The 71,696-nt window shown below is 47.8% G+C and overlaps 1 protein-coding gene across 1 annotated transcript; it reads left to right on the forward strand.

The window, feature by feature from the left end:
• The first annotated feature begins 7,572 nt into the window (after nucleotides 1-7,572).
• ATOH8 (atonal bHLH transcription factor 8) lies at nucleotides 7,573-32,458 on the forward strand. The gene is made up of 3 exons (XM_054203727.1): nucleotides 7,573-8,301; nucleotides 22,311-22,502; nucleotides 31,594-32,458. Exons 1-3 carry the CDS (start codon nucleotides 7,855-7,857, stop codon nucleotides 31,597-31,599), a joined length of 645 nt encoding a protein of 214 aa, XP_054059702.1. The 5' UTR covers nucleotides 7,573-7,854; the 3' UTR covers nucleotides 31,600-32,458.
• The last annotated feature ends 39,238 nt before the right edge of the window (nucleotides 32,459-71,696 follow it).

Raw genomic sequence — 71,696 nt, forward strand, 5'->3', positions numbered from 1 at the left:
GCTGGGATGCTGTACCATGGGTAGGACCACTCTGCACTCAACCTGCTTCTTACTTTTTTTTTTAGTTTCTTACAGTCTTTCTACATTATAACTCCGAGACAGTATGACTCTGGATTCACATGTCTTTATTCACTAACATGCCTTTAAAGTAATGTATCCCAATGTGAAGTTCAAACTTAACCAGAAACAAGCTGTTACATGAAGTTTTGTGGAAAAATGCTAAGTTACGCTTTTGATATACTCTAATAATAAATTCATCCCTTCTGATAAATGGTTAATAGAAGAAATTAATTAACTTTAGCAGGTGATAAGACCTCCTTGATGAAGATGAGCCTTTCTGGGAATTGTCTACCTTCTCAAAACCTCAATTTCTGCACCATCGTGGTGGCTGCCCACTGGAGGTGTGGGTACTTGGCTCAGATAAAGGCAGCTCTCAGTGGTATTACTCTTCCCTTTTCTCCATTAAAAGCTCTTTTACGCCTAGAGCATCTGACTAGAGTGCTTACAATAAATGTGCCTCTAATTCCACTCTCTTTACTCTAACCACTAAGAGTCATTGAGAATTTTTGGGACCTTGCAAACCACATTCAACAGCCACCATTAAAAAAATCTGGCAGACAAGTGCTTTCTTTGCCCTCACCCACAAAAGTAAACTTCCTTCCAAAATACATGGGTTTGAATGAAAAAACAGACTGTCCTGTACCTATGTTCTATTTAAGTTCCACTGTTCTTTTTCTAGAGCCAAAGAATATTAAGTGAATATTAAGCATCCTCACACCTCATCCTTTCTTTTCTCTTTTCTGCCACAATTTCTCCACTAATATTTTTAATATTCTCATTTTGCCATGGCATTTGTCACTAAGCATACAGTCACTGAAGACAGCTTTACCCAAGGTCATCTCAGCTTCTTGTCCATATGCATTTCAGAGTCGGCCAAGACCTGCAGAGTGAACCAAGCAATGCAGGAACGGGGCGGGGTTTGAGGCTGACCAGGAATATCGGCTGATGGGGGGAGACAGGTATAAGGGGATGAGCTCGCTCTCACTGAACAGAGAGAAGAAGCAATGCTGGAGGGAGACAGGCTGAGAGAGGGCACCAGAAACTCCAAAAGGAAAATCAGCAAAGCCCAAAGGATGTTCAGCATTCATGGGGAAACTAAAACAGAGGGAAGCCTGGGGCTGTTTGCATGAGCCTGTCTTTCTTGTCTAGATGTAAAGATTAATTGTTTGAAAAGCCTAGAAAATGACATCCCCTTCAGTTATCACCACCTTGAGAAGCTAAAGGAGAAAGAGTTTGAGCTAATGCTGATACTGGGCATCTTGTTGCTGCTGTAGGACACAGAGACCACAGTGAGGAGATTGGGCTGGAGCAAGGAAGGACACAGTACTGCTGCTTGCCAGGACCCACAGGAGACTAGGAGCACTACAGGGAACAACCCGCAAGAGAAGTGTTGGCAGAGCTGGGAGTACACCTCGTGTCCACCTCCACACACACAACCCCTCTCCTGACCGCATGAACAACCTCCCAGCTTCAGGCAGGCCTTAAACAAACAAATGGGAGGATTTTTACTGGATTCAATGATGGATGAGGTCAGATCGGGCTGAAGCCAGACCAGCTGCCAGTGCAATCGTGCATAAATCAGTGGATTGTCTCACAGATGGAGAAAGAGTCGAGGTTTTTGCAGGTCCCTACCCGGCTATTCAACCTTCCATACATCCTACATCCCTGCAATTCAGGAGCCTATATCTGCTCTTGCTGAAGTCAATACAAGAGTTGTCCTTGATGGCTCCAGGGTCACTTTATAAGCTGTTATGGGTGGCTAAGCCTCCTGGCAGATTAGTGGAGACACATCTTTCATCTTGCCTTAGCAGGGGAGGCATTGGTGTGAGTAAGGTAGTACTTCCACTGGGCGTAGGCTGAGAACTTCAGGCTTTTTTAAATTTTAAACAAAAATGTTTTTTTATAAAATTGAGCCTCTCAATCTGTAGCGGAGTGCATCCAAATCGATCTGCAAGACTGCCAAGCACCCAGTGGCTTCCACCAAGAGGTACACTGATGTTTCAGAAAGTCAGATACCTGATTGGAATTCAAAGATATTAGGGCCAGAGGGATCCTGTACAAGTATTTAGTTCAGCTTTCCACATAAAATAAATCCACACAAAATTCCCTTATCAAGTCCACAGCTTAAACCATAACGTGTATTTTTAAAATATGTCCGGCTTTTATTTATACAATTCAAGCAGTGTAGACTTCATTATTCCTTTAGGTAATATACTGCAAAGATCATTATGTGCAGCGTAACTACACAGCTCTTATCACAAGCCTCATTTGCTCTACCTCCGGAAATCATTGCACTTCTTTCTGATAGACTAGAAAGTCACTGGGCAGCAGCAATGTCCTCCTCAAGGAGATGTGAATGGGCCACAAGCATCTAACCCTTTGATCTTTGCTGAGATACACTGAAAAAACATACTTTTCAGACCTTGGATTACTGCTACAGCCCCTCTTTAAGACGAGGAGAGGAGAGGAGAGGAGAGGAGAGGAGAGGAGAGGAGAGGAGAGGAGAGGAGAGGAGAGGAGAGGAGAGGAGAGGAGAGGAGAGGAGAGGAGAGGAGAGGAGAGGAGAGGAGAGGAGAGGAGAGGAGGATTACATGTCATCATTCAGTCTAAGAGAATAAAATTAAGCTGCAGACTGTCAGAAGCACTTTTCCCTCTGAGTGCATATTGACTGTGTCAAGTGAAAAACAAGCATTTAAAAAGAAATACAATTTTAAGTCAATGACAGATATGCCTCCAATATACATTGAGTGTGAATAATTCTCATTTCTTACCTCATTTCACTATCCTTCCTCAGTTTCGTATTATCCAAGAGGACTATCCTATAATCCTGCCCATGCACATTTGCCAAGTCTCCAAATAGCTTTAAAAAACCCTACTGACGAGAGACCACCAACTTTACAGGTTCTTGCAACTCCCAATGTACATTTTATGGGTATTTAGCAATGCTACAGGGTTTTCCTAATGCTGGAGAAATTTCTCTTCTCTTTACTAATAATAGACACATGTTTCAGCAGCCTTTGCTCACTTTTTTCCTCCTCTTCTGCCTATATTCTCAAAGTGCTGATTTTTAAGATGTATTTTTCATAGAACTATAAAAACAGGGCATTTTTTTTCTTTTTTCTTTTTCTTTTTTTTCCAGATTAGGGACTGGACAAACTTTTAGCCTGCCAAACTTTTTTTTTATTATTATTTCTTTTTTTGTTGTTGTTTAAATACTTCACAACAAAAGAATGTGCTCCTGATGGAATTTTTATTGCAAAAAAGAAAAGTTCTCCCTTTCTCCTTTCTTATATCTTACACACTGCAAAACACATACTGAAATTCTGTAACGTCCCAAGGAAGACAGCTGTGTAAATGCTGTCAAATTATTAATGATAATGTCACAAATCACACAAACGACACAAATTTAAACATGAAAAGAAGAAGGATTAAGGCTGCACCTCAATCTCGCTTTGATGACTCAACTTTACATTGATATACTCAGCATACCACTTGCGATCAGACTTCTGTTTTTGCTCTTCAACAGCACTTTAAAATAATTCCTCTTGCCTAAGGAGGATGTTGGAAAATGTTCATGGGAGCAAACGTTCCATTTTAACAAGTGCAGAGCTCTGGTTTTTCACAGGATTTGGAAGCGTGTTCTGGTTTTCAGAAAGTACAAAGCTGTCACCAGCTGAATCGCCTTTCAGAAATGCTCAGGATGCTTTCCTGGGGAAGACGTCCTGTCCTTCAGGCTCTGCTTTGGAGACATCTCCCTGGCACCCACCTGCAGCATGTCTTTCCCCCATTGCCCATCCTGGGCACGGAAGACAAGCCTTTCAAACACCCCAAACAGCACCTACTGCTAAATCTCACCACTTAGTATATTGTTTCCAGTTCCTTTTCCTTTATTCTTATTTATCCTTTTAAAAAATATATTACCTGAAGACACATTCTGGGGTTTCACAATCATTTTTTTCAACCATATCAATTTTTAGCAGGGCGGACAGTCGCCCAATGAGGTGTTTCATTCACCAGCAGAAGGCAGACACCAATTTAGGGCATGGTGCTGGAGTGTCAGGGAGAGCTTGACCCTGTGCTGGATGGAGTTAATCCATGACTTTGAGTAATGCAGTGCCAGAGGATGCTGGGATGAGAGGTTAACACTTCTCCAGTGATACTCTCTGCTCAGATTTTTACCCAGGACTCTTACGTCCTTCACAGGGGACTGGCAAAGCGTTTATTTCCTTATTTGTTTACCCTTGAAGATGGAAGTGGCAGAGTTGCATGACAGGCTTCTTGGTTGGTGCTTACACTGAAGTTATTTTCTTGGTGGGTCTCAAAGCAGAGGAGCGACCCCTTTCCCACCTCACTAGTGTGCAGCCATGGCCACGCCACCACGTCACAAAATGCCAGGCATATTAAACAGGACCAGGCTGGGTTAGCTTTGCTCACCCAGAGCTGGCAAAGGGAGGCAATGGAGTACGGCGAGAAGGAGGCAGGGCAATGGGATGGGACAAGGGCACCAGACCACCAGCTTGGCTCTGCCACAGAGGAAACCTCCCCCTGTGCGTGCCTATGCCCTGCAAGTACCTGCCTTACCTGTATCTGTGAATACCTGCCCCAGAGGACACCACAGGACTGCTGAAGAGATGCAACTCTTGAGTGCAGATGAGGCCGACATTAAGTGGTCTGCAGAAAGGAGAGGTCAGAAGTTTCGCTACAGCTCATAACCACGGTCCTGTTACTCTGCGCTTCTCCCCCACAGGCAGGCGATCCCCTCCATCTGTTTTTCACCCCGTGCCATCATTTTTGGCACATAGGTACCACGCAGCAGAATGAGCTGCTGCATCCATATGGCACAGAGCAGCCAGCAGCGCATGGAGATTTTCTTGCATTTGGTCCCGAAAGCCGTGTTGCTCCGGTGGCATGGCACGAGGCCGTGCTGCTCCTAGCCCAAATACCAATGACAGCACGGCCCTGCTGCTTTGATTTCCAGAGGCAACGTGGTCTCTGTGAGCTCAGGCATCGCTGCCTGTCTCCATTGCACATGGAAAGCAAGCCAATGGCTCTGAGGCTACCACAGCTTGCACTGAAGGGTGGGGTTTACTCTGCAGGGAACTCATCCCTGCTTAATCTAAAGCGTAACTTTCAGCTAAATAACTTAAGCTGGTCGAAGAAGTTGCATGGACCCTTTCATTGCAGTTTAAACCCCTCTCCCTTCAGTTTAGTCTCAAGCAAGCTTTAGTTTCAACTACCTTTACAGCGAACGCGAGCAACCCAATCGGATAATGACAAGAGAGTCCGTACACAGTGTGTGCTCCTTTAACTAATGAAGCAAAAGCAGGTTAATGCACTCGGTGCAGGTTTGTATGTACACGGTGTCTGTGCTGAACGGTTGGCAGCTGTCGCTGCTGCATCCTCTGCGAGCAGGGCACAGAGGGGATGGGCTATATGCACCACGCGGTTTGTCACCCTGAGGGACAAGGACCGTCATGACCCAGCCCTAATTGGGGCCTCCCCAGCTCTCTTGTGATACCCATAACCCCAAGGGTACTAAAATGAGAGAAGGGGAAGGTCTGACAGGCAGTTATGTGACTAGGGACACTCAGGTTTAGGTTTCTTCTTGGAAGCACTCCGTAACGCAGCTACCGCCAAGGGACTAGCTCTACAACCAGCACCCAGAAAATCCACGCGCCTTAAGGGCAAGGTGTGAAAACAAATGGTGTAAATGGTTGCAAATTCCTTTATTTTTAATGGGCTTCATCTATTTACCCGCCAAATGGATTTAGTCCACGAAGCCAAGCTGAAACAGTGGGGGAATTTTAGGTAGGCAGAATTTAATGGCTGAGACTGAAATTTGGCCAAGATCTTGAGTTTAATCCTCCTTCTCTTCTGAGAAGAGCCACCAAATGTTTAACATAGGCTTCCACTGAAAGATAGACCTTGCTGGAGGGGCTGGTGCTACTGCCACTCACTGGGACATTTGGGAGAAACCAGGTGAACCAAAAATCCCTTTGTTGGCTCTCATCTTTGAGAGTTAGAGGAATTCTGACATGAAAGATGGAGAAAATAGTCATTAGTGCATGCCCTGGCATTAGTAGCAATAATTCACAGGGTCTAGCTGAGGAAATTGGAGCAGTTTGCCAGCACCACCACAAGGCAGGGGGGGGTGATGTTACCCACACTGGAAAGTCAGGCACTTCTGAGTTCAACTGACTTACCCGAAGTCCTTCTGTAAAAGAAAATCAAGCTGCAGGGACACCTGGGGCAGAGGATTTAATAGAGAAGGCAGCACGGCTATTACAGACATAGTGCTGAAGCAGGACTCAGCATATCTTCTCCAGTACTATCTCCAGTACCTCTAGTTTCTCCGCCTGAAGAAACCCTTGCTATGTCTGCTCCAGGGCAGCCTGGCCACAGTAGCACGAAGCAGAGGATATTAGCCACCATGCAGAGCTTGTCTTGTTCATGGACCTCAACTAGGTTAACAGGAGCTCCCTCTGCTCGCCCTATCTGATGCCGATGGCTGCAAGGTTGACTTGCCATAGAGGAGGAGGAAGGTTAGGAATCAACATCCTTTCCTCTGCAGTGAATTCAAGCATCTCACAGCTTACATCCCATTGATTCTCAATACAACTTAATGCCTAAGGGGTTTAGTTGACTTGAAAACAGAAGCCAGCTGCCTAAACAGTAGAGATACTTTTAAAATGACAGAGGACCTCCCTAGGTCCCTTCTGTCCTGAACTGTCCCACAATCCTGTGAAATGTAGTTTATTCCCAGCTGTGCCACAGCTCTGACTGTGACCTTACGTGAGTCCCTGCACCTCTCCATCCCTCCCTCCCACCCTGCCTGCCTGCTCTGTAGAAAGCCCTGGCCCTGCTGAGCTGGGGCTGCTGTCCCCGGCACGGCAAGGGGAGTTAAGGGGTTTCGGGGTGCCAGCAGAAGGCAGCCCACAGCCGGTAGCAATTACCCACGCGTCCGGGCTCCCTTGTTATCCCTGTGAAAAACAGGGCAGCCCTTTCCTGCGGAAGAATTCTTCCAAGCGGATCCGAAGTCGGTAGCAGAACAGCAACCGAAGGCTTTGGGGAGCCGTGGAAGGCAAAGTGGCCGCGGGAGGTGTATCTGCGAGGTGTTGGAGCTTCCCCGGCTCCCCCGGCTGCCCGTCCCGCCGGGGTGCTTCCAGAGCTCCCGGGCGCGCTTAGGAAGGCAACGTGAAGTCAAGCACCCCCCCGCCTCGCAGCTTGATGAGGGAAACGAGTGATAGGAGGGGAGAAGCGGGATGAAGTGGGGCTGGAAACCAAAGCACATCATGGATTTCCCTGGGGAGGTGAAGGGGGCTGGTGGGGGAAGAAAAAAGCGCACGCGGTGGGTCGCGGCGAGTCTCCGGGGGGCAGGATTTCTCTTCCATCGCATGGAAGAACGAGATTAAAGAAGAAAGTGGGAGTGGGGTGGGAGGGGAGGGAAGGGAAGGGGGGGGGGGGGGGGGATGAACAAAGGAGATTGGCAGCACAGCTGTTTTGGGAAGAAAAAAAAAAAAAAAAAGCCAGCCTTCCTGTTTCTTTAAAGCCGCTCATCTGCGCGGCGGGCCGGCTGCCGGCGGTGGGAGGCAGGCTGCGGGGAGCCGCGGACGGACGGACAGACAGACGCAGGGACGGACGGAGCGAGCCGGCCCGCCGGGGCTCCGCTGCCCGCCGCGGCCGAGCGGGCGCAGATGGGCGGCGGCGGCAGCGGGGCGGCGGCGGCAGCAGCAGCAGCGGGAGCGGAGCGGCGGAGCGTCCGCTGCTGAGCGCACCCGCGCAGCGCCCCGCGCCATGCGGAGCACGCCGCTGGCTGGGGGGGAGCCCTGGCCGCGCCTCTGCGCCGCCGAGCTCGGGGGGCTGCGGCGGCTGCGGCGCAAGCAGGGCTGCAAAAGTTTCCGCGTCGAGCTGAAAGTGCTGAGCGGCCGGCGGACGGGGCTCCGCGCTCCCCCGCCGCCGCCCCCCGCCGCCGCCGCCTGGGAGCCGCGCAGCGCCGCGCTCGGCCCCCCCGCCCCCGCCGCCGCCAGCGCCTTCCCCGCCGCCCCGCCGCCGCCGCCGCCCCCCGCCGCCCGCCCGCCGCCGCCGCCGCCCGCCGCCTCCCCGCGCCCGCGGCCGGGCGAGGCGTCCGGCGTCTCGCCGGAGATCAAAGCCCTGCAGCAGACGCGGCGGCTGTTGGCCAACGCCCGGGAGAGGACCCGCGTCCACACCATCAGCGCCGCCTTCGAGGCGCTGCGGAAGCAGGTACCTGCCGCCGGCCGCATCCCTCCCTCCCCCGCCCCGGCCTCATCCCTGGCTGCTGCGGCCCCGCGGGGAGCCGGGGCTCCGCGGGCGGGATGAGGGATGCGGGATGCGAGATGCGTCGCGTGGCACACTGCAGGCACCCCGCACACAGGCGCACCCTCTGCTGTCCCTTTCGGGGACCGCCCGAGGGGCGCTGATGGGTGCGCGGGGAGGGCGCCCGCTCCGCCTTGTGCCTGAGGGCAGGGCAGGTTAAAGGCAGGAGCCTAGAGCAGACGCCTGACAGCAGGGGAAGTCGGTTCAAAATGCCTGGAAGTACCAACCCTAGAACTATGCTAACAATCAAGATAAATAAATAAGGGCTTATAATTTGTTTGCAGTTAGAAACTTTTAGACTCCCCCCACTCCCACCCCACCCCGGAGAGAGAATCGCGTGGAGGGAAATATATGAAACAAACGGAGAAAGCCCTCCGAGTGAAAACAGAGGGTGGAGAGAGGCCAAGCTGCGAGCTGGGTGATGCTCCTGTACCAAGAGCACGTGTACTCGCTAGCTCTCCTGCTGGGGTGGGCTGCCCCAAAGGGATCTCTGGGAATTTGGGCAGCAAAGTGCTCCTGTTGAATTCTGTGCAGGGTGTCTGAACCCTCGGCCCCCTTGGGGTTCCCGCAGCCACCTCTGAAACTTTCATTGTGCCCCATGTCTGCCAGGAATAGGCAAGTTAAGTGGTGGTCCCCTGCCGGTTAGTTTCCCATGATTTTTACTGTAGTGTGTGCTTCAAGTGTGTACGGTGCCGGGCTTTCTTGTTGAGAGGTCTTGAAAATCCTCATGGCTATCTGTGAAGGATAATAGACATGTTCTCACTGCAGAGTGAAGCTTCTGAAAAGTAAATGAAGTTTTGGACACAATCCCTCCATCACCTCCCTGACATGTGGAAGGTGAGGAGAGATAGGGAGAAGCCATACCCCAGCCTTGATGTTTTTATATCTTGCCCACAAGGATAAATCAGTGTCCTGGCCCCTATACTCTGCCCTGTACTCTGCCCTCTCTTGTGTGTAGGCACCCTGTAACAGCTCACTGATAGACAAAGATGTGCTGTCACACTGTGCAAGCCCAGCTGTCCCGGCTTTTCTGCCTTTCCAGTAAATGCTGATGGGACTATTTCAGGTGTGTAAGAAGGAGGAGGTGCACAGGGCTTGAAGGGCTCTGAGCTGCAGATGAGTCTGTTTGTGAGAGATGCTGAGCATCGCCTCTCTCAGGATGGTCCCTCCAGCCCAGTGGGAGTGCTTGCAGGGGGGTTGACACAGCCACGCTTTTGGCTACCATCTTTCAGACGTTACTTATCCAAGCCATTCCCCAAGTGTGCTCACTTTAGGGCTCAATCCTCTTTCCTGCTTAGAGGAGCTCTGCTTGTTCCCTTCTCCTGTGTGATGCACTTCTCCAGTGCTTCTCAATGACTGCTTTGTGTTGGGTAACTGCATCCCAAGAGTTAATCCTTCCCCGTCATCTGCTTCTGCAAACAGACTTCCAGCACCGACCTCGGTAGGAAGCGCAGGCTGAGACTGGGACTATCTGTCAGGAGGGAATTGCTGATGAGCATCTAAACTAGAGCATTTTTAATCACCACGCGGTGGTGGGATCTGACAGCTTCTGTTATAATCACAGTAATTCAATATTTGCCGGATGCTATCCCTCCGGTGCTGAGAGGCTGCCCCTTGTAGATGCAAACTCCAGACTTGATATATTTTGTTTCTATAAGCTCCTTCCATATCTTGGTTGTTTGGCAACTGTCTGTAGCGCGCCTGGAAGTGTCAGTCTAATTCTCCGTGGACAGACATCTACACCACCAAAACCGCAAGGGGAAGTAGCACTGATTTCCCAAATCACTGGCAATCTTGTTCTAGGCTGAGCCTCAAGCAGAAGTCAGGCAAGCAACAAATTAAAGCCGCACTCTTTTGGGAAATGGGCAACTCTTGAAAAGCCTCAGATTCCTGGCCTTGGCCCTGTCTCCATAAATCATTTCAGCCCTGGACTCAGCTGGGAGCCCAAAGAGCCTGGAGAACAAGTTGCTGTCCTCTCTTCACATGAAAGCTGGTCTCTAGGGTCAGCACGGAAACATACTGGCAGAGCTGTATTCGCTCTGTAGAGAGAAAGAAATCATCCTCCGGGAAATGTTTGCTGCGAGGTTTTCCTAGCAATTTGCTGAGGGGTGGGCTGGCTGTCCCGACCATCATTGGATGACATTTGGATTCATTTCTTGTTGGGCTGCCAACGGCGTGCTTGGTGCCATACGTGACATCAGGTGACAGTCAGCTTCATTGCACATATGCGCGGCGCTGGCTTGTCACTCAAATCATTCACACCGGTGCCGGTGGGTGGAGAGGTTTTTGAGGAGCAAGTTTGGATCAGAAGAGGGGACGTTGCTTTCCGTGGTGTCTTGGTCAGCAGGGCTGGGACGCGGGAGTATGGCGAGATGCGTTTGTAGAGGTAAACGCAGCTGGGAGGCTTTCCCTTGCCCCGGGTAAGCGCCGTCTTTTCACATCCCTGAACATACAAAGGGCCCTGTGCAGGAGGCAATCCTTGTGCGCCGTCAGCCGCAGACCTCGCTTTACTTCTTGTTCCTTGGTTAGCCCTCCGTCCCCTCCTTGTCATCACGTATCAGGCTCTTCGGCAGCTGGGAGGCTTTTCCTGAGGCCCTGAAACCGATACCTCCCTGCAGACGGGCGGGCGAGGAGCACGGGAGAGTGCTGTGTGCTCGCACGCAGCCAGCCCCTGCCCTGTGCTCCTTTGGGAAGGGGTCGGGTGCTGGATGTGGAGCCCCCGCTCAGCCACCGGTACCCAGCACCCACACAGGTGTCATCCCCTTACCCACCCTGTTCAGATGTGAAGGGCTGGAGATACCCATCCTTGCTGTCATGCATGAGATAAAACTCCAATGTTTGCAGGATCAGGCCCACCACGGCCACGCCGTAGGGAGCGCGTCAATGCGTGGTGAGGAGGAGGAGGAGGAGAAAGGGGAAGCCATGCCTCTCTGCAGGACACGCTCCCCGTCTCGGCAGCCCACCCGAGGGCGAGCGACTGGCACGCAGTGTGCCGGGCAGATGGGCTGACAGCGGCGTCCCTGCGCTCCGCAGCTGTGTACATATGGCACACATGTTTCGGCTTGTGTCGGCTAGCTTTCCAGATGGCAGGAAGGGGTGGGTTTTGGGTTTTTTTCACCAGTTCTTGGTGGAGGAAGAACCGACCACAGTCGTTTCACATAAGGAGAGGCTTATCCAGGCATGTCCCTGGCTCGCCTCTGAGGCCAGGGCCCCCTCAAAGGTGGGAGGTAGGTGGGTAGCTGCTGGCTCTGGGAAGCTGCCTGCTGTTGGGAGAGATGTGTCATTGCCGTTGTGCTCGCCCCTTGGTGTCATGGCCACCAGGAATGAGGATCTCGCTCCCTCTCTCTGTATCAAGCTGCTGCCTTCACCATAGGACCATAACACTGAAGTGGGACTGAGGAGTAGGTGCTCCTCAGATACAGCTCCTTCTCCGTAGTCTTCACACTTGTGATCTTCAGCTACTCAGTCCGGAAGAGATTTTCCCTGCTCAGTCCTCCAAGCATCATTTGTCCAAGTGATCCTTCCACTGATGATGGACTCCTGTAGCTAACAGCATAGCTCTCCATGGAAAACACTCACCTGCTCTAAAACACTTTCAGATGGTGGAGATACTTCTGCTATACTTTGCTTTCCCTCTGCTGCTGCCTTTCTGGGTGTCCCTCCTGGGTGCTGCTCCTATCCCCATGGAGGGGCAGCTGCTCCAGGACCCCCCATAAGTGACATGATGGGTTGTCACTTCCCATCCTTTTTCTCTCTCTCTCCCTGCCATTGTGGGTGGTCAACAAACCCAAAGATCCCCGATGCAGACAGAGACGCAGCACTGAGTTCACAAGAACCTAAGGTCATCTCCTCCTCCATCTAAAGTGCCCTTGTGCTGGTGGATGTTCCAGTTCATGAAGTAGTGCAGCTGTTCAGAGGAGACAAGATGCAACAGCACCACTGCACAGCTTCAGAGCAACTGCTGTCTAGGCCACACCACAGTTGCTAGCAATGCTGGCTCCTTTTTTTGTCTGTAAATTTCTTTTAGCGGCAAGACTCTTTTACTCCAGCACATCCCAAGTGTGAAACTGAACCATCTTAGTGTTTATTACAGCATGGGCTTAGCCACCAGATTTGCTCCTGGAGGCCTTGGCCAGGAGGAAATGGTGCTCTCCACCATTAGGTTGCAGCGGGAACCCAAGCAAACCAACTCCCACCAACATATTGCGCTTGCAGGAGTTGCAATCGAGCTTCTCAGCTGTGCTGACAGACCCTAAGGTGGCAGCAAACTCTCCCTCGATGGACGGAGACAACCACAGCAGCCTTCCTGATCTGGAGCCTGCCTAGGCTTGCACATCTGGTTTCTCTCTGGAGCACTGCTGTCCAGCTCCTCCTCGAGAAAGCAACACATCGAGCCGCAGCGAGCTAGACTCTGCGCCGGGAGCAAATGTGTCCACAGACATTTATTTTTCCCTTGAAGTATATTGGCGTTTTTCTAAATCTTTTCACCACTGCATTACCAGGGCGCTCTCTGCCTTAGCAGCTGACAGCCTTGCTCTCCACACTCATGTGGGTTTTGAGGATATTTTAGGGTTTTATAGGGCTTTTTAGCTGTTGGAGTGGAGGTTTTTTCCCCCCACTAGCATCCTTTCACTTTTTGCTGCCAGTATGCACATGGCTGCTGTGGCTTGTTGTTAAATCAGTGCAGAAGAGAGCCCGCTTGCTCCCATCGGGAGCGTGGTGGGACATCAGGAGCGGCAGCCTCAAGGCCACGGCAGGAGGTTGCGTTGCTGTGGGGTGGCATGGGGGCGAGCTGTCTGCAGGGGTTTGAAGGGACAAGCCAGGCACTAAATGCAGGCAGGACCTGTGGCTTGAGCATTGCCTTAGCCACAAGCCAGTGGAGGCTGGGACTATTCTGGGGATGCATCATTACGTGCCCACCCTCCTCATGTGTCATCCCAAAGGCAGCTGTGGTTTGTCACCTCTGCAGGCGGGACACCATATGCGACCAGTGTCGCTGGCGTGTCCTTATTGCGTGGTGGGGAGGCTGAGAGCTTTCCTCCATCACCTGCTGACATCTCCCAGCCCTATTCGCAGTGATTCATTCCCCCCATGATGCCACCAGCAGGAAACCCTGGGATGCCTTAAAACCCAGCTCCTGAAGACAAACCGCCCGTTGAGCTCTCTGGGGGTGGCAGCTGGACAGGAAGGTTTGGCCCTGCTCCATGGTGGCAGTTGGAGAGATGCTGCCGGGCTTCGGGAGAGCCGGAGCATCCTCCACACGTTGCTCGCAACGTGCGGTGCCACTGCTGTGCATTGTCATCAAACAGCACAGCATTAACCGGAGCATCTCGGTGGTTTGAGCCAGTCCGGAGTGATGCTTACAGTTATTTAGAGCCCAGCTGGGGCAGAGCGGGGCAGCACTGTGGTTTAACAGCTAAAGAAGATGACAAAACACTGGCCTGAAGCAACACAAGCGGAGAGAAAATAAGGGAGAAACCAGACAAAAGGACAAAAATCCTGAAAACAATGACTGTGTGTCACCAAGAACAGGGCTTGTTTGCTCCCTTGGCTGCTGTCTAACTGATTTTATCCTCTGCTACAAATCCCGCTCCTGTCGGGAGGTATTTGCTTTGCCTGCTGCAGCCACCCCAAGTTAACCTCTGTGTTTTCTTACGGCTCCCACTGAAATCGGAGGAAAGAGTCTGCTTTTCTCTGTCGGGCTTTGAATCCAGCTTCCGCTCCCTGCCTTAATCCGCTCTCAAATTCCTCTCCAGGCTGCAGTCCCCATGGTGGGGAGGTGGGATGCTTTAGTGGTACCTTGCAGAGAGCACCCTGGGCTCTTTGTTCCCAACCTGCATCTCCTTCAGTCCATGCCATGTGTGTTCACAAAGTGATATATCCCACCCCAGTCCCAGTTTGCACTGTCCCCTGTGCCAAGCAGGGATGCAGGGATGCATGTGCTGTGGGAAGGCTGGGCTCCTTGCAGCTGGCCTGGGCAGGGCAGCTTCTGGGTCTAAACAGTGATAGCAAAGGAGTGGAAAACCTGTGATGTCCAGCAGTGGCTGGTGACTAAAGAATCGCCAAGGCCAAGTTGGGCCTGGTGTAATTCCATTAGCTTCGGTGGAGCTTGTTCTCCTGTTCCCCAGGTGAATTGGATCAATTGGACCTCAGAGATGGGGATGACCACTACGAAAATGTCACCCGAAAAAGTGTTTCCCCACTGTAGTGCTTGAGGGTAGCCCCTTCTAGAGGAGATTTTCTGTGCCCAATGGCCCTGGGATTTTTCCTGTGATACCCCAGTAGTCCTCTCTGTAGTTCCTATTCTGGGAGGTGGTTCAAAGAGCCTGCAATAAAGTAAGAGCTTTGCTGCAGCCCGACAATGTGTTGTTTTTCACGCATGATACTGAGAGTTTGTGTTGCATGCCCTGAGGATATGCAGGAGGCTTTGAGGGTGCAAAACGTCTAGGGATAGTGCAGGAGGACTGTCCAAAACGGAGCGGAGCCAGGCCTGGGGCAGCATTAACTAGACTGCCGTTTGGAAGAGATCCCTGGGGTGAACTCACCCAGCACCACACCTAGGTTTTGTTTGGAGGAAGCCAATTCATTCGCTCCAAGGAGTGAACTCATGTTTCTGCAATGTGAGCGATGGGGGAGCCAGGAGCTGGGAGGGAACCGGGAGCTGGGTTATTTGACAGCGTGGACCCACCCGAGAGGCGAAGGCGCCTCGGTCGGAACTAGTGCTCCCGCCGGAGCGATGCTGCTTTTGTTCTTGTTGGCATTTTTAAGCTAGGTTTGGTCCCTGGCTGGATGCTTCGCTGCCTGTGGCGAGGCAAGGATGAGGCTTTCTTTCAAGCTGCTGTGATTGCTTTGCTAGCACGGGGCTGCCCGTTCTGCTGCAAGTCTGGTGGCAGAGAAACAAAAGCCTCCCACACCCGTGGTATGAAATAGCTACCCGTTGCTGGCCAAAATAGAGCTCTGCGGAGCATCTGACACCGTGACACCCACAGATGGTGGAGGGAGGTGATTCTGCCCCTCTACCGGGCAATACTGCGTCCAGCTCTGGAGCTCTCAGCACAGGAAAGACATGGACCTGCTGGAGCAGGTCCACAGGAGGGCCACAAAAATGCTCAGAGGGATGGAGCACTTTTCCTGTGAAGAACGGTCGTGAGAGTTGTGAAAGAGAAGAGAAAGCTCCAGGGACATCTTATTGAGGGCCGTCAACACTTAAAGGGGCGTATAAGAAAGATGGGGACAAACATTTTAGTAGGGTTTGTTGCGATAGGACAAGGAGTAATGGTTTTAAATTAAAAGAGAGTGGATTCAGACTAGATAGAAGGAAGACATTTTTTACGATGAGGGTGATGAAACACTGGACTGGGTTGCCCAGAGAGGTGGTAGACGCGCCATCCCTGGAAACATTCAAGGTCAGGTTGGACGGGGCTCTGAGCAACCTGATCTAATTGAAGATGTCCCTGCTCATTGCACGGGCTTTGAACTAGGTGACCTGTAAAGGGATGGGTTGGAAGGGATCCAGCCCAAACCATTCTATGATTCAATGATATCAGCTGTACCCAAGCCACAGACAGCTTCAAAAACTCAGTGACGGCACCATTTTGAACGCATGCACAAGCCAAAGCCCTGCAGAAACACATGCAACATATTCCTCTCTGCCCCTCTGGTAGCTGTAAGTTGCTTGGTGGTTCTGAACCACACACTGTGGTTCTCCTGGGTCCTAAGTTCAGGCACTCCACGGAAGTTGTCTGCTTCTATGGTGCTGTTACTGCAATTGCCAGATCCACCCACTGATAACCAACTGCACTGAAGGGGTCTGACAGGACTGCTGAAAGGACGCCCCAGCAGTGCTTGCAGGCTTTTCCATCATACAGCTGTACAAATCATCATCGTCCCCCTCGGACAATAGGAAGACTCAGGGCATGTATCTGTCAAGAGCAAGGTAGGGAAGCCAAGTCCTTTCCTGGTGAATCTGGACACACCAACTGGCACATCAATCAACGGGTCCTCCAAGAAGTGGAAGGACCCATATGTGCTCACCTTCCCCCTGGAACTGGGTGGAAAGAAAAGGGCTGGCACCAAACCCTTCCCAAGCATGCTCTACAATGTAACATATCTTGAAACAAGGAATGGTCTTCTGGACAAGGCCTTCAGCTTGTTAAGGCTGTTACAGAATCACAGAATGGTGACGTTGGAAGGGATCCTTAAAGATCAGCTAGTCCAACCTCCCAATGTGGGCAGGGCTGTCTGTCACGGGATCGGGTTGCTCAAAGCCCCATCCAGCCTGACCTTGAACACTTCCAATGGTGGGGCATCCGTAACTTCTCAGCTCCTCCTCCCAGTAGCTCCACAGACACTAGTCCTGGAGGTACTTTGGGATGGTGAGAGAGGTCTCCCCTGTGCTCGGGACCGACGAGCAAGGAACACCAGCAGTCCTGCGGCCCCAACCTGCTGCCTTTCCCCTGAGGTGCCTTAACCCCAGGAAATGTCTGACTCAAGCTGGGGTGGAAGGAGAGATGTACAAAAGCCAGAACTATTAAGCACTGGACATTTATATGAACCTTCTGGAAATATTTTTGGCAGGAGGCACAGCACAAACAATGAGACAGTGCAGTTGCGCTGTGTGTTCGGATGCAGGGAAGAGGCAGCCAAATGCTTTCTTGGGGCGGGGGCTGGTGTGTTTTAACTCCCAGCATAAAAATAAACCAGATGAATTAGCAGACAGGTAAATTCAGCAGCTTATTATGGCATGTTGTGGAGGAGCTAGCTGTCAGGAGGGCTTAGCTTACGCTGCATCGCAAACACGGACATCTCTCTGCCTTGGAGCCAACCTGTCTTCCCTGCCGTACCCGGGGGGGGGGCAAATTCTGCCCTGCATGACCTTCATGTGGAGGGGATCTGTGTAAGTCTGTGCTGCTGAGTCCCGTTTCTACCATGGTAGCAGAGAGGTCTGGACCCCCAGCACTCAATGCTCTTCTTTCTTCCAGTGTTTTCATGCAGCGTAAAAGCAGAGTGGACTTGGCTTTACAGACATTATCTGTACAAGTCCAGAGGGTGTTTATAGGAATTGTATCTAATTGATAAGGACAGAGCGACCCAGCCAGAAGCTCAATAGTATGAACTGGCTTAATGCTTCTAAAGTCCATGGGTTGTTCCCCACAGACCCATCATGGTGAAGATATCCTTCACCCTCATATGGTAGGGGTGGTTATTGTACCCTCTCACCCATCTTTTTCTCTAGTTGTTCCCTGCCTCATCCTGCAGTCGCCTCTCCTGTGCCCTAGGTGAGAATCGGCTCCAAGACCTTGTCTTTGGTGGATGACAGTGACCCTCTGGGGAGCTGCAGTGGAGCCTTGCCTTCCTCGAGAGGGCTGGCTGCGGGCCGAGCACTGCTCCGGTCAAGTGCGCGACAGACTTCCCACGGACTTCAAAGGGAGCATCTTTGGTCTTCCAAGGGCGCTGCCTCTGAATCGCAGACGTCAAGGATGGAGAAGACCTGTTAGGTCATATCCCGTCCTATCTTCCTGCCAAAGAAGGGCTCTTCTGCACAGGAATATGTCTCAAGAACGTTCATCTTGCTACTGCCAGCCTGGAGATCACTGATAACACCCATGAGACTCTGCAGAGCCTTTCGCAAATACAACCAACAAACATCCTCTGGCTGAAGCTCTGGTTCCTGCTGGTCCCAGCCCACTGCTGTGCCGGTCTCCCGAAGCCGAGGATGGTGACATTATCCTTTCCTTTCTAGCAGACAGCTGCATTCCTTCGGATCAGTGTGAAATTTCAGTTGCAGTTCCTTCCTAATTCCTTTTAATCATCGCAAATATTGCAGGCAAGATGGTGAGCCGCGCTGCCGCTCGGCAGAAATCAGTGAGGTCAGATAAGGGAAATATTTTCATTAACTGCACGAGAACTTGAGCTCTCCCCTGGCTCCCCCTGGCTCTGGACAGACCTGCTCAGCTCCTGTCTTCACAGCTCTCCCACCAAAGGACTGATGTCTGTTCGGCTCAGGCATGATGAGCAAGAAGGTGGCAGAAGGAGAGGGCTTGGTGCTCACCAGGAACATGACGGATGCCCGCTCCCGTTACCTCCTGCCAAAAATCTGTGTAGCGCAGATCCCATGGGAGCTGCGGGGGTTACGCCTGCATGGCCACACCAGCATCAGGCACATTTCCCATTTCTAAGGTGCTTACTCCGTTTTGGGTTGGATTTTGGAGATTTCTTGGCATCCAGGTGTGTCATCAACACCCTTCACTCTATCTCGTGCAAATCTGTCCCCTCTTCTCTGCTGGCTTTATGTTAAAGAAGGGATAAAACCAAAGTTCACTTGCTTCCCTGCCGCCCCCCCCCCACACACACACCCATCCCTGCTTGGGGAAGCTTTGGATCTGAACTAAAAGTGGCTCATTCCTCTCTCAATTTCCCATGTTTAATTCAAAAGGAAACATTAAAATGGCAGGAGCTGAGCCAAGACAGGGAGGGTTCCTGCAAAACAGTTATTCTAACACTGTTACCATGGCAAAAACTCTTATCTCCTAATGTTGGTGCCCCGCACCCATCCCGGTGGTATCTGAGCTGCTCAAGGTGAAACTCTTCCCCTGTACATACAGCTCCAGTTTGGACTTTGCTCCAGCGTGTGGGAAAAGTGTTGTGTAATCCCAGTCGAGGGTTTTGTCAACTGTGTTAGTTCTGAGATCTTTCTTGGAATTTGTAGCAAACACGTCCTACAAAACAGTTTGGTTTTTATTTTGTTTCTTCTTCTTTTTTTTTTTTAAATAAAAACACAAAAGAAAGAGCAAAACAGATGAGGAAAAAAGACATTAGCCTGCCTTCTTGTGTTGTAACTGGACAGCGTCTGTTCATCAGCCTCAAGGATTTCGTGGTCTATTTTACTTCCACTCGATTTAACTTCCTTCTTGCTCTAATTCTGAAATTATTCCCACATTTCACTGAATCCTTCCATTTTAGTTTCCATCTTGCTTTGGTCTTTTGCGCCGCTGTTTGATCTAGGATCTCCACTGTTCTTGTTACATTGGCGTCAAAAGAGACTTGGGTGGTTTTGCTGCCCAAAGCTCTTGCTTTCAAAATAACTCTCAGCTTATTGCATCTGGGGGCCAGGTATTAGGGTCTGAGGGCAAGCGCTGTTGGCGGGTTCATAAAGCCGGCAAAGAACTCCAGGCGAGGATTTGGAGAGAGATTTTCTAGTGTAAGAAGAGGCCCTTTGTGCCACCAGATTCCAGCCATTTCCAGCAACCCCTCTGATTTACACTGGAGTGACGGGGACAACACTTAGCCTTGCCTTTTCCTTGACTGCCAGCTTTGCAAAGAGGGTCTTACAGGGCATATCTCAAATCCTGTGTGACACCTAGTGCTGGTTCCAGCAGGAGGGGTCTGGAAGTGGCTCTGTCCCTTTTGGGTTTCTGTTACCAGCAGAGAAGTTTCTGTTCTGTGCAACTGCTACCGGAGGTCAATGCGGCGGTGGCAGCGGGTGTTCCCAGGGAATAAAAAGATTCCCTGCCTCCTCAGGGGTATCAGTAGCAGATGATGTGTATAGAAAAACTATGAAAGGTTTGACTTGCTTCTGGAGAGGTTGGATACTGCTGGACACCTCAGCTGTATCATACAAGCCAAACGGCCCATAGGGTTAAGAGCATTAAAATCCACGTGCTTGTGGATAAGGGTGATCCAGCTGATTGTTGTTGGCCTGGATTTCCATAAGTAGTATGTCAGAGCTCCTCCTAAGCAGTGCAATAGGAAGTTTCTTGGCAATACTCCAGAAAAAAGTACTGATATTTGCTAAAGGTAGCAAAGATAAGAAGAATTACAGAGAGACCTTATGACTCTGAGTGACTAGGTAATAATATGGCAGATGAAATAAATACAATGTAGATAAAGTGATGCATACGGGAAAAACCATACCAGATTCCACGTGTGAAATGATAGACCCTGAGCTGACCATTATCTCAGAGAAAAGAGACCTCAGGGTTTCTGTAGATGTTTCAGTGGAAGTCTTGGGTCAGTGCCTGGTAGTGTTCACAAATCAAATCAGGAGTTACGAGAAAAGGAATATTAAAGAAAACAGAGAACATAACATAAACATCTGTTAGATAAATACACAGAGCACCCACAACATGAATACTGTGTTTGTTCTGATCGTCTCAGCTCCAAAAGGACTAGGAAGTGTTCAGTGAAGAGCAGCAAGGGTCATGAAAGGTATGGGATGACTTCCACAAAACTGTCTGCTAAGGAGGTTTGATCTTTTTCATCTGGAAAAGAGGCTGAAAAGATGATGGAGGACTAAAAACATGTGTCACACAGAAGGTGAATAAAAATTTGTTGTCCTCTCTTCTAGTACAGGAGCTGGGGAACCACAAGTGAAGACAGTAGGAGCCAAGTTCAAAACAAGCAAAAGGAGGGCAGTGCTATATAGACTGGGGAGAAAACTTTGCAAAAGGATGTTATGGGTGCTCAAAATTGACAGGGGTTCAGCTTACCAGACCAAATTCATGTACGAAAAATCTGTTATGGGTTGCTTAATACGGGGACCGCACATCTAGCTGAGGTCACAGAGCTGACTTTAGTTGGAGCCCGGCAGAATACTTGGGGAAATCCTATATATGTCTGAGCTGTTCTGCTCCTCCCTCGGCATCCGCGTATGGCCGCTGTGGGGTTTGGGAGGGGGTGAACCCATCTTACCTTATGTAAAGTCAGGGACATTACTCCAACGATGAGCCTGGCTTTGTGTCTCTGTGGAGAAAAGAGAAGCTGAGGCATGAGCATGGAAAGAAGCATTAAAAAATCTCCAACCGTAAGCAGAGTGTGGCACCCTAGAGGGATGAGGAGGATGCAGACCCGTACGGAGGTAGATGATAGAGGGGCATTGAGGCATTCCAGTAATTGATGTAGTATGAAAACTTAGATTGACGGGCGGTCAGACAACCTGAGTGGCCAGGATGGATTTCAGATAAACGCCTGGCTCCATTTTCCTGTAGGCGATAGACTCTTTCACATTGAAGGCTGAATGACCTTTAGCAATTTAGCAAACTAGCGAATGTGGCCCCAAGCCTATTGAACTCAGAAGAAGACCTCTCTTTAAGCTGGACATGTCAAAGTTGTGTGCCTAAAATTGAGCGTATATGTAGTGTTTTGCTGGATCACAATTGAAAAGCAATCAAACCCTCTGCAGCAGGAAATATACTCTTCAGTTTTGTAGACACACACTGTTTAGGTTGAATTGTTTGAATGTTTCACATTACACTAGAAATCTTCAAGGGTAAAGAAATAAATAGGGTAAGATACGGCCAGGGCCCTGAACCAGACTCTGGTTTGGTCTCTTCTGGGAGGTTGAGGTACCGTGACGGGGTGTTTCAGCAGGTGGGAACTACTGTCTCCATGTCCTGCTCCTACAACAGCACCATGTTTTTGCGCAGGCTGGCAGCCATGATTGATGCTGTTTGAGCACAAAAACACCAGGTTGTGATGTATTTGCTCGTACCTCCCTTATTGCCTTTTTCTGCAAGACCTGCGATGGCATTGGAGCTACTTGCAGGGAGTAAGTTACTCAAGACGAGTAACTGGGTGGCATGGGGCTTGCAGGTTTCCAAGAAAAAAAGGGCCTCCCAGAAGCAAACTGAACATCAGGCAGACATCCCAGGCCATATCCTGCCATCACGTTTTAAGCAGAACTGCCCCGCTGAAATCAAGAGGCTTCGTGCTGCTTTCATCCCCATGGAGATCAGCGGGGGAGTTCTTCTTAAAAACCTGTTGGGACCATATGGCCTTTTATCGCTAGAGTTCCTATTTATGTAAAAAATTGCTAAGAAAATAACCTACGGTTGTTTTTTTCATGCTTCAAGCAAGATATTTTGTTTATCTGGCCTAATTTTTAATTTTATTTTTTTTTTCCCTGTTACCCTTTCTAGGTTCCCTGCTATTCTTATGGTCAAAAGTTGTCCAAACTGGCCATCTTGAGAATAGCCTGTAACTATATCCTTTCCCTGGCCAGACTAGCAGACCTGGATTACAGCGCTGACCACAGTAACATGAGCTTCTCTGAATGCGTGGAGCAGTGCACTAGGACCTTACAAGCAGAAGGAAGATCTAAAAAAAGGAAGGTATGTTACAGCCACCCCCCCTTGCCCCCCAAATAACGGTAAAAGTTACAAAAGGGAAAAAAAAGAAAAAGGAAAAAAAAAACCATAAAAATCCAAAGTGGTTTTCTTCCTTTCTCAACCTCTTGAAATTTTCCTGATTTTTTTTATCCCTTGCCTTTCTCTCTTGCTTTTTCTCCTCCATCCCTCTGATCTTGTAATAACCGCATTCCTCTCTAATCAAAAGCTTTTCTCTCCTCCCCGTCCTTCGCGCCGGGCTCTTCCTCTCGTTAGTCACCCGTCGTGTGTTTTAGCACGAGCATGATCCTATTCGAGTCATTTCGGGACTGTTATTTGTTAAACCAAACCAACCTCGAGTCGCCTTTTGGAGCCCATAAAACACGGTCGCCCGCCTGTGTTTTCTGTTTTGTTTAAGCTAACACTTATCTCCGAGAAAAATCACCCGACAACAAAAAAAAAGTAGCTAATGGAGACGTTGTATGTATAAACACATTAGTAAGATGTATGACCTGAAGGACATGTGGGTATCTTGAGGAAACAACGTTAAATCTAATTACGCCTTGCATTCCTTTAGGTTACTTAACACTGAACCAATTAGGTGAAATCATCGTCAAGCGGCGGGAGGAGGAAGCGGAGCGTTCTGCCAGTTTTCCTCTCAGGGAGTGACGTGGGTGAATTAAAGGAGTGATTGATGTCTTTGTTCGGGCTTTTATGACAAAAAGAGTTTTGTAAACTTGAATTGAACTTCCCCCTGCTTTCTGGGCTTGCTTGTCAGGCGGGATAATAAATCAGTGGGATTTTAATGGATGAATGGGCAGCTAAGCCAGGGAGCAGGCTCCTTCCCCGGTGTCATTAAGGTCTGCCTCCGATTCAGGCAGGTTTCCTCGGTTTTCCTCCTCTTTAGCCCAACAAATCATCCTGCAGAAATCCAGTTTATAAATAAACACAATAGCACACTCCCTGTCGCTTCCTCTCGCTGTCATGGGCCATATTTATGCCCCCGGAGCAGCAGTGCCAGGTGGAGACACGGCACTGCTTGCCCACAGCCGACAGCACCGGCTGAAACTGGGAGATGCTGGGGGAGCTCCTGGGCATGGACCGAAATTGGGTGTTCAGTGTGGGGTCTGTAGTGCTACAGGCAGGGCTGTGCCAGGGACACTGATGTGATGCCACCAACTCTAGGGTGAGGTGAGACTTGGGTCTTGGGTACCCTCCCGAAGTCAGGATGGGGGAGAAAAAGAAGATGAGCATCCTTTGGGGGCTTTACCAGATTGCTAGTTGGGTCTTGGGTCCCCTCTCCAAGTTGAGATGGGGGAGAAGAAGAGGATGAGCATCCTTCTTGGGGCTTTAGCAGATTGCTAGTTGGGTCTTGGGTACCCTCCCGAAGTCAGGATGGGGGAGAAAAAGAGGATGAGCATCCTTCTTGGGGCTTCAGCAGATTTCTGGGCTGGTGTTCAGGCTTTGGGTGCCCAATGGACTGAGACCCATTGTCTTGGCTTATGTAAACCAATGTCAGCTTAAAGACAGAAAACATGGAGCCAGATTTCAAATGGCTCCAAATCCCAGGGTGCTCACATCTGAGGGTTAGGGCTCAGCCCATCCTTAATTAAAAAAAAACAAATTAAGAATTAAAAGCCTTCCATTTATGGCATCTTATTCTCTGAAGTTCGCTCCGGAGCGGATGCATGGAGAAAAGCCCCGAGCCCATCGAGAGCGTGTGAACAATGAAACTCTCATGGGGCATTGGCACATCCCACCTCCCAACAAGCCACCAGCGATCCACAGAAACAGCATCACCAGGAGAAAATCTGTCTTTTCTCCACATTTTTGAAGGACACTCACCCTAACCCTTCTCCAAAGGCCCTCTCCGAAAAAGCAAGCTGGGCTTTGTACCTGAGGCAGGGTCTTAGTCCCTGCTCTGCCTTGCTTTTCTTTCTGGAAAGTGTCTTGCAAATGCATTTCTGCTATTTGGGAAAGCCCAAGTTTATGACAGCCCAAGAGCCTGTGGATGCCCCTGGCTGATAGGTATCATTTTATTTTCAGCAGTATTTGCTCAGGTGATGGCAAGAGCACATTCAGCTGATGATTAAGCTAAAACCAGTAGGTGCCACTAAGTAACAGCAGTAATTACCAATAGATAGGAATGGGGACGCAAAGCCTGGGTTGGGAGGACTCATCTTGGTATCTCCCTTTCTCCTTGAGCCAAGCAAATCGATGTCATTGTGAGCACGAGGGAGGGAAATTATAGATCCGGAGTGGCTGTGCAGGGAAGATCCGAGCTCTGGATGTCAGGTGGTGTGAAGGGATGTCTCTCCTGGGGGGTCTCACGTGGGCGGCTGGATGAGGATACAATGGCTTGGCCCAAAATCACCGCGCCCTCATTAATTTTGAAATAGGCACGTTTTTCTAAGCTGTGTGTGTTTTTAATCAGGTCTCCAAAACCACTGCTAGCTGAGCAGTTCCTCTGAATTATCGACTTTGGGGTGGTTGTTATATTTTTGCTGTTGTTGTTTTTAGATTTCCTTTTTTATTCTCTCTTAAAAAAAAAAAAATCACAGCAAGCCTGAATGCAGACCTCCACTCCTCAAGCTGTACTGTTGGGTCCACAGCACACTTATCTTCTGTCATCTCAATTTTATTGTGTCTCTGCCTCTATCGCTTGCTCTCTCAGTGCTCCGATTGCAATGTGCTGTGGCACTGTGAGCTTTTAACACAAAAAAGTAGCTGGTTGGAGTTTGTTTTGGCAGGCAAGGGCTCCAGATGTTGCATTTGCTGGATTGTGCGTCGCCGCTTGCTTTGCTTTTGAGGGCGAATTATCTGCTATCCCTAACGTTGGGTTGTTCAGACTTTGCTGTTGCAATATGAAATTTAGTGGATGTTTTTTCCCCCACTTTCTACACCATTTTGTTATTAGAAAAGTTGGCTTTAGCCTCTCAAACTTGACTAGGGAAAAAAAAAAAATCCATCCCCTTTCCAGTCCTAACTACAGTTATATGGTGATTTTAGTTGTTGCAATTGAGACTTGACTGAGGGTGTTTGGTGATGGGAGATCTCATTTATAAGCGGCAAAAGGGGTAATTGAAAGGTTTCAAATGCCTTTTACTTTAAAAAAGAAAGAGCTGCATGAGGGGGTGATGAATTCTGATGAAAGTCTTCATTCTTCTCACAGGTAATTAGCGATAGAACAAGAGGGAATGGGTTCAAGCTGCAACAGGGTAGGTTTAGGCTGGACATTAGGAAAAAATTCTTCACAGAAACAGTGGTCAGACACTGGAATAGGCCGCCCAGGGAGGTGGTGGAGTCACCATCCCTGAATGTGTTTAAGACTTGTTCAGATGTGGTGTTAGGGGATATGGTGTAGGGGAGAACTTTGTAGAGTGGGGTTGACGGTTGGACTCAATGATCCCAAGGGTCTTTTCCAACCTAAATGATTCTATGACTCTATGATTCTATGATTTTTTAAAGCTGCCTTTTGGTTGGTTATACAAGTGATCTGGACTAAGCCTTGCCCTTTACCGCGCAGGCAAGGGTTGCACCATGTCAGAGATTTGGGTTGCGACACCCTCAGCAGGGCCTTGAGTCCTGCTGGGACCACACTGATGTCCTGGGAGAAGGGGGGAATCTACCTTTGGCTCCAGCCAAGAGCATCCTCTGGCAGCGCTGAGGATGTGACAGTGAAAGGAGGTGGATCAGAAAGGGGAATACAAGTTTTCTGATCCCCGGTGTATGCTACTTCTGCACGGGACGTGATCCTGAGTGGCCAGAGGTCACTTGAAAGCCTCTCGCAGATTTTGTAGGGTTTCAGGTCCAGCCTGCTGTTTGCACAGTCTCTTTTTAAAGCCTTTTTCCCCCAGGGCCAAATTCTGGTGCCCCGCAGGAGGGCGGCGTTATGGCTCAGGATAGGATTAGGGCTTCAGGGTGCGTGGCCGGGTGCTCTCCCTGGAGACCAGTGTTTCTGTGGGTGCAGAGCTGTGCACCACAGCCCCCGACACCCCCCAGCCCCGCAGGATCGGGCCCCCAGGGCTGTGGGGCAGACCTAACCTCCCCACCAGGCAGCAACACGACGGCTCTTCGGTCTGCGCAGAGCAGGGCCCGACTGCTAACAAAACCCCGTACAGCACACCCAGCACTGAACAGAAAACCCCCAGCGCTAAAAAAAAAAAACAAAAAAACCCAAAAAAACCAAACCCCAAACTTCCATCGCAAAGTTCGTTTTCTTTTCCTTCCCTTCCCCTCTGTACTTTTGGTGAGCCCTTGTGCAAGGCAGCAACATCGCCGCGGCCATGGGAGCTAAGCCGGGAGGGATGGGTGAGGGATTTTTATTTTTTTTTTTTTTTTTTTTTTTTTAGCTTCATCCTCCCCCCGTCCCGGCTCTTCTGGCAGTCGCAGACTCCAGATGTTCGGAGCGCGAGCTGGGAAGTCCTGCTGGCGCCACTTGGGGCAGAGGGCAGGGGAAAGGCACGCGAGCTGGAACCCGGAGTACTCAGTCACTGCAGGACTTGGCGCATTCCCCAGCTCGCTGCTGGCACATTCCCCGGCTCTCTCCTGGCCATCTGTTCCAAAAAAACACTTTCAGAACCTCATCATCACTCAGGATACAACACTGCGAGCAGCTGTTAGCGAGGCAGAAGGAAAAAAAAAAAAAACACACACACACACATTTTAAAAAAAAAAAAAACCCAACCCCAAACCATGCGAAAGGTCTCTTTGTGAGAGAGGAAACTGGGTTATGAATAACAGGCGAGCAGTTGGAGCTCAATAAAAGTTTTCGGCTGGAATTTAGTTTCTTGTTTTTGTGCCTGTGTGTGTGGATGCGCACAGACGCAAGGAATTAAAAAATTAAAAATGTACGCGCGCGCTCTCTCTATATATATATATTCCCTGATAATTAAATGATATAGAAGCATATATAGAATGAAAAGCCACTCTATTTGTTGCAGTCTGCTGCACTAAAATGGCTCACATTATGTATGTAATTATTGCATTATATAAAATAGTTATTGTGGTGTTCTGCCATGCCTTGACGCCGCCTCATTGCTACTTTGCTAAAAGCAGAGCTCCTGCTGTAGGTAGTAACACTTACTCCCATTGAAAAATTCAAAGGAGGGCGTTCTGCAGGCATATTTACTTGCAGGAGCGAACAAGTTAAGGTTTTATATTATAAAAGAGAAATGGTGGTGGCAGGCTTGATTTGTATTGCTTTGTATTGAAACCGTTCGCTTGGAGCATATTTTTTCTATAACACTGTATCATGACTCGTGATTTATTTAGACAGAGCCCCGAGATAAAGCCACAGCTCCCACCCCCTGGTTTGCACGGATGATCCTGGCTGCTGGGGCTTGCTGTTATTGATCATCTGATATTGATTATTATAACACATTCGGAGCCAGCACAGTAAAAATCTTGATGATCTGCATGGCATTTCTTCCTCGCGGCTTCCCATCCTGTGTGAGGAGGAGGAGGGGGGGGTCTGATAATGAGGTTCGACCTCCCTTCCCCTGCAGTTTGACTTAGCAGAGGTTCCTCTTTAAAAATAGCTTCATTTCCCTGCTAGGACTAGCAGGCGAGAGCGGGCAGCCAGCCAGTCTGCTTCCCCACGGCCGCCGGCTCCGCGGGCCCCGGGGAGGAGCTGGACCACAGGAGAGCAGCGACCCGCTCCCGAGCCGTCCATCCATCCGTCTGCGGGACAGGGGGATGGCAGCATCCCCTGGGAGGCAGCCTGGATCTGCCTGACCATGAGTTATCCCTGCCCCGTGCTAGCTGAAGGATTATGCACCCGGGGGCAACAGACCTGCTTAAAAATAAGGCGGCCGTAGAGGTGGTGAGGCTGCGTAAGTGCCATGGCGGGTTCCCGCGCTTATTGCTTGCGTTTGATATGTCCCTGCAACCCGAAACAGCAGTTGCAAATGGGGCAGGGCTGCGAGGCTGAGGGCTCATGATGAGTTCATGAGCAAGTTCACCCAGTGCCGGGCAGGGAGGTGGCGGCAGCAACGTGCATCCCCGAGGGCACTGCACACCCTGCCTTAGCCCGTCAGGGGGTTGAGCATCAGTACCCCAAAGAGCAGGGCTGAAAGCTTTCCCTTGCAAAAGGCATGTGATGAGGGACCCCAGTGTTGCATGGCAGCACCCCAAAACCCCCTTTGCTTTGAGGCGTGTTGGAGCAGCCGCATTGCATCACGCAAAGGCTGGGGCCAGGGATTTGCTCCCACAGTGGGAGTCCCAGTGTAGGCTCCGTTCCCTTTGTAGCGAGGGCATTACCAAGAATAGGGGGAGATCCACCCCACAGATATCAGGTAACTACAGCAAAAGGAAAATGTGAGTAGAAGAGACAGGAGAAGCCCTGGAACAAAGGCTGACTCAATTCCAGAAGTGCTTTGATTTATAGAGATTGAAATGCTCCGGGATGCTGCAAACTCACCAAGGTCATTGGGCCAGTTGTCAAATTCAAGAGCCGTGGGAGTTCTGATATTATTAGTTTAAAGCAGACCCTGGTTAATAAATCTGTCTTCAGAGCTCCTGGCTGGAGTGGAAAAGGGTGGAGGGGGAAAGAAAGGAGCCTGTTCCCACCTAACATAACCCATGGCCAGCATTGGGCAGTGCCTGGGGACCGGCCAGGCAGTGCCAATGGGGTCTGCTGTGCTCCTCCGTTGTGTTGCAGAGGGATCTCGCCATTCCCTTCATTTCCTTTGCCTGGAAGGCATATCACGATTGCCCTTACCTGCCCTTGGCTGATTGGTACATATTTCCTCTTGCCCCTGCCATGACTGATCTTCCCTGATGGGGGGACTTAAGAGCAGAGACCTGCTGCTGAATGAAGCTCCTCTTCCTAAACCCATCCCACTTCCCAAAACCCACCAATGCTTTTTATCAGCATCAAGCACCCTGAGCTAAAGGGTAGGGTCTCTCTGAATGAATGCAGGAGGTGTTAACTGCGATCTCAGCTCCTATTTGTTCCGTGCTTTAAAGACCACGGGAGGCACAGGAGAGGGGACCGGGGGCCCTGTGACTCCGGTGGCTTTGACTTAGGGCAGGAAGCTGCTATTGCCGGGTAATTTGTTCCTGCAGTGGAAAAGATTTTGCTTGCTAAGACTGCTGTTCCAGACGGGAACAGGGAGGATTTGTCTCTCTACTGTCTTTTAATATTAATGAGAGTGGTCATTGCTTCCCTCCTTTTTTCTTCTCTTACATTTTCTTTCCATGTGGGATGAATTAAACAACTGACTTTTCTATTACAGGTTATTAATATATATTATTTATTGTTGGAAAATAATTTTAGGGGGTCCCCAACAGAAGCGTTTGCAATACACAAGGCTGTTTGTCATTCTCCCACCTAACCCTCATTTATTTAAAATCCCAAATCCCAATTAGGGCCTTGAGTTAGGGCAATAGTTGCTACTTTCTCCTGCTCTGAGCAGCACTAGGTAGTGTTTTACAGTCAGCAGAGACACCTCCCTATTGATAATAATTGCAATAACGAGCTCTGTTTTCAGATTTGGCATGTGCCAGATGCTTATGTAGGAGAACAACCGATGTGGGCTGGGACCGATGGAGTGACATTTGTCCAGGGACTTTGTTATCACTGGGATGCGCTGGGATGCAGCCAGCCCACAGCTCTGTCCTGTCCTCCCGCAGAACTGCACGGCCAAACGCCTCCACCACCATATCCAGATGTGCTGACCCCAACTCCAGGAGTCTGGGGTCCAGCAGAGACCAGCATTTCTTGCATGGAGAATGACCTGGGTCCTTTCAGTGAAATACTCTTACTGAGGGCAATCCTGATGGTCCTGGGGCTATCCTGTGCTTCACAGGGTCCACACTTTGCAGGAGCGGGTGGCAAGGTAGATTTTGGGTCCCTCTGCCCCTTAGCCTCATGTGGATGCTCAGCTGTGATGGTGGATCTCATTAGGGCAGCTGCCCTAATGATAATTAAAATAAATGATCATTAAAATGAAATAATAAAATAAAATAAATCAAAACATCAGTATCTTCGTAATATTTTATACCTCAGTGTTACAATATTCAGTAATGGAAAAGAAGAGGCAGTACAGAAACAAAATGGATTGAGGAAAAAAATGTTTTTCAGGCCAAGCGTTAAGGAGTTTGACCTTTTTAAGACTGTCAGAAAGACGGCTGATCTGTCCAGGGAATTGATGACCGTGTCCAAAGGACTTTCAGGGGCCGTACTGCACCCTGAAGGGCTCTTAAATCCACTGGCGAAAAGCAAGAAACGGTGGTTGGATTCGGTAAATGTGATCTCATTTCCAAGTTTCTAATTCCTAAGTTACTTAAAGGAGGATTTAGGAGCCCACGTGATGAAGGCAGTTTGGACAACACCGATGTGATCTCATGAAAGAGCAGGCCCTGAGGATTTTACTCTGTTTTGAACTATGCTAAGGATTGCTTGTGGGATATTCGTGGGGCTTATTTTAAGGCTAAAGGGGGTTTAGATGAGGTTTTCCCTGTCTGAAGCTGCTGTGCTTTGGAGCTGTGCATTTTCCAATGGACTTGGACATAACTCTCTGTAGCCAAATGCAATTACCCAAGTACATCTGCCACGGCCCTGACTGGCAGGGAGATGTGCAGGCACAGGGGACAGGTCGCAGTCCTGCAGGCTGAGAAGCCGTGCACACAGAAAAGTAAATGCAATCACTAAAATACAGAAATAAACCCCATACCCTGCACAAATCCAGCTTGTCCCAACTCCTTTGCTTTCCCTCTCTGATTCTGACATCGGCTTCTGAAGCTGAAAATAGACCCCAAAAGCTGCAGGTCTTGTCAAAAGCAGGTACTTGCCATCACTTCTAATATTTTTTTTTTTGCAGCAGGAGCTGGAGCGAGCACCTAATTCTCTGGTTGCGTTTCTTCCCCAAACCTTCCTCATCCACTCTTTGTCGGTCCCTCTGCTCTGTGTGGGCTCTGGCCACCATTGTGGCACCTGCAGGTGGTTGCCCTTGCAAGCCCAACTCTTTGTGGGTTCCCGTGGCCAACAGTTCCTGAGGATACTCCAGCCATGTGTCAACGACGGTCGTTCGTGCAAGGAGCCGCCAGGACACCATGTGTTCACTGTTCTGATGGTGCATCTTTTTCTTTCCAGGAGTAATAACCAGGAAGGGAGGATTCAGAAGAGCTTCCAGCCAGTGTTACATCTGTTCTTGGGAAAGGTTGCACGATCCAGATGAAGACTGCAAGCAGCTTTTTTGCAGAAACCCCTTTTCGAGATAACGATTGGCCAAGGAACTTTCTCAATCTCTGGAACAGAAAGGAAAAAAGGAAAAGAAAAAAAAAAAAGGACAGGGATGCTTCTTATTGTTGTTAAGCCAGCCACCTTTTAGTACGTGCAATTTATTTAGCACTTTTCCCTTTGCTTAACTGGGAAATGTTACCCTCTCAGCTCATGTGTACAGTAATTTTTTGTTGTTGTTGTTGTTGCTGTTGTGCCAAAGATTTGATGGAGCTTCTACACTGTGTCTTATTTTTGCCTTAACGTTAAATCTTTGAGCCAAAGAAAAATCAGAGGTGCCATTCAGATGGTGGCGAGCAGGCCAGCCAGCTCTCAGTGACAAATCTGAATTTCTGAATCCTTCTGTGAGTCGCCTCTTATTTCTCCTGCCCGCACATCTCTGCCTGCAGCCCTGGAGCCAGCTTTCCGTGTGGGCAAGGGCTGAGACAACACCAACTCGTGCTTCGGCGTTCAGGTTTGCTTCTTGCTTTGAGCTACTCGGTAGTTCTGCCTTTTGGGCAATTTCCTGACCTTCCTGCCTGTGCGACAACATCCACAGGGTAGAATACTGACACGAAAGTGAGAGCTGAAACAGGAGCTATGAATTTTTTTAAAAAAAAAACCAAATAAATAAATAAAATTAACTAAGCAAAAGCTAAGTGGCATGTAAAACCAAAAAAAAAAAAAAAAGGGAAAAGGAAATCAAAAGAAAGTTCAGCTAGGCAGAATGAAATTGAAATGCAGCAAAACAATTCAGTGGGTGTTTCAGGTTTGTGAAGTCGTTTTTTTCCGTGGGGTTTTTTTAAGTGGTCAGAAACCCATGTAATGCAAAAGCATTTGAATCCTATACTGTACCTTTCACTTCAAATTGAAGTAAAAAAAAGAAAAGATTGAGAAACATTTGCTTGGAGTAAGCAGACTTTATAGGTAATGCAGTTTGTATGCAAGACATCTGCTAATGATGAGGGGACAGAGCTCTGTGTTCAAGTTAAAAAAAAAAAAAAAGGGTTTCCAAACCAAGGAGATTAACATATTTTGTTTCCCACTCAAGGGGAAAGGTTATTTGCGAGGCCAGATTCGCATCCTGGCTACATCAGTGTAGATCAGCTTCCCGGGGGTCTGACTTACTCCAGTCGGAATCCGGCCGGGCATCACCGGGCATTGGGGCGGGCAAGGGGCTGGGGCGGGCGAGCATGGACGGGCAGGGGAGGGAGAATAGACTCTGTTTTACTGACATGAATACAAAACTTGAACTCCTCAGTGCCTGCCCGTTTATTTCCCAAGCTGAGCAATTGGCTGATGAATGCGGAGTCGGGGAGCTGGTATGCAAAACCTGAGCTCACCAGAGCAAGGACTGGATCTGGGGGGGGGAGCCAGGTTGTGCGGTGACAGTCTACTCGCTGCCAAGTCCCCTGGCCCAGGCAAGGATGGGCGAGCTCCCGCTGAGGATGCTCAAGATGTCTTCTACCTGATTTCTGGGACACGCGGGGGACGACTGTATCTAAGCCCCATCCCAGGAACTCATTATACTGCTCATCCCTCCGCCGCCACCGCTGGTCGTTATTAGCAGCCCAATAAAATACATTTTTAGATTGTCATTTGTATTTCTTTATTAAAACACAGTTTTTAACCCTGTCTTTTGTTATGTAAATTAAGGACAGCTTTTTAGCTTTTAACAGGGAAAGGGGCTGCGCTCATGGACCATGGTACCCATGTCAAAGGGTTGGGTTTAAAGTGCATTTGCTTTCAAGAACCAGCAAGCGGCCGGACCTCAGGGTTGTGACCCAGCTGCAGAAAACAATGAGAGAAAGGGAACTGGAAGGCAGCAGGAAAAAAAAAAACCACAGCATCACAAGATGACCTAAAGGGGGAAATGCAGGTTTTGTATGAGGCCATGCTGCAATTCTCCTGTTTGGGCTTTGAGCAAGGGTGTTGACAACCCCAGGTTGTCCCCACGCTGGCACACACAGGCTACACCATGTAGCCGGGGGCTAGGGAAATGCTGTGAGCATTTTCTGTCTGTGAGCAGCGCCCAAAATTCACCAAGCATTTTTCATTTCAGAAATACCATCGTATCTTAGTCAAGAGTTGTGCAGTGGCTCTCAGTTCGTGAGAGTTAATAATTATCAGTAAGGCAAGGTCTGCAGGGGGAGTCAGCAATACAATACTGCTGATACTCTTTATTTACCTTTTTTTTTCCTTTTGATTCCTGTTGATAGATAAGGAATTTGTTGCAAATACGTAAATCACAAGCTGGGCGGCATCATTGAGTTGCAGCTGAGGCTTCAGGTTTTGCAATAGTGTTTGTCTCCCCAAATAGGGAAACATTAACCCTTGGGATCAAGTTGCTTCATTTACAAATTCCTAAATTCACTTTTCTTAAACATTCCCTGCTATTCCCACTCTACTGCTGCCCTCCCGTAAATGCAAGCAGAAAGGTAGCCCTTAAAAGTTTAAAAAATATTTTTTTGCTTGGTTTAAGTGACCGTGCCTCTGCAAGAGGCTGCGCGGATGCTTTTGCATCCCAACGAGAGGTCAGGCGAGGCGAGAAGATCATCATCGCTACCACTGCCCCGTGCTGCCCAGCCCAGTTCCACCAACCGACTCGGACAACAGCAAGGGTAAATTTTTACCAGAAGGCAGCAAACATGTGAGTTTGAACAGCGTAGAGGAGGTGACACTCTGCTTTCCTGGCCAGGCACGCAGCCAGGGTCGGCCGAGGTGCAGAGCCGGCCTTGCCTCACTCCTTCCCAGCAAACATGTCGAGCGATTGCTCTCCTCTGACGGTAACAAGGTAATGATGTTTGTTGTTGTGCTGGAAAAGAAAAGCAGCCCTCATGCTGTCACCTCCCCAGGGTCAGCAGAGCCAAAGCCTTCGCTCCCAGTTGGCACCAGCCCCCAGGCCCAAGTCTTGGATGGGAGGGCACAGGAGCCCTTGTAACGCAGCCCCCTCGTAGGACAGGGATTCGGCTGACCATGACCTACCATGGGACAGAGGAGAGATGACGTTCATTGTGCGAAGGGGATGCTGAGACGCCAGTGGGATTTATTTGTGGTTTTGCCAGATGCTGGATGCCCTATTAAACCATTAATCACACACCAAACCAGTAACATCACCTGGACATAAAGCACTGTGCCCCATTAATGCTCATACTGCATCCGTGTTTGGATGCCAGCAGCAGTGGGTGAAGGACATTATCGTTTCCCTTGACTTCTGATCTAACAATTGCTGAGGAAACTTAGCAGCCAAGGTGATACCAAAGGTGAGGATCATCTTATGAACTTGGCAACACTGCCAGACTTGTTCAAAGTATTGCAAAGGATTCGCAGCTGCAGCCACCATCTACCTGCTTGTTAAATAAATGTCCTCACAGCTGCCAAATCCTTCTTTCACAAGGAGCCCTGCCCTGCACAGACCTCTAAATACAAACATCTTCAAACCAGGTTTTATGTCAGCTTAAGTTGCCAGGGGTTGAAAGGCTGTCTACAGACACTCAAAAATATCATGTGTAATAATCTGCCCCATAAAGTCAGATTCTTCTTTCTTTCAAGGGTTTTCTGTTGGGGAGCAGCAGCGGAGCAGTAAGACCTTTCCTATCATTTCTACCCTTGAATGCTGAGCATGAAAACACCACAAGAACAGCCACACTTCAGGACACAGCTCACTAGATGCCTGCACCTCTGAAAACATCCCTGCCTACTTCACGTAAATCATCGGTTCCCACTTCTCTTGACCTCATTAAGCATCAAGGAGATAAATCACAGGGCGAGCGATCAGTGCAGAGCCCCTGCACAAAGGACCAGCCTCCTCCGGGCAGAGAACCCCACGGTGGTGCTGCCCCAGCTTGAATCCTGGCCATGACCAGACCAAGCCCAGGCAAAAAGCAAGGTGGGATGGACCCCAAAAGAGTGCATCGACTTGGGATAGGGAGCTCTGACCACAACGCTTTCATATTTTCTACTGTGAAGTGGCTCGTGCTCTGCTGTGTGTCTCCGTGTGTCTGCGGTGGTATTATTTTGGCTTTACCCTGATGCAAACTCATGCTGGCCCTTTTTATTGGAAGTAGCCCTTCATAGACCAATGCAACCACATTGGCACGACAACTCACACCAGGCTCAGGTGAGCGCCTCCATCTCCCTCTGCCCACATGAACAGAAATAATCCCATTCAGGATTCAGGATTCAGGATTCAGGATTCAGGGTTCAGGATCCCATTCAGGGATTCAGAAATAATCCCATCAGTATTTCCATGGCCAGGTAAAATGTCTTTGGCAGGCTGGTGCTGGCCCCCATGGTTCCCATTCATCATCCCTGCTCTAACTGGGGTATTTCCAAAGTGAAACAGGATGGCACAGGCAAAGCCAAGGCCTCTAGCCAAACCAAGGTGGACAAGTGCAAGGCAAGTCATATCGATAACTCCCAACCACATGCCCCTGAGAATATGCCTGAGGGAAGACCCCAGTCTACATGTTTTTCTCATATTGTCAGTTTGAGTTGCCCTGGAGAGGTAAACAAAATTCCCATTAACCTGGGTGAGGGTGGTTGACCCTTACCCTGTTGCTGTGGAGAAAGAAGGCTTGATGTTGCAAGTTAGTGCTGTCAAAAGTGCTGCCGGGATGCTGCAGACAGAGCCCAGGAAGCAGGTTAACCTGTCAGCAAGGGAAACAAATTTCAGCCTAAACCATGCAACAGATATAAATAGGTAGATGTTGAAACAGAAGTCACCACCTGAACTTTTTGATATAGTAGCATAGGAAAAAAAAAAGTCCCTGTTGCATCTGCCCTCCACCTACCTGCCTTCCACACCAAGGGCTGAGAAGATGCACTTCGGAGTGCCAGGATGGCAGTGCCTAAATCAACCCATTAACCAACGTGCATCGACTCAAATTACTCATAAATCCATATGCATGAACCCAAATCACTCATAAAACCGCACACAGAGGTCAGGACTGGCCTCGCACCACTTCTCCGTCATTAATCCCCACCACAGCTGGCGCTGCCTGATGGGTGCCAGCACTAACACATTTTCCCTACAAGCTACCTACGTTTGGCAGGGATCAGTGGTTACCATTCAGGGAAGGTTTAAAGCGCCTCAAAGCACTTTTATTACAAATCTTGGGCCAAGCCCAGCTCTTCCAAACTGGAAGGTGAGATGCACCGTTTGCACAGCTCACCTGGTGATCTGCTGGCCCAACTCTGCTTGCTGCTGTGTTTATAGGATTTATTCCCTCCCTCTACAGCCCCGGGGCCTGAAGAAATATCTGCCCCCCCATAACTAACTAGGAGATCCATCAGCTAAGTGAGACAATGTGGATGCCGCTTCCTAGATGGCTGCTTTGGTGAATACAATTGTCGTATATAGGTACATATGCACATGCACACACACAAAACTGCACGGGGTTTCCGCCTTGGATTTTGGATGGAATATTTCACGGACTCTACCATATTTCACTGGGAGTTTCCTTATTCCTGCCCCTGCCCTGCTGTGTGTCACAGTGGCACCACTTAAGCTGCATCTGTAAGATGTGTACTGTAATTATTAGTAATTGTATTCTCTTACTCCATATAAAAATATCAGCACAGCAACATGAATGATTTGTGTAATGATATATTTGCTGTTATTAGGACCTAATATGTTATGCCTGTAATTACATACTATGCCCCATATAATAGGGCCTGGAATTGCTGTGTAAATTTTGGGTAATTACAGAAAACTATGCTACAAACAGGTCCCCCTAGACCAAGTTGAGCGTTCAGTACCAGGAAATAACCATTATTAAAGGCTCTGCAGTAGAAAAACTGATAGACTGAAAGCCAAAAGGCGTCTGAATATATAGCAGTAATGATGAGGGGAAAGAAAGAGCATGCAGGTCTGTTAGGGGGAGAAATAACCAGTGCAAGGCAGCAAGAGAAGTACTAGTCCAGGTAGTGTTATTCCTGGGGAACATTTCTTCTAACTCTGATTTCATCAATACTCTGGCAAAAATCCGAGGAACCTCCAGTGGGTGCAATGTAAGCTCCAAGTAGCACAAACTCATTCAGATGTACCGGTTTCAAAGGATTTAGAAGCCGTGCTCGTCACTAAAAAAGAAAGTTATAACACTTGAATCTAGATTAAAAGTCTGCCAGAGGTCATTACAGCTTAATGCATAGTCAGGCTTTTCCAAATTGGCTGGAAACATTGACATTGATTAAAATTTATCCTCTCCTTCCCAGATCCAAGAGCTTTTCCAGATTTCAACGCACTTTTTTTTTTGATGAAGCTGATCCTTGCCCTCCTCACTGCAGTATCTGCACATCTTCCATCTAAAATGAACAGCAACAGCACAGTCCCCCATGGGCTTCCTGCAGTCAGGAGTGTTGCTCCCAAGGATGGGACGTGATGGGAAGAAATGAGATCAGCCATTTTTATGGCTGAGTGAATAGTTAGGGGCTTTGAGGACTTTCTCATGGTCATGAACCTCCGAACAACAACTGATTATTTTAATTTCACTGCAGCCTTCCAGCTTCGTCATCTATGCTGCCAACTTCTATTAAGGTTCCATTAAAAGCCAATGAAACACAGGGCTTTTTACAATACCCTTGACAGAACAATTTCCCTTTCTGGATACAGCAAAAAATTTTAGCCAGAAATACATCTTTTTGGTTAAAAAAAAAAATAAAGCAAGAGAGAGAAAGACAGACAATTTCAAGCAGATCAAAATATTTCATAAAATGTTGTGAGACTGTCTCAGCCAGAAAAAACAATCCAGAAAAGGCTAATTTTCAAAGAAAAATATTGATTTTTCCTTTCTGCCTATCATAATTACAGTTGTTTCCACTTGCTTATGAAAAGCCCTAGATATCAGACAATATTTCATTTTGTGTAGAGCTAAGTGTTTTGTTCAGATCAAAATGTTTTCCACAACACTTTGTCATTGATAGATGTTCAGTAATTGAATTTTACTGTTATTAGGTGTACTTTTTCCTTAAATCTAACATCTCCTCACTTTAAGTGTAACTAAACTTAGCAACAGAGAGAAGGACAAACTCTGTCTTTAGATATTAACTGGGTGAATTCAAGCAAATCCTGATTGAAACAAAATGTGTAGTAAAAGGTAAGGGCTAGGGGAGGATAAAATTTAACCCTAAGTTACACATAGAAGAAGCTTGCCCAAGACACTGTTTTAAAAGTTTTAACACACAACAGACCAATAACTTATAAAATCTGTGGGTTTTCATATCAGTATTGAAATGACAAGTCCAATCTGCAGACGTCCATGCATGTGCTTGATTTTCCTCAAGTTCATGGGACTTCTCGCAGGATTAAGCACCTGCAACTGGTTTGCTGCCCCGGTGACCCAGTGTCAGCGATGGGTTTTGTGCAGTGAAAGATCATGTAGCTTCAAATATTCGTAGATACTAAAATTAAACTCCCATCCTCATAAACATGTTCCCTCTCGTTTAGCACATTGCAGTAAAAGGGATGATGAGGGCTGGCCCCCATCCCGTGTACGTAAGCAGCTGTAAAACAGGGGCTTAGGTACAGGGGTCCTTACAATGAAGCAGAAGATCTCATTGCTCTGTCTATTTTTCTCAGATTTCATTGCTCTGTACTATTATACACATTATAATAGTATATAACTCGTGAATTACGCCATAAATCACTACTGGGATTGCTGCGTGGAGGAAAGCAAGGGAGTTTTTTTGGAAGAAGCCTGAGAGGGCTGAAAGTGAGACAGGTTGGCAAGACCCACAGAGAGGCTTGAGCCCCTGATCGAGGAGCCAGAGGAGGAGAGCGGGACTCCGGGTCAGCAGGGCCCTGAGCAGCCGAGGCTGACATGGGTAGGGCTGTGATGGACTGAGATCCCCACCTCATTGGTAGCACACGTGTTGGAGCAACCACGGGGCTGACACGAAATATTGAGTGGGTGCTCCTCGCAAGAGTGATGCTTCTTTGGTGAGCTGAATGGAGAGGGTCCTGCGCAAAAATACCGTATAATGGTTCTCAGATCTTCATGAGGCATAGGCTTGTGAAAGCTAAATGAAGATGGGAGATAAAACCTTCATTCTGGAATCTCCTAACTTCTCCGTGATGGAGTTCATAGCCTCCATGCAGTTTATAGGCATGTGCTACCTACACACTCCAACACCGACCTGAGTTTTACAGACTGCATGTTTGCACATCTACAATTCAAAACTAATTGCGATGACCTCACATAAAATAGTAATAGTCAACTATCAATAATACTTTGGGAATTGGGAGAAAAATAAAGGGAAAATGTTCATTCTTAATAAAAACTGTTGCTGATGGTCAGGAAATTGAACCTTCTGCTAGCATTAGTTACAGGAGCCAAAAACATTGCTGCTAAAAGTTTCTGGGGAGCATATGCCTTATATACTTGAAAGACACTCTTCTATATCAAGTCTTTGTAATTGCAGAGACATGGAAAAATAAAGGCAGAAATCATAAAGATTTCCTTTTCCTCTGGTAGCTGATCAGCCCAGGGTGGGTTTACGTACAAGCAGAGAGCTGTCTTCAACCCAGCCTCTTCCCTCCTTGCATCCCCAGGATGCAGTCCTGTGTGCAGTTAGCTGATGTTTCCCTAATGAATCAAACCATTTGCTCCAGAAATACAAGATGCAGGGCCAATATTTTCAAAAGCTGCCTTTAAAACTTTGGCAGCAATTTAGTGTGGTCATGTTTCCGAGTGTGAAGTTCTTCATGTATGAATGCTTGCACTCAGGATTTATTTGCTTGGACTGCACTCACATCCACGCAGGGAGCATGACCGTGAACTCCACGTTTTCCATGTGCTATCTACTAGATGGGGGAAAATGGGTTTAAAGGATTAGAATCCAGGTAAGGACTGGAAACCTGGTAAGGATTTGCAGATCTGGGATGGTGTTTAGGGATAGAGAGCAAAGAGTGAGTTAGAGGAAAGGAAAAAGAAAAAAATTTACATTTACATGAAGCACACCCAACAGTTTTGCTACATTCACTACAATCTTTCTTTCCTTCTGCTTCACTAAGGGAGTGAGAAATGTCTTTCTGTGCATGTCTGGGAGCACAGCAACATGGAACGAGATGCACAGATCCCAGGGGTGGCCTCAGATCTGGAAATGGTCTGGCCACATCAGCATCATCCAAAATCAAGTCTAATTAGTCCTTGCGGGAGCATATCAACTCCAGTGCTGTGGTGTTAACGTGGCGTGGGACTGCAATCCGGACCTGAACTGGGACCTGCTGTTTGGATGTACTAACCCTCGCTGACTTTGCTTGGGGACCCCTAACACAGCCCTGCCTCACACCTCATCTGCGACCCTCTGGGCTTCGAAGGGAAGGGTCACAGCTCAACCTGAGCAAGGTGTTTGCAGTGTGTATTTTTGAATGATTAGTGACATGAAGTGTCTCAGATGTACGGGGCAGGACCACACCGCATTGTGCACATCGTTAAGTGCAAACTAGAGGGGTGCCCCTTGGCCCAGCCCACAAGCAAATCTGCCCTAGCTCTGTACCGCCCCCATTTTTAGCCTTTTCCACTTTTAAAGAAATGCTAAATTTAATACAGAAATAAAACCACCAAGAGCCTTGCAGCTTTTATGGAGAAAAGTGTGCTTGCTCAGGAAGCGTGAAATTAAAAGCTCTCGAGCGTGCGTTTGCCCGGCTCCACACCACGTGTACCTCGCCAGCTCCACAACAGGCTGGGAGCTCGCTAATTCGCTCCATGGCCTCATCCTGCAAACATGCACCCCTGCAAGCAAGGCTTACTCATGGAAACACTATGCCTGCATTCCCTTTAGCGACCGGCTCGGGAGGAACCTGCTCCCCAGGCTGCCCAGGGGACATGGCTGGCACCGTTCGAGCCGTCAGCCTGGCACCATCGGGAGGGCTCCAGCAGCACAGCAAGCCACCCAAGCCTGGCCAAGCGCATGAGATCCCACATGCTCTGAAGGACACCCTCTGGCCATGCTTGAGGCCACACTGGGATGTTTTCTGACAACACGGACACCAAAAGCAGCTCTCAACAGGCTCCAGAGACATGCCCAGGAGTTTTACTAAATGCAGCTTCCCTGCCTGTCCATCCCTGTGTTATCAGAGTTCGCTTTGTGGTGTATTTTCCTTAGGAAAATTGGGATGTTGTTGTTCCCCAGCCCCCTTCAACAGCCTTCAAGTCCTCAAGGCTGGGCGTGAGACACATAAAATGGGCTCCTGCCACTTGACTCCCACATCACAACACTGCCTGGCACGTTTGCAAGGCTGCGTAATGGTCAGTCTCCCACTCCTCAACTGCACGGGTCAGACACAGCGAGGCAAGCTGACCTTTGATACACAAACCGTGTTTTCTGGGGCGAGACAGGACCACACCAGGTCTGGAAGCCACATCACCTCCCAGGGAATCCCAGTTCAGATGGTCCCCATGGAGGTTGTAGCTGCATGCTGTGACACATGACCCTCTGTCCCTGCCCGTGCACCCTCCCATCACCTCAATGTATATGATCTCACACTTTGGAGAAGAAGAAAGCCAAGAGACCTGCCCTTCTTTGGGAGGTGGGGTAGCAAAAAGTTGCTTGCTTGCTTTCAAACCCAATGGGGTTTGAAAGGTTTGTCCCCCCTAGAGGAGAACCCCCCCTGGGTTTGAGGTCTGTCCCCACCACGACAGAGGTGGAGGTACTCCCCAGGACCTCAGAAATCCCCTGAGGACCACGGTGCCTTTGCAGAGCTTCAGGGAGCTCCTGCTGTGACCCCCTCCTGCATGGCTACAGCTCTAACAGTAACGGTGCACCAATGTGCACGTAATACATTCCAGACTCCTTTGGTTTGACTGATGCGTATTTTGACATCTCAGAGAAAACATTTTGCAAGATGCACAGTCAAAGGCTCTTTCAAGCCGAGATGTTGTGGAAAGCCGCGTGAGCTCTCCAAGGCACTATCTCTCTCTCTCTCTGCCAGCTGCTCTAATGAAAGCTCCCTGTGCAGGCCAGAAGATACAGCAGGGAATAATACATTCCTTTAAATAGCATCCTAGCTGGCTTGAGGAGGCCATGAACATTTTAACTCACTTATAATTTTCCTGCGGTTCAACCCCCTCTCCTGCAGCAGCCTTCTCGGGGCACCAGAGCCAAGCAAAGACACGGGAAGCCTTTAAAATGGCATTAGCTAACCCATGGCTGTTCAGGGAGCGCTTGTGTTCATGTCTTTTCCTAAGCAGTACTGCACGCCACACAATGCCTAACCTGTAGTGTGCTGCTTAGACCTTAATTACACGGAGGTAATTGGCACATGAAGACACCGCGCTGAGGTCAGCAGAGGAGACCCCGTTCCACCGGGGACTGATCTCAAAGAGATGATCGCTTCAGTAACACGTGGCGCTGGCCAGAAAATGCTCCCCTAACATCTTCCACGTGACATTTTTCCAGAGGCAAAGCCAGCTAAAGAGGTCCCTGAATGTCCTCCTCCTTTGGAGCCATGCAAACATCTATAAACCAAGTCAGTGAAAGAAAACACTTGGGGTCAAGGGGGTAAATAAATTAATCGAGATTTTAAAAAGTCCACGGACCCCATGTGCAGCACGGCCCACAGACAATTCTTTTGGCACAGCAGCAGGACAGAAAACTGCCAAGCAACAGCACAAAAACATTTGGGGCTAAGGAGCGTCAGGATTCCCTTAAAGGAGCTTTGCTCGAGAAGAAGCTTGAATAGGAGACTGTCTCCTGGATGTCTAGAAGGAGAAGCATGAGCACAATGTTGAGAGGGTTGGGATTTTCTTATAGAAAGAGTTATTTAGAATCATTCCCAATGCCCCACCCCATAGGAAATTTCAAATAAAAATCTAAGATTCAGTGGCAACAACAGTCTCCAGCCTAAATGAAAAATAAAGAGAGGAAAAATTGTTTTGGGGAAAAATATTGAAACGCTCATTTTCTCTACTGAAAGCTGAAATTCTTCCACAAAAAAGTCATTTTGCCACTCCCCAGAAAACCAGAAAAAAATATCAGCATTTTTCCATGGATGTTTTTTAGTGGTTGCCTCATTGTCTTCAATGTTTCTTCTGCAGAGCTTCCCCAGCCCTGCCCTCGCCTCACCGTGCCCATCAGCTCACGTACAGCCTCTCTAGGAGGGGACACGCTTCTCTCTCCTGCAGCTCACACCACACCCCATGTTGGCATTTTAATCAGATTATATTACTGATGGCCGTACTCCGATACAGCCATAGCTTTGCGATGCTGAATGTATGTGATGCCGGATCATGTCAAAGGTGCTGGTCTCTCTCTCTGGTGTTTAATTTCTCTGCATCACCCCGTGCTTCTTGTCTTGCCCTGCCACTGCCCCAAAATACATCTACTTCTTATCCCAAAGGTTCGATGTTACAGGAATGATCGGTGGTGCTGTAATACTTTTCAATATCATGACGCAAAAGGTGTCAAACAGCCCTAAAACAAGTGTCCCTTGTTTTACATTTAGGAAATATCCCTAAATTTTATCCGGTGTTTTCCTTTGTTATCCAGCTCTACAAAGGATATTTTAAGTCACTCAACTTGTCATGGGTTTGTTTGCTAGTCTAAATGATTTGTGTTGCTCAGGTCTATCAGCAATCCGTTCAAGTTTGTCATAGAATATTAGAACAGAAAGCTGCATCCTTGTGGAATTCTCAGCAGAACGAGATCTTCTCTTAGCTGGGAAGATCTGGTTTCTCTATCAGCCTTTACCCTGAGAGAAATAAGTTCTTTATATTTGCCTTACAGTGAGAAATTTGGCCCTTTTGGGGACCAAAATTACCTTTCCTCTCTTATTTACAAAGTTAATTTGCATTGAGCCAAACCACAGTCAGGGATCCTCAGACCTGAAGCACAACTCCATTTGCTAGAAATTGGTCTCCATGTGGTATTTCCAGCACAAGGAGAGTCCACCAAAACGGCTTCTTATGGGAAGCTGTGTGAGCCGTGCGAGAAAGGACTCTCCATTTTAACCATACTGAAATGTCGTGTCTCTTCTGGTGACGGTGAGGACAGGTGGCCTTTCTCCGCTTCCCAAACTGAAATTGCAGCAGCTTTTCACTTAGTCAAGAAGTTTGCCATGAGGGTGTGCGCTGTGCCCTGTCACCAGCCTAAGCACAATGGGGAGCGGGGCACGCTGACAGCACGCTGCCTCCAGGAGAGGAGCTACGTCCTGCTCGCGCTGCCACCAAAAAGGATCAGCTACAGGCACAGACCTGCTGCTGCAGGGCTCGCTCTCACTTGCAGATGTTTGCAGTGACAGCAACCGGGACGCCTGCCTTTGCCTTTCTGCTCTGGACTCAGCCACATCAAAATCCAGGTGCAGAGTATCTCCGTGTTTGAGGGTTACGAATGCCGAGAGTTTGAAGCAGGCCCTGGGGCAGATGCAAACCAGCCACATTAGGCACCAAATCTGTTCTCTTGTGAGCTTTCCCATCTCAGGTGTCTCACACAAATGCTGACCACGGATGGCCACCTATCTTACTGTTCCCTGCCCCATTCCTTCAAATTACACACAGCTTCCAACACTACATCTGCTCAGTTCCATGCCTTGCATGGAAAACCCCCCCATTTACCCCAAATCTTTCAGTTCTTTCCTCACCTTCCACGTAACTTTCACCCATTTTTTTCTAACCCCGTCCTGTCATCACCCATGAGGCAGTTCAGTCGCTTTTTTACTTTGTCTCCTGCTCAAGGAAGGGAATGTCAGAACTGATGTATCCGGGAAAAGAAACCTGTTATCACAGCAAAGCATGAAGCAAAGACATATTCCTGCTCTGGGCTGGGTTCATACCATACTAGTGCATGGATGAATTTGTTTAATTTGGGGATCTTCCTATGGCACTGCATTCAGACCCATATTCAGGTCCTGCGCCTAAGTCAGGGCAACCCCTGGTATCAACACGGGCTGGGACATGAAGGGATTGAGATCAGCCCTGTGCAGAAGGACTTGGGGGTGCTGGTGGATGAAAACCTGGACGTGAGCCGACCATGCACGCTCACAGCCCAGAAAGCCAGCCGTGTCCTGGGCTGCATCAAAAGAAACTTGGTCAGCAGGTCGAGAGAGGTGATTCTGCCCCTCTACCCAGCTCTGGTGAGACCCCACCTGGAGTACTGCCTCCAGCTCTGGAGCCCTCAGCACAGGAAAGACATGGACCCGTTGGAGCAGGTCCAGAAGAGGGCCACACAAATGAACAGAGGGATGGAACATCTCTTATGAGGACAGGCTGAGAAAGTTGGGGTTGTTCAGCCTGAAGGAGAGAAGGCTCTGGGGACACCTTATTGCAGCCTTTCAATACTTAAAGGGGCATATAAGAAAGATGAGGACAGATGTTTTAGTAGGGCCTGTTGTGATAGGACAAGAGTTAATGGTTTAAAACTGAAAGAGGGTAGATTCAGGCTAGATATAAGGAAGAAATTTTTTACAATGAGGGAGGTGAAACACTGGACCAGATTGCCCAGAGAGGTGGTAGATGCCCCATCTCTGGAAACATTCAACGTCAGGTTCGTCAGAGCTCTGAGCAACCTGCTCTAGTTGAAGATGTCCCTGGCTTTGGACTAGATGACCTTTGGGTTGGAAGGGATCCAACCTAAACCATTCTATGATTCTATGATATCAGCTGCACCCAAGCCACTGACAGCTTCAAAAACTCAGTGACGGCACCATTTTGAACGCATGCACAAGCCAAAGCCCTGCAGAAACACATGCAACATATTCCTTGCATGTCAGCTTATCACAGGAGGAGGCAGCTCATGCCTGGACGTGTCATCCACGGAGAGCGCATCATAGAGTACCTAACCTGAGATCAGAGCTGTAGCGCATCCCCCATCGCCGTCACCATCACCAATTCACTGCCTGAAACCCTCCTAATTATAAATCTACTTAACATGAGCACCTAGCCCAGCTACTGCTCTTGCCCTCAGTCTTTGCAATGTCTCAACCAGCTTGTTCAACACAGAGACACCGCTTTCCCTGGGACAGTAGGTGGGAGAGGAGGAGCAGTCACCCAGGACTCCAACCCTCAGATGAAGGCTGGTACCTGCAGAGGTCCCAGACAAGGACCTGACCAGGGTTTGCTGTCCTCCAAGTCAGGAAGGAGCAGGCTGCGAGCACATCCATCGCTCAGCTGTGGGAGCCTGCAGCCCAGCAAATTAAGTATTCAGCAACCACTAAACTCACAAATAGACAGTAGGCGCCAGAATCCTCAGCTGTGGCTCCTTGGACTACACTGGATTTACGCTGATTTAAGCCAGCTGAGGATCTGCACCACCGGGCCAAGTCCCACTGGCCTACCTCAAGCTGATGGCTAGTTGACGTGACTGATGACTAAGATTTCCATTTAGCCTAACTTGAAGTATGAGCAGTGCCTATGTAGCACTACCATTGTTGACTCCAGCCTTTTGTCTCGGGTTGTAACCGATAGGCCTAATAACCGAAATCATACTGCATGCATTCATTCACCCTCTTCGCAAACAGCATGTTATTGAGCTCAGTGGTGAAAAGGCATGCACAAACACAATGGGGCTGGGATTAAGCCCAGCTGCATTACCAAAGTAAATACTTTTGCTGCTGACAGTTTGTCTGTAGGGATTTGGAGAAAAGTTTTGTGCATCTACTTAGGCAACATATGGTTTTATTTTCCCTGTTAACAAAAACAGTAGTGGTCAAAAGTCAACACCCTCTGATGACTGTTCAGTGGCCAATATGGAATGGGCTTGGTGGTCTAAGTCCAGTTCCTTACATGTCCACATAAAAATGATCCTCTTCCTGCATTCCTGTCTCACTTGGCACTGTGGTTTACAGTCTCCGCAAGGAAGCCGAGGGGTTTTTGAGGTTAATCTCATCTGTCCTCCTTCCTGATTGAAAGCCATCAGTGACATGGTTCGGGTTAAGATATCTTGCTAGCTTCTTTAATTCCTCTTGTGATGAAAACCCCTCCACAATCTGTTTCCTTGAAGCCTGAAGAGAGTCAGAATTAGTCCACGTTAGCCAGCAGCCGGGGCATGCTAGCTAGTCTGACTTCTAAAGCAAACACAGAGCCAATGAGGACGAGCATCATGCCAAGAACACAAATGGTCTGAATTTAGCCCTTCATCTCCAAGCTGAGCGCATACTGTTCTCCAAAGATCTCTGCAACACTCAATCAACAGCTGGTCACCTTCACATCTGAAACCGAGAAGAAAACCCACAAGGGCCTAGCTTTATATTTGGCCATGACTTCAGCAGGGTGGTAAAAGGCAAAAAGTTGGCTGAGCTTCCACGGGTGCCCATCTCACATAGCTCCAGTGAAGTAATTGGCAGATACTGGCAATCGGCATCATTGGGAAGAAAAAAAACCAACCACCACCATCCAACCTTCCATAGCTGATCCCCCTAAAAGATTTTAAAGCTTTCAAGGTGTAAAGAGGTCTTGTCTGCGCTGAGGTAATGAGAATTACAGCAACTAGAGCACAAGTGCTAACACTTAGCATCTGCAGGGTCAGAGGCAGCTTGAGAGCTGCGAAGGAGTGTTAGCTAGATCCACCATATGAAGTAATTGTTTTTAAGGGAGTGTATCCAAGCTGGAACACAGCAACGCAGAACACGCACACTAAGACAGGTGTAATCCCAGGCACGGTGGGTGGGAAGCAAGGCTGGAAAATCACAATTAAGAAGCCAAGAGGTGTTGCATAATGCAGCCTTCCCTGCCAAAACGAAGGTAGTTTCATGGAGGGCCAGATCCTGCGTGATGCCCAGCTACTCCCACAATGTGTTTGCCATTCTCAGACGCTACTGACATCTCTGGAAGCTGAAGGTCCAAAGTATTTTGCAGGGGATGCTCAAATCTATCCATGGACAGCCAGCGATGGGCAGGCAGCCAGGGCTGGAGGAGCTAAGCCAGGAAGAGAAAATGCTGCACCTCAGGTGGACACGCAAAGGGAGCTCACAAATGAGGCATCGCAATCCCAGTCACACACGCATCCATCCACATGGGAAAAAGGTAAAGCCAGAAATTGTTTCTGTTCCTACAAAAGACAATAAGTGAAAACAAAAGCTTATCTTAACGTTTTTCTGCAGAAGTTCAGGGGTTTTCATTGAAAAAGCAAAAACTGAAAAATGTTTGGTTTCTGGCAATCAAAAACTGAAAACATTTTGGCCACAAACCAAAACAATTTGGGGTTTCTGGGTTTTGGTTTTGTTTTGGGTTTTCGCCAACTCTTTAGCTTTCCTTTGCCAAAAAACTGCACATTTTTCAGGCTTTTTCTTTCTCAATGAAAACCCCAAAATTGTTGTTGAAATTGGACATTTCCCACAGAATTTTTTTAATTTTTTTTTAAAGACGTTTTCGGCAAAAAGAATGTTTTGAATGAACAATTTCATCCAACTCTGTAAGCAGATCCCTTGGAGGGACTATCACACCTTCGCTTTTATCTCCTCTCCCCAGCTCACTTTTATCGCCCACAGGACTCAGGGCTGTGACCATGGTCTGGTTTTGACCACCTTGTGGCCAAGCTTTATGACTGTGGACCAGCCGTGCTGACCCACCCGGGGACAAAAAACTCTGAGGTGGAAATGGCTTGAACTTTTTCTATGAAATACCAACTATCTCTGTGGACATTAAGAAATGTAGCAAAGGAAAATAAGTATCTGAAGTCTAAAATCAGTAGAACTTGTACTAGAATCACATTTGTGTCCATGGTTCTGGGAGATGAAGGTGCTGGTACCTGTCCTCCAAAGCATCCAAACAACATTTACCCACAGGTTCGTTAGAGCTGATGGCTCTGGGCCCACCACATAAGCTCCACAAAGTACATGGGTGATACAGTCTGCATTAATATTCAAGGTTTGGCACAGGAAAAGTGGACATGAAAAACGTACAGGAAAAAACTAAGTATTATGGACTTGTAACACAAACACAATACTAGCAACTAAAAAGAAAATTAAGAACTTTAATGCTTTTCTACCCCAAGCACTGAACTCAGAGATGGAGCTGAAGAGTGAACCCAACTCAGCACTAAGGAGGTGTTTGCACCCCGTCTCCAGGGATAACTTTACTCTGACCCAACAGTGAAACCAGAAACTGCACAGAAGTGAGGGGAATTTGGACTACAGTCTGAGTGCCAGACTTTAGACTGCACTTTTACAACACGGATCCAAACTACAATAACAAATCTCAACTTCCTGAAGTTCTGTGAATTTGGACCAGGTTTTGAATTTCAGTCTTCTACCCAATCTCTCGTTAAATGGCCATTGAAAGAGCCATTCTTTGCCCAGTTAAAACTAAGAGATCTTGGAGTCTTTAGAATAAAGTAGAGCCATCTTATTGCTGCTTTTTTTCCTGGAAATATCATCTTTTCTTGCTTTCAAGGTCTATTTGGATGTTTTCTTTGGTTGAGGCACTGGGCTAAGTATTCAATGACCCTGCCAGAGCTAGGCCTTCTGTGAGGAAGCCCAGGAGAAGGAAGGTGAAGGTAGGGAGGGCAACATTGGTGGCAAGCGGGAGAGTATACCAGGAGGGAGAGGGGAGGTGAAGAGTCTCAGATTTGGGCAAAACCAGGATTGCCATTCAGGAAAAGTGCCAACTTGGAGGACTTTGAGCAGCATATTTGGAGGATCAGCCACGTCAAAAACTGATGACAGGAAGGGATGGTTTTGGGGTGGTTTGGAGAAAGAAAAGAATGAGGAACGGATGGGTGAAGAGGAGGCAGGTCAGAGGCTGGTTATGAGGATGAAGGTACCTGTCAGGAGTTGGGAACAAAGAGGAGGGTCTGACAGGCTGGTAGGTTCTCACAGGACAGGTGAGGAGAAGAGGGTAATGAAGGCTTAAGAGGTCTGAGTGGATGGTGAGGAAGAGGAGCAGGTGAGATTTTGATTTTCTTTTTTTTTTTCCCACATTTGGATAATAACGGCCCTCACACTATTTTTAATTTCGTTTTCATCAAAGTTTATTTAAGCCTAACATAGCACACCGCTGCTTGTCAGCTGAGCCATGGTTAACACTGACTGTCCCCTAAGCCCAAGAGAAGCAAGGCGGGGGGAATAAATTAGTTTAAACCTCTGCAAAAGGTTTCCCAGTTGAGGTGGGAAACGGGGAGAAAGCACAAGTACAGTAAATTACTGCAATTCAGCTCACTATTAAGTGATGCACCAGAACCTTCCAAGTATAGAAGAGACACTGTCACTTATACAAATCTAGAAAAAAAGCTAGAATACCAGCACAGGATGGTTTTAGAGGCCCTTAAGCAGAACAGTTAGACTGGAGGGCGATCTGGAGCTGCTCATGATGAAATCCCCACAAATTGAGAGGTGATCGGCTTGATAGACAGCCCTGGCAGAGAAGGAAATATATAGATTTATTCTGACATTTGAACTGTAATGACCTTATAATAAACCATGCCCCAGGAGTGGGTGTTATTTGTCTTGTCTCAACACCAGATAGTGAGAAACCCAAGAAGGGGAAACTGAGGCAGGGCCAAGGTTTGACATCCAGCTGCATAAGCTCCCTCCGTGGTTCTTTATCAGGACTGTTTTCACCCATCATGTACTCACATAGTTAAGAGGATATAGGAAGCTACAATTCCTTTGCTTTCCAAAGCCGATACTCAGGAAAAGACTAATTAAGTGGCAGTGTTATTACAGCAGGTCCTCGAGACTCTGAACACAACCAGCAGCGATTAGCCAGGCGTCAGCTACTGGGCGGGATTTCCCACTGCCCAGCTGTGTAATTATCACGGCAGCTAAGCCAAAATCATTTGACAAAGAAAACCAGCTGCAGGCTGCGGGTCTGGGAGATAGCACATGTCCAGCAGAGAGAGAAACAATAACCTCTTCTCCTCTCTGTTTTTCCAAAATGAAGAGCAATGAAGACAAGCACGTCATGCTCCTGCAGAGGAGTAGATAGCAATATCGATTTCTGGGGAGCACCTGGAATAAGAATCAGGGGTGCAATACAGCTCACTGCAATTTTCTCAGAGAATTGAATATTCACTGCTGCCTCCCTCGCCCAGGGACATGGAGGCAGCAGGTGGGAGCTGCTAAGGAGGGAGGATCTATTGCACTGCTTTGAATTATGGACCCTGTGCTGCAGGATCATCCCTGCAGAGAGGGGCTGAGGGCTGTCTTTAATACTCCCAACAAGGTGCTGAAGTGGACTTTCAGTGATGGAAAAGCTTTGGGTTTGTTTCCTGAGAAATTAAGATTTCTGTTGTCTGTGACCTTGTGTAACCTTCTGCCTCAGTTCCCCAGTCTCTAAAATGAAGGCATCTGTGTTAGCTACCTCACCGGTTGTCTCAGCCATGTAGCATGATGGACAGAGCCTGGCCAACAGCTTGGGGGCTTTCTTCTGCCTGTCTGTGCCACCAGATGCAGCTTCAAGTGACGTCTTCCCTGTCCATGGCCACTACGCTAGGCTTTTGATTGCACGTGAAATGGCCATTAGCATCTCCAAAGCTGTTCTTCTCTCCAGATATGAGCTGCAAGCCATCAGGGATGGCTGATGCACAGGAGGGAGCACAGAGCCAAATACAGGAGAGACAAACTGGGCTGCCCACGTGTCTGGGAGAGGAACTGGCGGTATTTGGAAGAGCGTATGCAGCTCCTTGCCACGGATCAGCAAATGCATTCAGTGGTGTAGCAGGACAAAAACAAGTTAAGAGAACAAGGAGGGGTTGCAACTGGGGACTATATCACCACCACCACCAGAGCAGTGTCGTCTCCAACCCGCGGCTGACCTGTGTAGGTAGGTAGTCTTCCCCTCGTTGTTTCTGGTATGTAGGTGTCCCAGCACATTGCAGCATGGTGTAGGTCTGGCTGTGAGGAGCTAAACGTGAGTTGCACATCCAGCATGTGGCAATGGCCAGGAGTGGACACGGGACCCACCTTGACCTCCTGGCATGAAGGACGGTGTGAAAGACAAGGCCCCTAGAAAAGAAGGACAAGGACAAAACACAACATTTTTCAGAGCAGCACAAAGGCATCTATTCGCATTTATATGTAGTAGTTCCTTACGCCGTTCCAATCTCATATCATCATTAAAAGCTATCTCTTTGCTCCCATCTGAATTTATGTGGAGCAATCCTCTCCCTTCCTTCAATTGGCCAGACAGGACCTTTTCAATAGGTCTCTAATGAACTCTGCTCAGTGGAACCTGTAGGTAGGGACAGACCTCACTTGATCTGCTGCACGAGGAACTCATTGCTTTCATGAAGGTCCCAGCCTCAGCCTCTAACATTCTCAGTGTCTGTGCAAATCTGCCAACCATTAGCAAATGCCTTCTCAGAGGGCTCTTCAACCTGCAAATCCATTTGCACTTAAATTGCCCAACACACAACACTTGGCCTAGATGAGTAACGAAGTGTGTGACCTTCCAGCAATCAAGCATTGCTGATATCTCAACTATTTCAAATGTTTAATAACTTAATTTAATGCAGTGAGAATGATTTGATTGAATGCACAATATCTGTAGCAGCTAATTAACCACAGTAGCCCAGAGAGGTCTTGGACTTCATACAACCTTTCAATATAATTACAAATTTTTAACAGCAAAATGAATTTAAATCCAGCCTGACACAGCAATCCATCCTCATCTCCAGATAAAAGGTAGCACATGCGATATTAACATTTAAACAAAAGCCACGGGCAGCGGAGAGAGACAAGGAGCATTCGCAGATGTGCAGAATGAATTACTAACAGCGCTGCAGGAGAGGAGGGTGGGCAAGTGCATTACGTTGTACAGATTGGACTTACAGCACGGCCACTCACTTTGGTGGCTTTCCCTGTAATCCATGCGTTTAGACTTCACGGCAAAGGCAGGGCCCTTTAGGTCTACCTGCATCTCCTCTGGTGGACCAGGAGTGTTGTTACCGGCTTATCTTCCTGCATGTGCAGCATGCCACACACCAGCAGGCACGGACGATCAGATCCCTGCTTTTATTAGAGCTGTTTCCCAGAAAAGTGGATTTGAACACAAGCGCCCCCCTACTCCTCTCTGCCTGGGTAGGCAAGAAGATGTCCCAACGGTCTTCCTGCTCCCATCTTGCAGTGCCTCATGGGAACCCTCTGCCCTCCCGTGAGCCATGTCTGGAGCTTCTCCTGGAGATTTCCCCCTCTCCTATCTTCCTAGACATGGGTTATGTGCCATGGCTTCCTGGGACATGAGGATTTGAGTACAGATCTTGCAAGGTCAAAGTTCGACCACACTTGCTATAGCCATGATGGGGATTAAACCAGACTTCAGGACACTAAGAGGGACTCATGGCTCCCTAACATGGCATTTCAAGTAGTTCAGGGAAGTTGGAGATGTCTGTTCCTCTCCACTGGCTGTAAAACAGATCAGATATCTGATTCAGGAAGGGAATAAGTTTGGGTCCAACCCACATGCAGAGCATCTCTGCACACAAAACTCTTGTTGGCATTAATGGATGCAACAAGCATGGCATAGAGTCACTTCCTTACGAAGCCCTGACATTCAGTAGTGTCTGACCTGGAAACTCAACAACTATGAGACACCTTCACAGCCACCTCCCAGGTAATAACAACAAGAGGGGAAGAATATATTTGGGGTTTTAATTTGCTTTCTTGGTTTGAGCCTTCTGCGTTCAGAGAGCCTCTCGTAAGAGCCATGAAGCTGAAAAGCAGATTTTAAGTGAAAGGTGAGATTTCTCCTTCAACAAGCAACCACCTGCCCTCAGCTGCTTGGACGAGGCATTTTAAGCCTCTCTGGAGCCTGTACTCCTGTAAAGCTGGCGCAGTTAATTTCCGTGGAAGCATTCCCAATTTACACTGGGGTAAATAAGATCAGGATTAGACTGACAGTAAAACAGACAAAAAACCAATGAGAATAAAACACAGATGTCCTACGATCATGATAGTGAGTAGCATTAGTGGATATTAGTAGCTCAGAATAAATAGATAGGACATAAAGGAACTATTTGTTCTTGCTGTTAAGAACCTTTCGGATTCCCACTTAGCTTGTATCTGTCAAAGACATTTTTTCCCCAAGAGTTTGTGAAACATTACCATAAATCTGTCCCATGTAGAGTTTTAATTGTCGAGTTCAAAACTAGGCTGACTCTGCCAAATGTGATAGCATCAGCTGGTGGCGTCATTTGTCATTGTTACAGGCAAATAAACCAGGGAGTTAATCAAAGGGGATGAAAAATGAGGTGGTTTCATTTTTTGGAGTCCTGAATCCAATTCCTTCTCCTTTCTTCTCACCAGTCTGCACCAAAATGCCAACAGCACCAGCTGGCCAAAAGGCACTCATTCAAAAATCTGCTGTAGACAACACATAGACACATTCTCAACTGATAAAATCAAGGACAAATGGCAAGAGATAATAGTAAGTAGGAGACAAAGAGAAAAAATATTCTCTGGACAGTGCCGCTGAAGGAGATGAGCAGATAGGCAATCACTGCTCCTCAGATGGCTCTTCAGTGCAAGGCCCCTCCTTATCAAACTGATATGAAAGGACAGAGTGGTGAAACATATACTTTTGAGGGGCCCTTGGACTACTGCATAAAATAAGCAGATATAAAAGCCTGAATAAGTCCCAGTGTTTGGGAATCGTTTGTCGGCAGTATGTTGCCTGGAAGCTCAGATCTGGGCTTCTGCTAATTCTATGCGGATCCCAACCACGAGGTGCTGTTTGACTGCACAATCACTGCCCTTCTCCTGCAGACAGAAACTGGGAATCATTGCTTGCAAGTCTTTGCTCTTAATATGCCAGTGCTGGCCTTTAGCAGACCCAAAATAGATGAGAAGATCAAGTTTTTTGTCAAAAGGTGCCCTGCTTATCTCCTTCTTAGATCCCTTTGTTGGAAAGACAGGAATTATTTACCAGATGGAGACCTAAGGTATTTCATGCAGTACCTCAAACTGATAGAGCAGGCTCCCTAATGCTCAAAGGATTCAGTCAAATGGTTTTCTTATTTCATGCAGACTTCTAGCTTCTCTGATCCACTGTGAAGAAATGATGTGGCCAGCGCCACACCAGAGGTCTATGGAGATGGACAGGCACTCACCAATGAACACAGTGATGGGCGTAGCATTTGAGCTGACAGCTGAGTGTACGTGCTCCTAGCCTGTTACAGCTGCAAAATAAATCTATGAGCCGAAAACTGTGCACCTTACAATTGCCAATATGCGCCTTATGGTTGAGTCCGGGACAGAGCCAAGGTCTTCCAAGTCCGTGGCCAATGCCAGCAAGAGCATCTCTCCTCATTCTGAATATTTTGAAGGCGTCTTCTCATACTTTCTTTTCCTCCTTAGTCCACCCTCCACTACCTCTCCTAGCAAACCTTACTGTGAAGCTAACCCCAGTGGTCCTGAGCTTGCATGTATTTGTAGCGAAGTGGAAGACTGAGAGCCAAACAGAGTCTTTTGCGCAACTCTGTCCTCATCCTCCACCCAACTGCCCTTACCACAGCCACAAAAGCCCCAGCATCTTGCATGTATAATAGTTCTAATTCCTCCTGCCTTTTCCTCTTTCCTAATTTTCCCCCTCTTCAACAAGAAAAATCACACTTTACTTTCATCATCCCTTGACCTGAAATTTATTCAGGCAGGATCAGAACAGGTAAAGGGTGAGGACCAGATATTTCTCCACAACTGGCTGTGACTCCTTTAAACTCCATCTTCTTGGTATTTTCACATCCAGAGATGCGCAGTCTGGTCCTGCCCAGCTGCTGCTCTCCTGCTTGGTGGGGTCAGATGGGGCAAGGTCAGATACTCATCTTTACGCTTTGAGATGCCAGAAGAAAACAGCTGTTTTCTTCCTCAATATATATGGAATAGCTTCCTCAATAGATGTGGAAGAGGTGGAGAGAACAGTGACATTCCTTTTGCTCAGAGCTCCCACAATTTTTAGGGCTTTTAAACTTTCCCCAGAAAAGTGGGGACTTACCCCAGAATCCAACAGTATCTGTGAAAAAAAACCAAAATGCTAATTTAAAGAAAAGCAAAGCTGCCTCTCCCAGGGCTTGATCTTATGTTCTCTGAATTTGACCTCCTGTCCGCTAACGTGTATGAAAATACCCTCCACAATGAAACACTTCTTCATAGGCAATTATCTTAATTTTTATTACACAGGAATTCCTTTTCCTGTCGGACGGGATTTGGGTAAGCTGAGTCTAGTTCTTCCCAACAGATATCACGGTGAATGATCTCACAGAGTGTGCATTTCCCCTCAACACAAGTTTCAAAATGGAACCACATTCCTACAGACTTCCTACAGCCTAGAAGGAGGGTGCATCTGGTTTGTCCCTCCAGCTCGACAAAAGCAGTTACCAGACATGCTACAAGTTTTTAGGAAGCAAAGGTTGAGACAGCAGAGAGAAACGCCGTTGTAATAAACAAGTGGAAAGCAAATATATGCTACAAAGAAGGAATAAACTGCAAGAAAGCAGCAGCATGAAGGACATTTTGAATAATAACTGGTACAGTAGCAAGTTTCTGCGGGTAGGATGTATGACCAATATGTCTTCTGTTTCCCTAAAATGCAGCCATTAGCACACTGGCTTAGCGCACACAATAGCAATTGGCCTCAGAGGTCAAATCATCCTACAAGGCTCAAGATTATCTCCTTTACCACCAGTGAGAGATCCTACTGCTGAATATCTTGAGCTGCTCTCTATTGAGGATAGTCTTTGTATCCCTACTTCTGGCATCGCAGTGCATCAGTCATGGTCTCAGACCCCATTGCCCTGTGCCAATGGCTCACCACATTGGCATGTTCCCATTCTGAAAGCAGAAACCAAACCAAAAACATGTGTCATCTTGCCAAAACTCACAACTCCACCCCAAATCTCATGACCTTTGAAATCTCAGATCCTAGAAGCAAGCCATTTAGCTCTACCTGGAAAAAAATTCCTTGGTGGAGAGCATCCCATCCCATACACCCGTACAAAAAGAAAAATAGCGCGTGTTTTCATTCAGCCCTACCAATGAGCTCACAGCACCGCTGAAGAGAGCCATTGTGGAGCGACTGCATTATAAAAGATGTTAAGACCTCTTCCAGACCATAAAATATGCAACAAAACAGAGTGCCAAATACCAGTCCTTTCCATGGCCCAAGACAAAGAGCCGCCCTGCAAAGCATTAATCCCTGCAGCTGCCTTGAACTATTCATGTCTCTCAGCTTTACGTAAGGAGCCATTCCATTCTGGCTACTGCTCTCCCCGAAACAGAGATTTGCAGAGTCTTTAACACAATTAAAGGTCATTTTGCGAACAGAGAACCCAAAGATTTGAATCGGAGACTGTGACTTCCTAGCAGAGAAGGCCAGACTATTTATCTTCAGTGGAGAGTAAGTTTACCCAAAAATGCAGTTATGATTGTTTCTCCCTTATACACATCAACACCCTTTTCTTTTACCTAATAGCTTCACGGTTAGTACATTTGCTCAGACTATGAGGGACCTCTCTTCAATTTCCTCATTTTCCTTGGGCAATCTGAACATCTCCCATTTTCCCGCCCCATACCACCAGACCGCAGGACAGAGCTATGCAATTAAGCGTTACCAAAGGCCAGTGGGCTGTTTTATTGACGTCAGCTCTGCAGGAGAAGTGTGATATACGGTGGACCAGCCAGGGACCACGCACTACCTCCTACTGCTGGGGATGGCAGCACCCAGCTTCAGATGCCCCCAAGAGAAGGGACCTGTAGGAGACACAAAACCACCTGCAGAAATGTGGTTTGCTGAGCTCCGGGCAAAACATACTCCCAGTCTAGATACGGGCTGCAACGTGCCATCTGAATCACCTTATTATAGACCTCTGGTGGGATTTTTCATTTTCTCTTACTGACACCATTAAACTTTTCATACATAAACATGAATATTGGGAAACCTAATCTATGGGCTAGAGAGATAAAGCAGTACTCTCCTTCTGTGGCAGAAAGGATTTTTAAGGTTTCGTCGTACAAAGATCTAAGAAGCAAATTTGAAGAGCATCCTCTACTGAATATCATACAGCTTTGTGGTGAGACTGCTTGCCTTAGCGTTTGGGTTTTGAAACTGGACCCTCCACTGGTGGGGGAGGAAACTGCATCCAAGTTTCCTTCACTGTGGGTAAAGGCCTAAAGAGATGGCCCTTTGGATATAAGGCAGCTACCACTTCCGCATGGCTATTTGGTTCTTTGCTTTTTGTACAAAGGCCTGAAAAAAAAAATGTTTTGCTTTAAACCAAAAGAACATTTGGCTCAACACAAGAATGTTTTTTAATTTCTTGGGTTATTGAAAGAAAGCTAAAAATTTTAAGCTTGGCTGGAGCAAAACCTAAATTTTTTACAAATGTTTGGTTCTGTAACTAAGGCACACAAACAAACAAAAATCTGTTTCTCACAGCTCAGCTTCTCATCCCAGTAAAACATCTTTCACCAAACCACTGGTTTTCAGTGACAAGAAGCCCGTGTTTCTGGCCCAGAAGGCCATTTTGCACCTTCAGGTGTCAGTTTATGACAAGTTCTGTAATAGTGAAACCCATTGTACCAGCAGCCCAGCTTGTACCTCAATTTAACTCAAAAGGAGGCGAAATGAGAGTCTGTGATGCTGCACTTCAGCTAGAACAGGACACTTGGAAGGGTCTAATAGGCAAAAGACTCTCTAGAAGGTAAGTCTCCAGCCACCCCCCAGTGCAGTCCCTGTGAGGAGTAAGTGACTTGCCAAAACCAGCTCACACCTTTGAACAAGCACTGAAGCATCCTGGGAAAAACAAACAAACAAAAAAAAAAACCACTAAGAGCTGGTAAGATTATGCTAATTCGTCTTTCCCTGTGAGCCATCAAAGTATTTTTAAATGGGTCTTGAGGAACAGAGGCCTCCTTACTTGTATTGTCCATGCTCTAGTTGAGAGCTTCTGGCCCCAGGCGATATCTTAGGGACATCATTCTGAATAGGAAACAAAAGTACAGTTGTCTCATTAGCGAAGGGACTTCTTTTCCCCACCATTCAGGTTCACAGCTGTCCTGAATCCCCTTAAAGACTCTGGTACCCTTACTTGCAAGTGCTCTGTACTACCAAATCCTGGCTCCCAAGCCCATCCGACACCAGTTTTATGTGACAGCAAACCCTCAGTTTAGAGGCTCACAGAAGTTTAATGTGCAGTGACTGAAACAGCCTGTCTGTTTGGTGACCCAAAATGGCTTGGGCAATTACATATCCATTGGGACTCTCAGCTGCCGCGTGCATGGAAACCAGTCTATATTGATCTGTCAGCTGTGAAAGTATTTTCACTAATGAATACGTGAATGAACTGGGGGGGAGGGCAGAAATCAGGTCAATGTTTTTCCAATTATTATGGCATTTGCAATCTAAATTTTTGGGTAAGCTGCTGACAGCAAGCTGGACACAATAGTAGAAGTTCAGGTGTGTTGATGTAGGCTCATCCCCCAGGTGAGTTTGAGCAAAGCACCTTTCGGAGTCTTTCCCCAGCACTGTCAAAGGGCTATTTGAAAGAGGACGTAAAAAAGCAAAGCAACCCCCAAAGAGATATATTTTAAGATGTACTGAAACTATGGATTTTGAACTTCACAGGTTAATAAATTGGGGTGGCAGACCCAGTGAAGCCTGTTTTCCTGAAGGTTTTTCCCTTACAATACTGTCCAAAGTTGGGAACATCTGTCCCAAGCTGGGAAAGATGAGACGCGTGCTGCGGCCAGTGCTGCCCTATGCATGGCCCAGCAGCAAAGGGGTTGTGGCACTGCCAGCACAGCATCTTCCCAGGGGTATAATCCAGGTCCCTCCTCTCCCTCCCATCAGTTTGCAAAAATCCATTAAAAAACCAAGCGATCTAGGAGATCACCTTGCCTTTGTCGAAAATGGGTGACCAAGTGATTTAGGTGAAGGTAATAACTGGATGGCAGGGAGGCTGCTGAGGAAAGGGAAAGGACCAAATGTGGTACAAAACACATCCAGGATACTTGGAAAGATTCCTAGGCTTTGAGCTGGTTACCAGTTAAAAACCACAGGCAATGTGACTTGAGACAGGCTTGTGCAACAGGCTGCTTCGGAGTGTGCGTGCTGTTGAAATCCCCGGTCAGGGGGGACACATTTCACCAATATTTCACTGACTTGCACCAGCCCTCTAGCCTACTCTATCTGAATTTACAGGGACATAGCTTGAACTGGGCTCAGCTGCAAAGCCTAAACTCAGACTCTGGTAGTAAAGGCATTGGAAACCAGGACCAGGCTTTGAAATAGTGGATAGCATAGACGTTACTTAGGCAACTTCAGGCAGAGATGCAAGCCTCCCGTGCAAGCTAGAGATGCTTCCCATGCCTCACCTGCTCCCTTCCCCTCGTTAATTCTCCACGGGCTCCAGAAATGCATAGACCAAAGCCTCTTCTAATACTCTGTGGCAGACACTGTCTCCAACCTCCACAGCCCAGCTCCTCTGGCGTTTGGGGTTTGCTGGGCAGTTGAACACCTATAAGCAGGAAACCACTCCATGCTACCGTGGGCAAAGCAGGACTTGAGCTACCCCTTGAAACACCCTTGAAATACAAATGCCCGGGGGGAGTGAGCGAGGGCGCAATCCCCATTTTCCACTCGATCATGAAAACAATTCCAAGGCAACGTTCAACCACCAAAGGTCAGAGTGGGAAACACTTCAACCACTCGGATCTCTTGGGCTCCTGGGCTTTGTCTACCTTCTTGCTACCTACCTTGTTCTTGCTACCTCTCATTGTTCTCCCCTTCTTCAGTTCAATCTCTCTTCCCCAACTCTCATGTCTCTCTCTCAGCTGGGTCCTTTTCACAGCCTTTCTTTGCCCGGGAGAGAAACGAAAGGCTTTACACCCATTCCCCGGGCTCATTCCTGCTTGGCAAACAGCAGCAGCTCCCGTGAAACAGGCTGGTCTCCTCTCCGAAATCACAACTCAGCCTCCTTCACAGCCATCCTGGCTTGCGGCGTTCAGCCCAGACACATGCTGCAGGCTTGATACGAGGGAAAACCCTGACCCAACGCCGTTCCGTTATTAAAATGTGCCTCACACTCAGCCAGCAAAGCCCTGGGGACTGACTTGGGTGCGACGATCGCTGCTGCTGCGCGTTTTGCAAATATCTGATGATACAGCCCCTCTCCTACAGGCACTGCGATACAATTAGGCAAGCGCACGATGGAAGGAAAGATAAAAAGAAAACATGGGCAGATTTGGCGCACAGCCTGCTGCTCTCTTCCTTTGTTTATAATATGTACGAGGGAGAAAAAGCAGAGGAGAATGAAGGATTTTGTGTATTTGCAGTGCACGCAGGTCTCTCAGCATTATTAAAGGTTAATGTGGTGATCTGCAGTTTTACATTCTGTTCTTCCCAAGATTTGTGAAAAAATACATCAGATAGGCGGAAAACACAGTGCGAGGAGACGCTAAATCTCTCTCCAAAGGCAATTAACTATTATGATTATTCAGTAATAATGAGTTTGTGTTTGCAAACTAGCCCGACCGCAGAATATGCTAAACACGTTATCATCAGCTCTGAGCTTGGTGAAACCTGATAGTGCTTCCAAACACACTGGGTTCCTCGCTGCGAGGAGCGTTGCTTGCTTTTTTCTTCTGCCTCCAAATTTCAGTATTATTTTAAAACTATAATTGAATTTCAATCCTCTGTGTGTGTGTGTGTGTGTGAAGAAAGGAAACACTTCTCCGAAGATTTACTGCACGTCTGTTACTGTGTGGGCTGTTTTGACTCTGCAGCGTAGCAGAGACCATGCAAACCGCGCGCTATTGGAATCGGTTCAAACTTTTACAGTCCTTCAAATTGGGGCTGGAGCCGGAGAGGAAATACTAAAATCCTGTATATACAACTTCTGTCTGTGAGGGGGAGAGAAATTCCATGAAAATTAAGAACTCAGTGATGTATAAATTTATATTCTGTTTAAAGGGTGGGTTGGGTTTTTTCTTTTTTCTTTTCTTTTTTGGGTCTTTTTTTTTTTTTTCTCTTGAAGAAACAATTGAACTCTTATATAAGGAAACCTTGGGTCTTTAAATAACACTGGGCCCTGCAAGCTGGTAGTAGAATAGGGGCTCAATCTTTTTAAGCCAAGCCATCTAATTAGCATGTGAGCCAAGTTTTATGAAGGTGAGTCAGTTCAGATGTGTTGCTCCTGAGAAAGCCAAGCCAATTTCTTTTAATGGCATGTGCTGTGAGTAATTAAACCGGATTCTGCAATCAGCATATTGTCCTTCCTGGCCACAAGCAGCTGCCAATAGGCTACAGTCAACAAGCACATCCATGGCAGCTCCTGCCCGGCAGGGACCGGCAAGCCCTGCTGCCAGGATGGAAGGAGGAGAGGATTCGGGATGCTTTTAGCACCCTCTGATGGTTGCACAGCCTTGCCCCAAAGAGTCTTTCAGTACAAAAAGAAAAAAGAAAAAAATCAAATATAATAACCTCATCTTGGGGTTTCCTATCCCACAAGCGTGATGCCCAGTGCCGGGTACCCAACTGTCCCTGCTCTGCCGGTACAGTCCTAGCACAGCACCGGTTTTGGAAATACAGATGCCGTGACCCACCCTCGGTGGCTTTCCAAAGTGATCTCGCAGCCTCCCCGGCTTCTGCGCACGGCTCTCATCCAGAAGGAAGCTGCTCTAACCAGGACTATTCCCATATTGTTTCCATTATATTTTTATGACTGTCATGTGGACAGGGGAAAAGGGGAGGTGGGGGGAGACAAATACGAGAAAGAGAGGCAGGACGTCAAGTTCTGCCTTTGAGGAGGGAGCTGACAAAAATGCGATGGTTAACTCCCTCTAACACATACTTGCAGGCACTGAAAATCTGAGTGAGCACAGGCAGCCCCGCGATGGGAAGGACCAAGCACTTCCCTCAAATGCAGTTTCACAGCCCCTCTTGCAAGCAAGAAGTCTATAACCTCAGTCTCCCTTCCTTTTTTGGGGTGGTTTGTCTTTTTTTTTGTCTGAGCAATTTGCTCTTGATCACACAGGTCAGGAGAAAAGTAGCACAACAATTTGACAAATTGCTTTCTGCCTGGAAACCCTTGCGCAGCCCCGGCTCTGCCCTTCCCCAGCTGATGCCACGTGCTTTTGCTCCAGCAGTGACACTGCACGAGCCCGTGGGTCACAGCACCGCAATGGGCACATCTCAGCAGGTCCCAAGGCCATGGCTGTTTGCAGCTCGCACCTGCAAGGTCGCACACACCAATGCGTGCCCCCATACCCTTGTGGCTGCTGGAGTGGACCAAACCATACTGTCCCCCAGTCCTGTGACAAACTTCTGACCCTGATGAGCCTCATCTGGAAAATGAAATAATTTTCTTACAGTCTGGGTCCCTCAACTGGCTGGTGCAAACAGGTTAAAGTGCTGTGGCTTGGTCCCAGGTTGACGGCACCATGCTGGAGCGGGAGAGCTCATCTCTCTTACCCCACACCAGTGTCCATGCCACTGGGGTTTGGCTCTGCTGTGCTGGTCTCCACCAGTCCCTACCCTCCATCTACACAACTGAAACATTTCTGGAGTTTGTCCTGCTCCAAAGGGGAGAAAAATGTTAATCTCACAGAATTTGTCAATGAGAACAATTAGCAAACTTTTGCTTGCTAACCTGGTCAGGCCATTAAGGGCAGAACTGAAAACTTCTCACTTGGTCAAGAAACTGGTGGTGATATCAGGTCTGGCTATCAAATGACGAGTCAAGAGAGGCAGATGAAAAATGGAAATCATCTTCTCCAAGTACTTTTACTTAGTAAAAACCCTGCACTAAATGCAAGCTCTTTCTATAGCTGGTCCTCACTATCATATTTCTTAGAGCTGTGTCTGAGCACCTCACCTTAACTCTCCAATATCTCCTGAAATAAGGCGTGTACAGCAATTGACTTTGTGTTAGGGTACAGACAAGGGTTAAAGCAGCACATCACATGCAAAGTGGTTGCATCCGATTCTCTTACAACATGACAATAAAGGCCAGGTGCACATAACTAGGGTGGATTATCTTGTCCTTGTATGGTCACATGTCCATCAATATTGTTTTAATCTTCCCCTGGAAAATGTCATTTTTATCATGGAAATTTTTTGACCACACACAAACCATCAGACCTAAAATGTGCATCGCCATGCTTTATGGGAGCTGCACTTTTCTCCTGGGGTTTCCACTTTCTGCAGGGTCAGGAGGCACAGCCAGACTGTGTCGCTATGAACGCACCGTGAGAACAGATTTCAACCAAAAAGGAGACACCAGGACGGATGACCAGGTGGCAGAAACAAGCTAGGATGGGAAAAGCAAGCTACCACCACCACTTTCAGGTGCAACATTTTCCATTCTCTTTTGACAGACCCAAAAAGACTTCTGTTTTCATCAAAAGTTTCTGCAAAAGAAAAAAATCACTTTCAGGCAAGGACTCATTGTTTCCTTCCTTTCTGCTGAGTGATGACAGATCTTGAAGAAGCCCTAAGCATAGGTTGAGTAGGAGAACCACATAAACATAAGCTAAAATGCAGCTATACTTCCTTCCTGTGGAATACCATCAACCCTTGTAAATGCTGCAATGGAAGCAGCTGGGTCAGAGACAGAGGGGAACAATAAACAATGCAGGAAGCTATTGCTGGATAAGCTCCTGGAAACCCCAAGGTCAGGGTCCCCTGCAGTGCTGCAAGCTGTGTGTCGAGTCCATGTCGTCCCCAGGGAGGTTACAGACCAAAGAGATTATGAGAAAGCAAAAAGAGGTGGAATAGCTGATGCAGGGTCATCTAACACATCCATAGCAAAGCCACATTCTCCATCCCTTCACACCCTGCCTGGAGACATGTGTGTAGACACCAGAATAAGTCAAACATGGGCAGCAACCTCTGCTCACACAGTTTGTGCCATTTTTTCCATGTGCATGCTCCATGATGGCTAGAGAAAGTGGGACAGGCTTTGATATATCTTTTTAAAAGCTGTCCAGAGATAGAGTGCACCAGCACTCCAGCTGAGTGACTTATAGTAGAAAAAGTCATCTCTAACTGGAAAAGTCATGGTTTGTTCTCATGCTTGCACCACTTCTTAAACATCTAAGGGAAAAAGTAAAACGATTGCCTTTGGGGTCTCTCACCAATGGGTTGTGCACGGCTCCTGAAGCATCAGCACGGCTCCTTCCTCAGTTGTTAGCAATTTCTCAGCATCCATTTGTGATGTGGCACAAAGGCAGCATTGACTGCACCACAAAATGTCACGCAGACTCAATCTCTTGGGCACCATCACCCTCGTGTGCAGCCACCTAGGACATATGCTGCCTAGGTTGCCCTATGGCTCTTCCTTGGGCCTGCACAGCCCACTCTGCCTTGACACCCTGGGTCTGCCATGGCCACCAGTTACTGTCAGGCCAGCTGAGATGTGTCTGCACATCTCTGCTCCCTAGGTAGTCATCTCCTAACAAAGCTCATTTAGGCCACAGAATGAAAGCTGAGAGAAGACACGGTTGCTGTCTATAAATACATCAGGGGCAAGCACCAGCGAGGCAGCTGACCTATTGAAGCTAAAAGACAATGTTGGCGGGGGAACAAATGGGTATGAAGAGGCCAGGAATAAATTAGGCGAGAAATTAGAGAGAGAAGACAACCCTCTGAGAAGCTCTTGCCTGGAACAGCCTTCCGATTAGAACTCAAGACACAAGGTGCTTTTCAGTCAGATGGATCTGTCTAAATTAACGAAGATGCAGGGTGGACATGGGGTGGCTGTATGTCACTGCCGCCTGCAATACAAAGGGTCACAGCATACATACACGTGATCCTTCCTAGTCCCACATGTCACGTTCTTATGAATGTGTAGGTACCACCATGCTAGACACATAGGCAAATACAAAGATATAGCTATAAATGCTAGATTTGATGTAAGCTACCCCAATCTCCCATCAAAGTGTCCACATTTGGAAACATAGCTAAGAGAAAAAAGCCCACAATAACTTCTTCCATGAGTTCGGACATTTTTGTTACCTGTTTTGTGATGATGCCCAGCAGAACTGTACTGCTAAGCACGTCAATGAGGAAACATGGCCCCTGCTCCACAGAGCTAGTGCAGGTGAAATTGGAATCCACCCTCTTGACAAGGAAGGGGTAGGATTAGACTGGGCATCCAATGGAAAGAGGTAAGGAAACAGCATTATCCATCCAGAATACCAGATGAAGAAAACTAGTAAGTCTTACCTTTCCTGCTGTCAAGAGACATTAAGGTATAATACATCCTACCATTAGTGGTTGCTACCATCACATCATGTCCCCAGCCCTCCACAGTGGAAGTGAAACAAATCCCTAACATGGAACAGAGAGCTCCTTCCCTTTGCGTTGGGAGAGGAAGGAAAGCCACACTGCAGCCCTAACACAAAGCAGCACCAGGCAAGGCCATGGTGTTGGCAGCCCATGCAGCCTTGTGGGCTGCTGCCTCATCTCACCCCAGCTGAAGGGATACAATCCCCTGAAACATCACTGCCCCACCCTGGGGACTGATTTTCCCCCCAACAGCAGAAGGAGCACGCTGGCATCATCAGGGCTTTAAACAGGTTTACGAGGTCCATCCTGCACAGATGGAGTCTCCCTCAATGCCATGCTTGCTGCAGGGCTCCCCAAGGAGCCTTTTCACCCCACCTCACCAAGGGTGGGTGAGGAAGCATACAAAGATAGCTGCAGTTTGCTGCCTTGTTCATGCATACAAATTGGGGATTTATGGCAGCTGAAAGGGGAGAGCCCAGATTTCCTGAGGAGCTCTGAACATTTTCCACCAGCCTCAATACCCATATAAGACTAAGGAATAGCATCTGCTGGAGAGATAGTGTAGGTGCTCCAAAAAACATTCGTTATATAATTTTTTCTCCTCCTCATGCCATAAGAAAGCTCTGGTTAAGCAGATGGATATTGGCCAAAGGCCAGTTCCCATTATAAGATTACACTTTTAAAAAGATTGCAAAAGTAGGTTGGTGCTTAAATATGTATGATGCACTAATGTATATAATAGAAGGGTTCCCTGACATCCCAGAGATAACCCAAGTATAGTTTAGATAACTGAGGTAGTGTAACTCAGATTCATTCTGTAAACACTTCCAGGCTGCATTATCTTTCGTATCGGTTTTACTCAGGCTATATTATCCCAGTCATCCCAAATGAGAGCCAGTAAACCTTCCTACCACACCCCACATCATATGTTCCTTATGTACTTCGTATTTAACAAAGTTCACTAGGGATGTTTTAATTTGATTGTTTAAAAAAAAAAAAATACACCCAGAAAGCCAATTCAGGGCAGGTGGCTAGGTGAAAGTGATAATTACTAAACTTATAATTCATATATCTCTCTCAATTCCTCTCTACATTTAGGTTCAATCCTGGGAATGCTGTTACCGAGCATAGAACTCGTTGCATATATTTTTTTCAGTAAAAAGCAATGGCTGTTGTCACAGGCACAGAATCAGCTTGCATAAAACCCCACAAGCTCTTCTTCTGGCCCACTGTCTTCAAGTATTTTTGGGATCTTTGTGGCCATCGGAGACTCTGAAAATATGAGCAATTCTATCAGGTTTAAGAGATGTTAGATTGGGGACTGTCAGTAGAGGGGCCATTTCATGTAACTATCCCAACTCCCAGAGAACCACAAAAGACTCCACCACATTTACAAGTGCATCTAGAGGAAAACAACTGAATTTAATTCACTTTAACAACAGAGAGAAATGCACTCTTGCAGCTGTGCAATAATCAACCATGCAATAGCCCATCTATTACAAGCTTAATCTTTACTCCAAAACCACTTTTCACCTCAGATGCACTTGGTTTGCAGACTTCAGGAACATGTTCCCCTTCCTCCCAAGGGAGATGAAGGCAGGGGACTTTTGAAAGTCCTCTCCTTTCTGCATTGCCCAAAGACATTCATCCTCTCACCACATGCCCTGAAGGAGCACAACACAAGCCCAGGAGCTAACCCCACACTTGTGAATTGAGACCGTCTTCCCATTCCAGCACATAGCTCTTGCACATTTTTGTTTCGAAATGAAGCTGTGTTAAGGAGGCCTTTGGGAAATGAAACAAAAATGGCGTAGGTTTTGGGTTTGGTTTTTTTTTTTTTTTCTTTCTTTTTTCTATCCATCACTTCTCCTTAAGACCTCAAGTCCCAGGACATCCTGTCTGACACAATCCAGAGCTGGCCCCTTTACTCTCTAAATGAAGTCACAGCTTCAGGGTTTCCAGGTGGAAAGGTCACTGGAAGGGCCATGGGGGGGGTTTTGTCCTTCCTAAGGAGGATGAGAAGTTGCAAGAGAAACCTGGATGCTGGTTGCAAGGGTAGGAACTCAACTCTTTGAGGACCAGGACAAATCCATGAATAATTTCTCTTCTTGTGCCCATATTGATGGTTATTTAACAAGGTATAGCTTAAGTCAAAAGTGTTCACAGCAGCTCACAGTAGTGAGAAGAATAAATGAGCTACAACATTTCACTCCAAGAGCAGAAGACAGGGAATTCACAGACAGGAATCTGTGAAACCTATGAATTCCCTGCAGCCCCCTCCTCTCTCTGTATTTGTCTGAAAGACTCATTTTTCAGTTCCATGTTATAACCCAGGAACAGCCTCCCCTTCCTCACCAGGGAGCCACAAGAACATGAGATGCTTAAGTATTCTTGCATGGGAACATCTCTTACGTACCCAAAGAACATCCCTCTCTCTATACCTTCCCATAGAGGATAACGAGCCCCATCTCTGATTAAGTAACCGCCTCAAGGAAGAAAGGACATGATCCCTTCATGCTTTTTGTACCCCATAAGTAAAGGAGCAAAGGAGGGGCACATGCTGCAGCTAAATATGCTTCTGTTTCTGGAGATATTTCTCCTCTTTATGATCATGCGTCACTTTTTGTTGTCACTGTGCAGGGACCTAAGTAGATATATCTGCCACGTCTTCAAGCATAACTCCTGGGAGATATGTGAAGACTCACAAGTCCCTAAATTTCAACCTCAGTTTCCTCGCTTTGCTTATCTTTCAGATGCAGTAAGAAAAAGGGATCCACCTTGAAATCCAATGACGGCAGGTTAGCCCATTTCACCCCCACTCAAAGCAGGCAGGAAAATGCAATCTGGAAATCGTCATCGCCTTGTAAAAGTGGCCACTTATTTCGAGGACCCAATAAGTCAGAGTTAGCTTCATATGTGAAGCTTGGCACAGCTTTCCTCCCAACTTCCCTATACGAAATTTTAGGCTTAACGCCTTTTTTTCTGCAAAATTTGCTTTTGAGCATTCAACGATTTTCCTGCTAAAGTTTGCCTCACACTGAGATATGAAAAAGCACAGATTTTGGCTAAAAATGAATCAGTGAGGTCAGAAAGTTTCTACAGACCAAATAAACTCCATAGCCCTAAGTGATTTAAGGCTACAACCCTAGGGTTTCTTTTGGACCAGCCTTTGACTGAATCAGGAATTTTGTTGACCACCTTTCAGTTCCCAGTGGACGCATTTTACAATTTGAGATTGATTTCAAGATGGTGGCTCTGACAAAAGCATTTATTATGTTGCATGGACCATTGAGACAAAGGTTGTTGCAGCAACAGAGCTCTGACCACCATCCACATGATGAAGCAGTGCAAGAAGGGAGGAGTGATCCCTCCATGGGCCCCTCTCCTCATTCTCTGGTCCTCAGCATCATAGGCTACTAGCTTCTCATGCCACACTCATATTGCTCCATTCCAGAGCACTACAAGCTCATTTTTACAATTCTTCCACCGTTTCTCTCTAAAAACCCTTTCCCTGCCCAGTAAAAGGTGGCTTCTCTGCCTCCCGTGTTGGGATACAGAGGGGCACCCACCCCAGCTCAGCCACCTGGGAGCTGGCAGCTACGCAGGATGCCAGGGCTGTGGTTTCCAGCGCAACAAAAATAACATCAAGACTATCAACCTATTTCAGGACGGTTCCCTCATGCAGGGCTACCCGGCCAAACTATTCCAGGCTGCTACTGTACTTGCTGATGGACGCTGCCTGTGTGTGCCCAGCATACTGTACATTCCCTTGTAAGGGCTTGCCCCATTCCCTGCTGTGCTCTGAGTCGTCATCTGGCTGTTTGCCCCACACCTGCTGACGGGAAGGTCCCCGCAACACCCACTCTTGAAAACCCTCTCCCCCAAGGCTCTCCCCTGGGAGCTCCCTGGCAGGGTATGATAGCTTTGAATCAAAGGAGGTGCTCCCAGGGCAGAGCTGAGATGGTGCATTGTGGTCCTGCGGTGGCAAGGTGGTGGTTGTCCAGTCATGCAGCATCCTATGCAGCAGATACTTGCATCTCATTAGGAAACTGCTTTAAAAACCACTCCTATATTTGTTAGATCTTCTGCAGTCAGCTAGAGCCTGGGACTAGGGCATCAGAGGAGGGAGGTGAATGCGAGAGCTGGGTCCAACACGGGATCGGGTCTACATCAGAGATCCTAGAGGTGGAGCTTCACTCAGGGTTTGTAACAGCAAAAGCAAACTTTTACAAGATTCACAGGGGCACTTAGATCATTGCTCAGGAACAGGGTGGCAGCAGGCTGCGTTGGTGTAACAATTTGTGAAATGGCATTCTGGGAGACACCAAGGTCTGCAGGAATGAGCCATTCTTGGAAGAGAAATAGGTAAAAGCCGGCAGATATGGGGCTTTCCGACAGTCAAAACATTTCAGATCTCAACCCAGAGTGCCAAGGATTGGGGCCTGAATTCATCTTATCCAGCTGTATTTTTAATAAGATGTCCCACTGCCCTGTGTTTTCTTTACAGTTTGTGAAGACAATTAGAACTCTAGGCCTGGGACAACTCATCTCTTTCTCTGTTGACTTCAGAGGGAACTTAGACCACATGCTACTTCAAAGTTAAGGACCTGAGTTAGTGGGTGAACCTAAGCTGAAACTACCAAACACACTGAACCTGATGTCTGCCAACACTGGCCTGTGGAAAACCCCTAGAGAGCAGGGAAGAGGATGTGGCCTCCATGACCAACCGGCTGCTGAGCCTCTCTGCTGAAATGGGTGGTCATACCCAAAAATTACTGCCATGGAGGCGATGACTTCTTGATTTTTGGGACCTCTCCACCGATGGCT

This window comes from Rissa tridactyla, chromosome 5 (assembly GCF_028500815.1).
Source record: "Rissa tridactyla isolate bRisTri1 chromosome 5, bRisTri1.patW.cur.20221130, whole genome shotgun sequence".
Classification (NCBI taxonomy): domain Eukaryota; kingdom Metazoa; phylum Chordata; class Aves; order Charadriiformes; family Laridae; genus Rissa; species Rissa tridactyla.

Excerpts from the sequence above, each read along its gene's own strand:
- ATOH8 (XM_054203727.1), top strand. The coding sequence starts at position 7,855 with ATGCGGAGCACGCCGCTGGCTGGGGGGGAGCCCTGGCCGCGCCTCTGC. Across the intron at positions 8,302-22,310 it reads TCGAGGCGCTGCGGAAGCAG|GTTCCCTGCTATTCTTATGG; the intron begins GTACCTGCCGCC and ends TACCCTTTCTAG.